Source organism: Chinchilla lanigera, unplaced genomic scaffold (assembly GCF_000276665.1).
Source record: "Chinchilla lanigera isolate Chin_1 unplaced genomic scaffold, ChiLan1.0 scaffold00126, whole genome shotgun sequence".
Taxonomy (NCBI): Eukaryota; Metazoa; Chordata; class Mammalia; order Rodentia; family Chinchillidae; genus Chinchilla; species Chinchilla lanigera.
Window position 1 is genome coordinate 1,703,287 of NW_004955527.1, and position 69,833 is coordinate 1,773,119.

Consider the following 69,833-nt stretch of genomic DNA (forward strand, 5'->3'; position numbering starts at 1 on the left):
TTTTTTGGTTTTTCTCTGGTACCGGGAACCGAACTCACGACCTTGCGCTTGCCAGGCAGGCGCTTTGCCGCTGAGCTAAATCCCCAGCCCCAAGACCCTGTCTCAAAAAGACAGAAAAACAAAAAACAAAAAACCATACATCTTCTTCATCCATTCATCAGTGGATGGACATCTGGCCTGTTTCCAAGATTTGGCTACTACAAACTGTGCTGCTACAAACGTGGGTGTGCATACATCGCTGTGGTATGATGCTTTTAATTCTTTTGGGAAGATACCAAGAAGGGGGATAGCAGCAATACATTTTCTTTTTCCAGTACACTACAGTGTCTTCTTGCCCTGAATCCCCCAGGAACAAGAGAATTTCACTTCACCAAGTATTTGTCTCCTATGCCCAGGCCCCAAGCTCTACCAGCAGAGATGATCAAAAACAAGATGGTCATGGTCCCTGCAGAAAGTCTGAAGAGGGGGCCAGGGATATAGCTCAGCAGCACAAGCACCTGCCTGGCAAGTGCAAGGTCCTGAGTTTGATTCTTGGTACCAAAAAAAAAAAAAAGAAAGAAAGAAAGTCTGAAGGAGGAACCAGCCTCTCCCAGAGAGCTACAGTGCAAGCCAGAAATGCCCACCTCATGTGCAACTTTAAATTTCCCAGCAGCCACGTCTTTTTAAAAATTAAAATAAGTAGGTAAAACTAATTTTAAGATATGTTTTATTTGGCCCAGAATGTCCAAGATATTCTTTAAACATGTAACCAATATCTATTTTTTTTTAATTACCATCTTGGGCTGTGAGCGTAGCTCAGTGGTAAAGCATTTGTCTAGCATGAGAAAAGTCCAGGGTTCCATCCCCAACACTGCGAAAATAAACAAAATGATCTTTTATCCTGCTAACTCTGAAATCTGTATGTATTTCACACACACCTATGGTATATCTTGATATGAATGGTGCCTGGTATTTAGTTAAATACCGAGCTAGATAAAGTTATGTAGATTTTTGTCAGTGTCATTAACATTTAATCAGTAGACACTGACTAGCGCAGCTTGCCCTCCAAATTGTGGGTGGGCCTCATCCTATCAGTTGACAGTCATAAGAGCAAGGACTGAAGTTTCTCAAAGAAGAAACAATTCTGCTTCAAAACCAATAGATAACCACCGGGGCATGGTGGTGCACGCCTATAATCCCAGTACTTGGGAGGCTGAGGCAGGAGGATTGTTGCAAGTTCAAGACCAGCCTGGACTACAAAGTGAGCTCAAGGCCAGCCTGAACTGCAAAAGACAAAAAACAAAACAAAACAAAGAGATCAATAGACAGAAATCCTGAGTTTTCAGCCTGCAGATATCAGACTCAAAAATGCAAGGTTCTTTTCCTGCTTCCAGTGACCCCTTGGGCTGAGGTCTGCAGCGATCTGCTGAGGACCTTCGGCACGTGAGGAGGGTTCCTCATGCCTTTTAAGCTGACTTGTGCGTACTGATTTGATGATAAGCTGCACCACCACGTGGCTCCTAACAAATCCATTGCCCCAGTGAATAACCTGCAGCTCCAGCCCCCAGAGCTTACGCTGGGCCATAGCCGCCCTGTCTCGCTTGTACGTCCTGACTTCTCTGACTTCATGTGTTTTCTAACTTTCTGTGTCATCGGGGTTTATGGACAACAATGAGGTGCTTTCTTTGAGACCTCAGTCCCATATGATTTGGTGCTTTTAGATTTTACTCTCCGCATCCAACCTGCTACATTCAAAAACGGTTTCCAGGGCTGGGGATTTAGCTCAGCGGCAAAGCGCCTGCCTGGAAAGCCCAAGGTTGTGAGTTCGATTCCTGGTACCGGAAGAAAAACAAACAAACAAAAAACGGTTTCCAATAAGCATTGTGATAAAGAGACGAGACTAAGCCATAAACTCAAAGGGTAGAGGCAGCTGTGCTCCCTGTCAGGTGAAATTGGAAACCTAGGCATCTGTCCAGGAGTCACCCTGAAGCAGTTGTCCCCTGTTGAGCCATAAAAATTCGACTTCTTCCTGCTACGCGGAGGGATTTACACTCTCAGCTCTGGGCCGTCCAGTGACCTCACCAACCCTGCTGCTTGAAGACTTCACTGCTTCTTGGACGTCGGCCAAGTGCCCTCGGGGATCATCTTTGACCATTTCCAACACGACCCTGTAAAACGAAAAACTTGCCGTTCTATCAGTATTTACGAAGTCTTTACATGGGAAAGGGGCTTCTCCAGATTTTTAATTGTAATAAAGGCAATTTTAAAGTACGAAGTTTTGCAATCCTTAATTAAAAAGAAAAAAGAATGCGATGTCCACTCTACCCGGATGTCTAGACCTCCGGCCCCACAGTCACGTGAGCCGATGCATTAAAATACATCTCTAGTCCTCCTCGCTCCCATCCTCCCAGAGGTGCAGGACCAGGCCGAGCCGAGCCGAGTCCTCAGCACGTCTGAGCGATGGGACACCCACTGTCCCTCCGGGGAAACGCCTTGCAGGGGGAGCTGAGCAGTACAAGTAGAATTAGTGCCCCTCCTTCACAGCTGGGCGGAGATGCCACCCAAGGGGCTGGGACCGGAGGGCAGGAGGGAGCGAAGCAGGACGTGGCATTGGGTGCTGCTCTCGAAGACAGCCCTGCAGGACCCCATGGGTGCGGAGGGCGCAGGCCCCGCTGCCCGGCCACTCCATCTCCTGCCAGAATCCCTGCCACGTCCGGCTCCCGCAGCAGCCAGCGCGATCATCCTAAAGCGCACATCGTGCCATCGCCCCATTCCAGAGTCCTTCTATGGCTCCCCACGACCTTAGGACAAAGCCCGAAAGCCTTTCACAGACTCCCCGGCTCTGTGTGCCCTGGCCACGCAGCCCGGCCGCCTCTCACATTGCACAGGCTTTGAAATGTTATCAAATAGCAGAGAACGTCAGAAGCCCCCTTCGCACAAGCTTCCAGGGACAGTCTCCGTGCATCTGTGAGACTTGGCGGGGCGCCGGGCCGGGATGCGCTGAGCAGAATACCGAGCACCATCTCATTGTTGTCTGTAATCCTGGGCTCTGCTCGTGTCTCCCTGCAGAGAAAGACACAGACAATCCCCAGCTAGAGGGTGAAAGAGTCAGGCTGACCACCCCCGCGCAAGGCTACCAAGTCCAAAGGCCCCACTCCCCTCCATCGGGCGATTTGACGCCTCTGCATGAACCGGGGGTGACAGCAGCACCCACCTCCTAGGGTTCTTGTGTGCTAAGACAGGAAAGCTGTCGGAGGCTCAGGAAGCACCGCCTCGGGGCAGGCCCTGCAGGCTCAGACTTCCGGTGATCTCATGGCCGGGTCCAGGGTGATCGTAAACTTTATCAGTTTTTCCACAATGACCAGGCATTGCTGTGCATTTCTTTCTTATCCCACTCTTGCATGCATGGTGAGTGTCCTCAAAGCAGGCCGCTGATGTTTGTGTCCACTCCAGCCAGGCTCCCCCGGGCCTGGCCCCGAGAGACCCCCACCCCCAGAAGGATCACGGCAGGAGACAGGACAGGGGACCCCACCCCCAACCCGGGAGCACTGGAGTTCTGGCCACCTGCTTGGCAGGGGCGGGAGCTGATGGGGGTGTGGGTCTGTCAGCACCAGGAACTGGCCCAAGCCAGGTCTGCCCTTTGCAGGCTTCCCGCAGAAGGTACCGTGCAATCCTTGTGGATTGCCAGGCGTCTGGGGGGGGGGCAGCGGGATCGGCTGAGATGCGTGCGACCTCCGGCCCTGAATCCAGCAACAGCTGTGACCACTTCAGCTATTTTAAAAACTTGAGCACCAGGAAACTGCTGGCCCATCTACCAGGCTCTGCGCCCAGCAGGGCGAGCCAGAGACAGAGCACAGCCGTGTGTGTGTGTGTGTGTGTGTGTGTGTGTGTGTGTGTGTGTGGCTGTGGGGGCTGGACTGTTTAAGGAGCAGGGGCTCCATTTCTGTATGTCGCCATCTCGTTTAACATCATGCTGACGTCAGGCTGACAGATGGGTCGTTCGCCTGCCCACAGCTGCCCAAGAGCAAGGCTGAAAGGCCCTGTCTTGCCCCTGCCACCAGCCCAATGGCCAGCAAGTCCCCACCCTGCTCTGCCGCTCTCAGGAGCTGTGCAACCCAGGTGACTTCTTTACCCCCTCTGTGCTCTGTCCTCATCTGTAGAGAGTGGGGTCACTGCAAGGTATAACACCCTGATCTTAATCCACATGACAAGCGCTGCCTGGAATCGCACAGCCCACAGAGGGGAACCAGGAGCACCCGCTGTTCCTCCACTGGGAGTCACTCTTTGCCTAATGTCACCACTGCACTGATCACGCCACAGCCTGCCTCCTCCGGGCTCAGTGTGGGCCAGTGATGCCCACCGCACCCCCTCAGGACCCCAGTGTCCCAGGAGTGAAGTGAACCAGGGGCATTCTATGTCCCCCAGAAAAATGAGCACCCTGGCATGTGTCCAGTATCTGCCACACAAAGTAAGGCCTCAAAAGGAACTAGGGACAGGGGGTGCCCGGGCCTGAGCCACCTCTGTGGGCCTCAGAACCAGCTCTGATTGGAGGATGCACCCATCAAGGCCACCAGCAGCCAATCAGAAGTCACCAGCCTGTGGTGCTGGAGGGGAGGCAGCCTGGACTTGGGCTCACCTTCCCCACCCGCCCTGGGAAGCAGCCAGGCTCCTCGTGCCTCCTAGTATGAGCCCCTGGGGAGAAGGTTGGGCTCAGGGGCTAGGTGTGCTTTAGGTCGGGCCACCTTGATTTTTAGTTTTATTAAGAATGTAGCGTGACTTTAAATTTATTCTTTATTTTTGGCAGTGATGGGGATCAAACCCAGGACCTGGTGCATGCTAAGCAACCACTCTACCACTGAGCCACACCCCTGCCCAGCTCTGCTCAGGTGCACCCCTTCCTGGGACCCCCAAGGCCCTCCCAAACAGCTTGGCCCACCCGTCCTCCTGGTCCCCCACCGAGAAAGACCCCTCCCTCACTGGGCCTGGGTCAGAAGGGGTGGGGGTTGGGGAAGGGTGACTCATTCCCCCACTGAATGTCACCCGCGCATCTGTGTCCACAGAATATGGGCTGACCTGCACAGCAGCACTCCCCCCGGCGGCTTGGCCCAGGCCCAGGGCCCTAATCTCCGCCCTCTCCTTGTCCCCTCAACTGGCACAGCCCGTCAGTCACCAGGTGCTACCCAGATCTCAGCCCATAAACACTGGTCAGATCAATCCCCTCCTCCGCAGCCCTCTCACGCTTCCCTCGGGGTCTGTGCAGCCTGCCTCCTCGCCAGGGCGGGGAAGGCAGCCAATGGCTCATTGTCCTTCTCCCCAGGAATCATCCAGGGCTCCCACCCTCCACCCACCCATGCCCACTCTGGCATTCGGCTCGGCCCTGTCAGCTGCTGACTTCCCCACTCCAAGCCCAAGGCCCAGTTCCCCTATGGCAATGTCCATCTGATGGGGAGGGCAGGCCTACCAGGCTGCGTCCTCCTTCCTGGCTTTGGTCAGGAGGCTGCCTGTCCTCCTCCTGAGTCTGCAAACGCCTCGGTCAAGAAGGCTGAGGCAGCCTGGTGGGGTGGTGCATACCTGTAATCCAATCACTCTAGGAGGCTGAGGCAGGAGGATCACAAGTTGTAGCCCTGTCTGAGCACGAGGCATCTTGGTCATTCAGCAAGACCATATCTCAAAATTTTTAAATTTGAAAGGGTTGGGCATGTAGCTCAGTGCAAAGGATCTAAATTCAATCCTCAGTACAGGAATAAAAGAGCTCAGGGGTCCTCTCCTCTGACAAGCCTTCCTGGACCCCAAATTTGGTTAGGGCACCCCCTCTGCACTCTCACCAACTCCTGTTCTGTCCCTCTGGCAGTTCCACCTTGCATTTTCTGACCCACTAAGCTGGGGGGATCTGGAGGGAGACGGGAATGAAAGAAAGATCAAGCCAAACGTGGAAAGGACCGCCTACTTGCTGACCTCAACGGGATCACAGCAAAGGGGTGGGGCGACCTGCGGGCGGGGCCATACTGGGCCCAATGGGAGAGGAGCCCGGAGGACGACACGCCCCCCGGCGGCGGGATAAGGCAGCTAGCGGGGTCCCGGCGGACGCAGGCTGCCGCAGAGGGCTCACCTGCAACAGGTGCTGGGACGGCCCTGCACGAGACGCGCGGGTACCAGGCGGGGCACTGCTGGTGGGAGGATGCTGCGCGAACGGACGGTGCGGCTGCAGTTCGGGACCCGCGTCGAGGCGGTGTACGTGCTGGGCACGCAGCTCTGGACCGATGTCTACAGGTGAGCTGGGCCACCGCGTCCACCCAGAGACCCCTCCGACCACAGCGCTCGGCTACAAATCCCGAGACCGCCCGCTCCCCCTACTCGGGGACGCGGACAGCCTGACTTCAACCCCTGCAGCCCCTCAACGTGAGGCTCCCAGAAATCCTAGGAACCTCACCCAGAAACCTGGCAGCCCCAAACCTTCTGCCCGCTTTTCTGAAATCCCCAGCCCCGCCCGGACACTCTGACGCCGCCCTCACGACCCCTCTGCAAGACGCTGCACTTCCCCCCAGCCTCCCCACCCTCTGGCCCTCTCCACCCCCATTCCCAGGGCGCCTCAGCACCCTCAGCTTCTCCACCGCCCACTCCCCGTTCACTTCCCTTCAGCCTTCCTGACTCGGCCCACCCCAGCCCAGCCCCTGCTTCCCACTAGGGAACCCCCTGAGGTTTGCTGGGCTGGGGCCGGACCAGACCACGGGGAGCTGCCCGAGGGCAGAGTCTGGCTCCTGGGGTGGTTAAGGTTCCAATTTCACCCTCCGGGGCTGTGGGTGGCTGTCTGTCCCCGGGCACTGCCCATGAGCTCCGTGTCCCCGAATGCCTTCCCGGACTTCACTTTGGGGTCAGAGAGAGACCACCTTCCCCGGGCTGAGGGCCTGAGAGTCTGGGTGCAGGGGGAGGGGCTTCGCAGCACCCTTGATCCCAGGATCCTGTCCCCTTCCTGCCTCTCTGTCCACTAGCAGGGATAGGGTAGGACCCCAAGGACAAGGGGTGCAGCGGCCCAGCCCCACTGCGGTCGGGACAGGGCCTGGGGAAGGCGTGGCCAGCAGGGTGAAGGGTGGATCACGCTGGGGTTTCACCCACAGCCTCTATAACAAGCACCTGACCTGTTCCTTGTGGCTGGGGGGAGGGTTCAGTGCCCGCACCCGGGACTTGGAGGTGGGACCTGTGATCTTCGGTTCCCAGGCCTCTCTGTGCCTTATCGCTCTGCATTCTGCCTCCTGGAGCACCTGCTCTCCCAGGCCCCCAGCAAAGCCCACCCATGTCTCACCCACACCCTCCCCAGCACCTTTGTTCCTTCCATCCCTGTGGCCCTGGCTGTCCTGGCCACCTGCCTAGCCCCCCTGCCACCTCCACAGCAGGTGCCCACGTCGCTGACCCCCGTCCAGCCCCAGGACCTCTCTCTGCAGCTCGGCCCCTGGCCTGAGTCTCAGCTTGTGCCTGGGCCTCAGCGGTTCCGGGTGTGAACCTCAGGCCGGGTGGTCACTGCGCGTCCCAGCAGAGCAGGCGAGTGAGGTCCTGGCACCAGTGGCTCTGAGAGCTCCCTCCCAGCTCTGAGCTGGGCACTGCCAGGGAATGAGCTGGGAGCCAGGCGCTCTGGTCTCTGAGCCACAGCTGTCACCAAACCCGCCTGTTTGTTTGCCGGGACACTTTTGGTGTTGCCTGGAAGGCTGGCAAGGTGGCCCAGTGGGGGCGGGGAGCAAAGAGGGGGCTGTGCTCTGCTCCTGGCCCTGCACAGAGACGCGCAGGCCAGTAGGGGGGGCGCATGGTCACAGGATCCAGACCCCCGCCCGCTCCTGAGGTCCTCCCCAGCCCAGGGCGGCACGCAGCTAGGCCACCACTGTCCCAGGAACTCAAACGCAGGCCCCACTGTCACTGTCAGTGTTCTGAGAGTCCACATTTTCTTAAAAGTTAAAATAAATAGGTACAATTCGTTTTCATAATACACTTTATTTAGCCCGGTATATCCCAATATGTAACGAATATGCAGATTATTAATGAGATCGTTTACTTTCTTGTTTCATGCTAAGTGTTTGAAACCCAGCGTGTTACACTTATAACGCAGCTAGAAGCACACAGGGCTCAGTGCGCACACTCACAGCCACGTGAGCTGGTGGCTGCCGTCCAGGTCACACCGCGAGTCTGGAGCAGCGCTGCTTCTCTGTCTCTGTGTCTCTGTCTCTGTCTCTGTCTCTGTCTCTCTCTCTCTCTCTCTGTTTTTTGAAACAAGGTCTTGCTATGTACCCCAGGCTGGCCTTGAGCTCGCCGTGATCTTCCTGCCTCAGCCTCCTGAGTGCTGGGATTACAGACGTGCGCCTCCGTGCCCAGTTTGGAGCAGGGTTTCTCAGCCTCCGCCCTATTGCACTTGAGGCCAGAAAAGCCTTGTGGAGGGCACAGTCCTGTATGTCGTAGGATATTTAGAGGCACCCCCGGCCTCTGCTCACCAGATGCCTATAGCAGTGCCCCAGTTGTGACAACCAAAAACATCGTCAGGCAGTGCCAGTGTCCCCCACCCCCTACCGCAAGGGAGCACATCCCCCGCTCCCCCTGCACCCCGCTGGCAGGCTGGGGGAAGGCAGCCTCCTCTAGGAGCAAGGCTGCCCTTGCCGCTGTGTCTTTTCTGGTACCTGCAGGGACAAGAGGGCCCGCTGGGATGATGACAGCAGGAGGCACTGTGAGCATCTCTCTTCCTCCTGCCACAGGCCTGCAGCCTGCTGTGACCGTCCCGTTCGGTAGCCGGGAAAGCGAGCTTCAGAGAGACCAAGCATTTGCCCAGTGGCACCCAAGTCCGGGTCCAACTCAGGGCTCAGGCTCTTGTTCTCCACTCCCCTCTGTGAGGCCCGAAAGCCAGCAGGGTGAGCTGGGTGGCCCTGTCCACTGCCCACCCCTCCCCAAGCAGCCCTGCCCTCCCCTCCCGCCCAGTCCTCCCGGCCCCAAGAAGCTGGCGGGGCAGTGCAGAGAGGCAGGATTTGCGATCACCCACACTGAGTTTCTGTCCACTTGCCGTGTGGCCCCAAACACTTCCCTATACCTCTATGAGCTTCCACTGACCCAACTGCGGGTCAACTGGATAACACAAACCAGGAGCTTTTGCCAGTGGAAGCTGGACCATGGCCATGGTGATGAATAGTCAGCCACTTTGCACCCTGCAAAGGGTCATCCAGGCCGCCATAGGAAGGGGTACTCTGGGCCACCCATCCTCTCCCAGCAAAATAGGTCCCTTCAGGGACATTTGCCCTGACCTAGCCACATTCTGACGACGAATCTCCAGTAAGCTCTGAGTCAATGCACAGGAAGAAGGAAGTAGGATCTTTCCCTAGAGAATGTACTTTGTGGTTGTTGTGGAAGAGACCTGCTGATGCCCTCTGCATTCCCAGTGTACTTATCCTAGGTCTGGTGTGGGACACCCTGCCTGCACACTCTCCCCGTGGACCCTTTAGCGGGCAGTTGCTGCTCCCGTGGATGTCAGCAGGTGGCGGGTAGGGGTGGCTCTTTTCCCCTTCCTGGCATTCCCCAAGGCAGAGGCTGACTGGCCATGTCCCCTTAGGGCACTCTCGGGCAGAAGGCAGGAGAGGGGACAGGGTGGAGTTCCTAGAGCAGGGCTCCGGAAAAGCTCGGCAGACGGGGGCTAAGGCACCTGCCTTAGGGAAGAGCTTGGAGAACTTAAATTCTTCTCCATTCCCTCCCAGACTGTCTCTGTCTCTCCGTTGGTGTGAGTACTGGGGATTTATATACTTTATGTCTTTTTGAGACAGGGTTTCACTGTGCAGTTCAGGCTGGCCTTGAACTCACTTTGTAGCCCAAGCCGGCCTCAAACTCACAGCGATTCTCCTGCCTCAGCCTCCTGAGTGCTGGGATTATGGGTGTGCGCCACCACACCCAGCAGGATTTATCTATTTTTAAAAGTATCATTAGGACCAAGGCCAGGAGGGTCTGAGTCCAACTGGCCGCAGTGGGCACTCGGGGTGCCAGAGGCTCCCCTCCCCACCTCTCACCAGTCCATCCCCTAGCTGTTCACCGCACACACCCCATTCTGGCACGATGGGTGCTACTTGCCCTTGAAGGCACCAAGCTCATTCCCATCCCAGGGCTTTTGCACGTGCTGCTTCTGGTGCCCGGTTCAACCAGTCAAGACTCGGCTCAAATGTCACATCCTCCAAGCAGCCTTCTTGGTCTGCCCCTATGCCCGCGTGCCCTGCTCTGAGCCCCAGGCGCTCTCGGTGGTCTTTTTAAGAATTATTATTAATTTACTTAATGTACCAGCTAACACGTACTGAATACTTCTTAGGAACCTGGCAGCCGTCTTAACACTGCATGTTCTTCACACACTCACTTATAACTTACAGGCATTTGAACCTCATAGCAAGGCTGTGATGTAGTACGATCATTGCCCCCTGCCTGTTGGGGGCAGGTATACAGCAGCGCTGGTTCAACATGGCGCAGCTGGTGAGTGGTGGGAGGAGCCCGGGCCCCGCCCTTGCTGGGAGCCGCGTGTCAGCGCCCCGCACCCCTTGCACACGCTCGTCTTTGAGCCTTGAAGGGCTCCAGGTGGAGTGAAGGCATGAATGGATGTGGCTGGTGCCTAGGGCCCCGCCGGGTGTGGCAAGGCATAGACACAGCTGGATGGGCCCCGGGAAGGTCAAGGGCGTGTGGCCGAGCCTGGCCAGCAGTGCTTGCCCCTGGGAGAATGTCGCAGTGGGGCACTGAGCCCAGGTCAGGTGGCCTCATAAATTAGAACAACACCTAAAGTCCTCAACCCTGAGCGGCTGGCCCTGCCAGGAACTGCCCGGGCTCCGGTTTCAGGCTGGAGAGGACCTGGCAGCCTGCGTGCCAAGCCCATATTCCCAACATAGCTGGTGTCCCCGAGGGCCCTGAGGCTCACCCACTGCCCACCCCCAGCTGGCCTGCATGCCCACTGACCGTCAGGGGAAGCCATGCTCCTGTCCAGGGTAGCTGACCTCAGTCATTCGCCGACGGGCCCAGCAGAGGAAGGCTGGGATGGTTCTGGCCGATGGCATCAGGGAAGACTTCCGCAGAGGAGCCAATGAGCTGGGCCTTGAGAGAGGGGCAGGGTTCAGAGTGAGACTGAGAACTGCCCCGGGGGAGGAGGACACAGGTGGCGAGGAAGCTGGGCCACGTGGCTGTAGAAAGAGCGATGTTTCAGCGGCCTGGAGAGGAAGGCTGGAGCTCAGAGAGGCTGCTGCGGCTACCAGCGCAGAAGGGGGCCGGCAGCAGGCAGACGCAGGCTGTGCCTCGCCAATCCATGCCCAGCCTCAGGGCTCTGGCCGCCACCGTACTGAGCGCCAGAGGTGAGGCCTGGACTGTGATCTCCCCAGCCCGGGCCCTGCCTCCCCCCTCCACTGTTCTTGAGGGTGCTCGCCATGGTTGGCGTGCCAGGCTGGCACCCACAACTCCCCAGCCAACTCCTCCAAAGCCCCAAGGCCAGGCTGTCACGTCCAGGCTGCCAGGAGCTGGGCTCACCCCAGGGATGGGCCCCGGCTGGTGTTAATGAGGTCCAGCCAGGTGGAACAGCCGAGAGAGCCAGCGCCAACCAGGAGCAGGTGTGTCCCGCTGCCCAGCCCCAAGGAGCCAAGCCAGTGACCTTCCCCACTGACGAGCGAAGACCAGAGGGGCTTGGCAGGTATCCTTTGCTTGACACTAGCCTCCTGGCCATTTCTGTTTCCATGGCCACCATCCAGTCCCAAGCTGCCGCCATTGCCCACCTGGGCACCTGCAGTCACTGCTCACTGGTCCCTCTCTTCCAGTGATGGCGAACCTTTAGCACTTACCATGATAACAAACAGCCGGCTACAGCACATGTGCCATCGGTTCGCCACCACTACTCTATTCCCTCTTCTGCAGCCCTGCCCCCATGCACGCTGGGCGAGCGGTCTGCAGCGTCAGTGACACACCTGCTCTGCTCCGCGGCCTGCAGGGACTTCCTGGCTCCCACGAGATCTGTGCCACCTCTTCTCCCTCCGTGCCCCTGCCCCTCGCTCACAAATCAGCCAGTGTGCCAGACTGTGCCCACCTTGCCCATCACCCCGGCTGCCCTGTTGCTTGGAAACCTCCTCCCTCTGTCCAGTTCGGTGGTTCTCAAACGGTGCTCCGGGCGCCAGCAGCATCCGCAGCATCAGATTGTTAGAAATGTGGTTTCCCGGGCTCCACCCAGACGTGAGTCAGAACTGCGGGCATGGCCCCAGCAACCTGTCTTTCGACAGGCCCTTGTGTGCATTTAAATGCGAGGTCTTCTGGCTTCATTCATTCTTTTCAATATACACATAGTGCATGTTAATTTTATGAAGTATTGGGCTCCACTGTGGCACTTTTACACCTGTGTATATTTGAATCCTATTCATCTTCCATTGCCCTCCCTTACACCCCGCTTCCCATCCCCCTTAATTCTTTAAAACTTAGACCCCAGCTCAAATGGCACTTCCTAAAGGACTGTCTCCTTCAGCTCAATTCACACATGTCCTTGTGTGATTTCCTGAAAGTCTTCTCTCACTAGAATACATGCTCTGTGGGCCTGGGGAATGGTAACTTTTTCACCTGTTGGCCCGCCACCTAGAACAGTGCCTGGCGGGTCCTAGGCGGCCGTAGCATGGGGACTGAGTGAGCAAGGGCCGGGGATATAGCTCAGCGGCACAAGCGCCTGTCTGGCAAGCGCAGGGTCCTGAGTTTGATTCCCGGTACCAAAAAAAAAAGAAGAAGGACGGAGTGAGCAAGGCTTCCCCTTACAGCCCTTCCTCCCGCCCCTTCCTGTGCTTGCTGTCCATCAGATACCAAAACTAAGCAAGGAAGGAGCCAACTGCCCCAGAGGAAAGTAAACACGGGCGCGAACCCGCGGAGTTGGGTCTTGGGGAGAAGTGCGCATGAGCCGGGAAAAGCGGCACGGTCAGGGAAAAGCCTCTCCGGTGGAAGGAGCGGCAGGTTCCAAACGGAGCCATGCAGGGACTTTAGTGGGTGGCAGGAGTGGCAGAAAACAAGGCTGGACGGTCGGGAAAAGCGCTTCCGGCTGAGCTCCAGGCTGAAGAGTTATTTCTGACCTGATTTCTACCTTTTTAAGAATCACTGTGGTAGCATAGCTTGGAAAGCCAAGAGGGTCGGGCTCACTCGTGCGTTTATTCCCAAAGCACGCACAGAGCGGGGCCAGCTCCCAGGGCCGGGCCGCGGTGTGGATGTTGTGCAGGGACCGCCGTCTGTTCTGTCTACCTCTCTCTGGCCCCGCTCCTTTCCTCCGTGCTGCCCCGGCCTCCCTGCGGCCCCCAGGGGCCACAGCTGCTCTCGGCTTGCTGCAGGGGCGCCCATCCGAGAGGAGCTTCCTGGGGAGGGAGGCAGCCAACAGGATCTTCCGGGGACAATGGCACCTTTGTTGCTTCTGCCAGGGCCACTGCTCCAAGAATAGCTGTTTGCTCGGCTCAGCTCAGAGCAGGGCCTGCGCTGGGTTGTAGGAGGGCGTGGGACTCCGGGGCTCTGATGTGGCCGGCTGCTAAGGCCCCGGACCCTCTGGGGCCTGCTCCGGTTTCTCTCTGGCCCAGAGGAATGAAGGCAGGCAGGAAGCATCAGCATAGTAACCAAGGCGGGGTACTAAGGACTCATCCCTTTGTGTGAGATTGTAAAGCACCAACAGAACTGTGTGCAGAAGCTCAGAATGCGAAGCAATGGTGGCTCCTTATAGGCGGGCGGGGATCCAGCAGAGAGGCCCAGTGCTCCGCAGAGCTTCCCCCAACCCCTGATTCAAGACCCCTCAGCCAGGCCACGGCGAAGCAGGGCTCAGACCTAGTTCCCCCACACCTGGCCCCCAGCTCCAGGACTTTTGCCTGGATGTGCCTCTGCTACTAATGGGGTGATTGGGGGCAGTTGGCCATGGCCAAGGAGCATCCAGCCTCTGCTCAGCCCAGTGTCCCCTAGGGATGAGGACTTTGGAAGGGGGCAGGGAGACAAGGACAGAATGGAGTGGAGCTTCTGTTTTGAGCTCTTCTGCCAATACCAGGCAGGAATGGGCTGCTGGGCCCTGCTCAGTGTCTCTTCCGGTGCCCAGAACCAGGCTCTCAGCCAGTGGCCCCTGCATTGTCCTGCTTTTTATGTGTCATTATTTTTCCCTTGTGGTGGTAGGGATGGAACCAAGGGCCTCGTGTGTGCTCGGCAAGCGCTGTACCTCTGAGCTACGTCCTCAGCCCCAGACTGTGGCCAGGGTCAGAAAGATGCTGCCCAGCAGCTGTGACCAACTGATACCTACAGCCCTGGCCACCCCAGGGCTCTAACCACTGGACCGCACTGCTGAACATCCAGACCAAGGCCTCTCAAAGTGTGACCCTTCCACTAGCAGCATCAACAGTTCCTGGAAACAGGAGAGCAGGCAGATTCTTGGGCCCCACCATGGCTAACCTCAAAGACCAGACAAACCTGTCCTGGTCACATGGCCACTAGTCCCTGCCTTACCTCGGCTTCCCAGGCAGACTCTCCAGGGTCAGGATCTGCACGTGTGCAGCCTTCATAATGCACCCTGAAGGTTCAGAGAGCATCCCTGCTGTTCTGAAGCCCATCAGAGCCAAGATTCTGGAAGCCAGATGACAGATTCACCCCCGGGCCAGTGTCTGAGTCACAAATCCCACAAGAATCCCTCCCAGATCCCTCTGAGCCCTCTGAGCCCTCTGAGGCCTTTGGGAGCCCTCAAACCAAGCACTGAATTTAGCAAAACTGTCAGCCCTTGGCGCCCTCCCCTCCCCCCAGGTCCCTATCACCTCCTCTGAAGCCAGCGTCTTAGTCACCTCGGGTGACCGAAAGCAAACACCACAGGCTGTGGATTTTCTCACAGTTCTGGAGACTGGAAGCACATGCTGAAGAGGGACACCTGCCTTGCTCACAGGTGGCCCCCTTGTCACTGGGGACCTTCCGTCAGTGTGCAGGAGTGTGTGGGGGGAGACAGAGAGAGAGAGAGAGAGAGAGAGAGAGAGCACACTCCTGAGGAAGTCACCAGTCCTATTGGGCTAGAACCTCACCCGGTGATTTCCTGCGACCTTAATCACCTCCTGAAATCCCCATCTCCCAACACCACCAGACTGGGACTAAGGCTGCAACAGGTGGATTTGGGGATCACCAACACTCAGCCCATAGCAACCCCATGGAGCCCCTAAATTCTCCACCTTGAAGTCTGGTGCTTTTCAGGATCCCCAGAGTATTCTCTATCAGTGGAAAACCATCCTAAGCCCCAAGGAATGCAGAATCCAGGCTAAGAACATCATGGCGGGCGGAGGGGATCCTGCGACAGAGACGCCCACCCTGCCTCTGAGGACCGGAGTTCCAGGCTCCATCCTTGTGAGAACTCAGCCCCTTGCTCAGCGACACTCAGTGAGGGGGCACCCTTGGGGTTCTGTCTGTTGCTGGAGCAAATTTGTGCCTCTGTGTGGGTCCCAGCCATCCAACCCTGCAGTCCCCATGCGCTCCCAAAGTGGGTTGCAGAAGCAGCCGGTGACCAGAGGTGGAGGATCTTCATTCAGAACTCAGGCCCTGGGGCTGGGGATGGAGCTCAGTGGCAGAGCATTTGCCTGCCATGCATGAGGCCCTAGGCTCTAGTCCCAGCACCTCAAAAACAGTGAAGAATTCATGTCTCTCAGCCTACGCTGAAAAACTCTGACTCAGTAGGGGAAGACTGGCCCAGGAACCTGTGCCCTTGGCGAGTGTGCTCTACTACTACCATGCTAGGTCCTTTGTCCCCAGGACAAGATGACCCAGGAGGCCCTTGAGCCTTGTCCTTCTTGCCCCTCCAAAAGTCTCCTGACTCCCCATGTTCCACCTACCCCGGGGCTCCCCTGACCCTCTGTCCTGTCTCCCTGCAGCGCGGCCCCAGCCGGGGCCACAACCTTCAGCCTGAAGCACTCCGAGCACGTGCAGGTGGAGGTGGTGCGTGACGGGGAGGCTGAGGAGGTGGCCACCAACGGCAAACAGCGCTGGGCCCTCTCGCCCAGCACCACGCTGAGGCTCACCATGAGCCAGGCAAGCACCGAGGCCAGCAGCGACAAGGTACCGCGGCAGGGAAGTCCTGCTCCTGGACGGCGGGATCCCAGGGCCACGCTGGGATAGGAGCAGAATAGAACGGCCCTGTCCTAGAATGAGAGCTGAGTGTTTTTTTCTTTTTTTTTTTTTTTTTTTTTTTCCAGTTTTCTAATAACATCAGAAAAGAAAAAGGTGAAACTGGCTAGGCAAAATGGAATACACCTGTAACCCCAGCCCTCTAGGAGGCTGAGGCAGGAGGGTCACAACTTTGACCCCAGCCCCAAGGACTTAGTGAGACCCTGTCTCAAAATGAAAAATAAAAAGGGCTGGAGTGCAGCTCAGTGCAAAGACCCTGGGTTCAACCCTCAGTACTATGTACACACACAAAGAGGTGAATTTTCCTAATATATTCTACTTAAGCCCATACATCAAGTTATCATTTTAATATGTTTTAAATTTTTAAAAAATAATAAGATAGTTTATATTCTTTTTGTGTACATAAACTAAATTCACACCCACACAAGTCCCGGAGGGTATTAGTCACATCTCAGGAGCTCGGTGGCCCGGGCCAGCAGCTGCTGTGTTGGACCGGGAGTGATGGCTTTCTTGGGTCAAAGCGTGGATGGCGAGGGATGGGAAGGGGAAGCGTGGACGCTCAGAGCCATAGAATTCTTGGGGATTCAGCCCCAGCACCCTGGGTCTCACTGTCTGCAAAAGGGGGTGCGGAGCACTCAAGGGGCGAAGCGATTGCCCCATGGGGAAGCCGGGACCAACACTGCTTGCTCCCTGCTCCTTGGCGGTGATGACTGGACTGCACCCAAAGAAAACAGCCTCGGCCCTGTCCCCTGGGAGCGGAGCACTCGAGGCAGATGTGGGGCTTAGCGGGATGGAGCCCCCTTCAGGGCAGCGGAGAGTGCTCGGGGGCACAGGCGGCACACAGCATCCTGGCTGCGCTCTGAGAGGTGGGGCATCTGCCATCCAGCTTGGTCGTCCGGAGAAGCAGCCTCAGGAGACAACCCAGGGGAGCTTCCTGGAGGGGAGGATCCGGGCGTCTGGAGGAGGGGGACGGGTACCCCTCTCATCTCTGCCCTGCTCTGTCCCCCCAAGGTCACCGTCAACTACTACGAGGAAGAGGACAGCGGCCCCATCGACCAGGCTGGACTCTTCCTCACGGCCATTGGTGAGTTGGCACAGCTGTGCGTGGGTACCTTCACTCCCTGGGGCTGGCACTGCCACCCAGTGCGGAGCATCGGGGTCTGTTCAGCACAGCAGACCTGGAGGTGCCTCTGGTAGTGCAGGCCTAGGCAGGGGCCACACGAGCCCCTGGCCCTTCCACCTGCAGGAAGAGCCCTGCTCTAGTCTGCCAAGTACTCACCCAGGGTCTGGGCCCCACCACTGGTTCCGCAGGCCGTGGAGAAACAGGAAAGCCTGTCGCTCCCCGCCTCGCCCCTGCAGCCTGATCCTAGGTAATCCCGGCTCCTCCCTCCTTCCCCTCCCCACACCCAGGCCTGGATACAGAGATGGGGCCCTGGTCCCTAGCTCACCTCATCCAAGCCCTTCATTCGGCCCACAGGGATGGTGAGGCCCAGAGAGGTTAGCAAAGGCATTCAAAGTCACACAGCAACCCACTGGCAGGTTGAGTCCAGCACTCAGGATGATTCTGGGTTCTTTGCACCGCAGTCCACTGCCCCGTCCTGGGTGCCACGCCAGCATGCCAGGGAGCCCAGCAGGCCCAACAGCACCCAGGGGTGTGACCTTCTGAACTTTCAATCGCTCAACTGTATTGCAGTCAAGGAGTTACTCTTATTTTCTTTTCCAAGCATTTCAGCCAGAGGGCATTTCAGAGGGTCACTTTGTCTGTCCAGCCTTGGTTTAACATAGATAGCTGCCACGTGGCAGGGGACGGGAACTCGCAGGTATTGAGCACCAGCTGTGTGCTGAGGGTTTCTTAGAAACCCTAACAGTGTCTCACGTTCCGTGTGCCTCTACTGTGTCTGGGGCCGTGCTGGGTGCAGAAGGAGGAGAATGATAAACACTGAATATTTATTGGGCACCTCCAGTGTGCCACACTCCAACGCTACATGTCTTACAGCCATGGTTTCCATCTATGTTCACAACGAAGCCAAAGATAAAGGCCATTATTATCCCCATTTTACAGATGGGAAAACCAAGGCTCAGAAAAACAAAGCAAGCAAACAAAAAGTTGCCTGAGGCTACACACCTAGGAGGCAGCTGGTGGGCCACCAAGTTGTGTGGCTATGTCTCACATTCTGGGCTCTCGGGGCCTCCCGAGGCAAGCTCCCCTCCCACCCTCCCTGTGCCCCAAAACAACCTGAACAGCAGTGCTTGTGTGCTTCTCAGCTCCTTCCCAGGGGGCTTGGTTGCTGGTCAGCTCACTCCTGTGCCTGCACTGAGGGGTGCCCAGTCTTGAGGTGGGGGACCCTGGGATGACTTCGGAGGGCTCAGGAAATGGTAACCGAAGACTCCCCTGATCGTGCTGAGCCCTGGCACGTGAGTGAACCTCACATGCACACATACCCCCCCCCGGCTGTCTCAGGTGACCGTCCCCATGGAAACTCAGCCCCACAGACGGACACCTGAGGACAAAGGCAGGAAGGGCAGAGGCCAGAGCCTATCAAGTGAACATGATTCCGGCTCTCTGTGCCAGGAAGTCGTCCCAAAGCAAGGCGGGCTTAGGAGAGGTGGCACAAAGGAGCCCAGGAGGAGCACGGCTGGGTGTCCCATGCACTAGATGGAAGGGAGTAGGCAGGGGGCGCCGCTCAGGGTGGCACAGTGCTCAGTCCCAAAAGTGCCACGTGTGCCCGAGACAAAGGCCCACCTTTGTCCTCAAGGTTCTGAGTTGCTGTCACTAAGCATTTATTTAACTGTCACAGGTTGCAGATATTTAGTTCCTATGGGCCAGTAAGATGTCCCTCTCGGCTGCCCCAAAAAGAGAAAGACAGGGAGGAGGAGAGGGAGAACTTTGGTGCATGGCAAAAAAAAAAAATTAAAACAATTGGCCATCAACTATCACCATCATTTGAACACCTAAAAAGTAAGCAGGACAGCCTCTCAGGATACATGACACTCATTTACATTCAGAAAATACCACTCACCCCATTGAATTCATGCTTTCCATGCTGCCAGGGGTCCTGGGGAATAGCAAGGGTCCCATGGGAACCACTGGTCTATCTGCCCACGAGCCTCAAGCCTTCTGTTCCCTCAGCCGTTCACCCCAGGAACCCTTGGGCCCCACATCCTGGGTAATCGTCCAGGAGCAGCGCTCAGTGGCAAGGACATTCTAAGTGTCCCCAGAGGGTGAGACCCACTCTGTAAATTTTTAACTGAGGGCCGGGAGTGGTGGCGCATGCCTGTAATCCCAGCACTCAGGAGGCTGAGGCAGGAGGATCCTTGCAAGTTCGACACCATCCTGGGCTATAAAGTGAGCTCAAGGCCAGCCTGAACTGCATAGCGAGACCCTGTCTCAAAAAGCCAAAAAAATAAAATTCTTCACTGAATCCTTCTCACCAGAGTCTGGTCTGCACACACTGAGCGGAAAAAGCCGTGGCTTCAGGTAGACAGAAATAAATCCTGACCCTGCCCTCTCCAGCCACACTGCAATCGCCGACAAGTGACGTCACCCTCCTGAGCCTCGGTTTCCTCGTCCGGGACTCACAGAGCATTCCTGCGCTGTGCTTCCGAGCACTCAGTGGGCTGGGGTGTGCAGAGGCCTGTGGCAGGGGCGCAGAGTGGATGCCGTCTTCTCCCTTCCTCTCTGGGGAGCCACACTTACTCTCTGCCCAGGTGGAGAGCAAGAAACTTACCATTCCACTGCCCACTTCTAGGGGTTTGGGAACAAACCTATGGCGTGCCCAAATCAGGTCCCCTCTTGGTCCCGGTCCTGCAGGGACTTGCTGTGTGACCTTGAAAGTAGCCCACCCGCTCCAGGCCTCACTTTTTCTGAGCAGTTTTTTTTTTTTTGAGATGGGGTGTGTTTCCGGTACCGGGAATCAAACTCACGGCCTCGTGCTTGCCAGGAAGGCGCTGTGCCCCTGAGCTAAATCCCCAGCCCCTAGAATGAAGGGTTTGAACTAATTCATCTCTGGGGACACTGAAGGCTCCCATTAAGGCTCATTTGCAGAGCCCCTGTTCTGGGGACAGTGGCAGGGGAGAAAGGTGGGGTGGGAGGAAGGGACCCCACACACCTGGCTGGGGTCAGGCAGTGGGATCAGTGCATGCCCGTGCGCGCGCACGCAAGCACGCACGCACGCATGCACGCACGCATGCACACAGGATTCAGGAACCTTAGCACTGGCCTGGGGAGCTCATCCCTGAGCCCCCTCCCGGAGCCGCGTGATTGTCTGGGTTTGGAGAGGAATCATTACCCTTCCTCCCTGCCGCATCCCAAGCAGCTGGGTAGGGCGGGCAGACCAGCAGCCTGCCACTGCCCGTGGGCTGGCAGCCTGCCGAGCCCGCAGGGTCTTGATTCTCAGGGCAGACTGCCTTGAACCCAATCCTGGTGACATTTCGCCTTAGCCCGCCCCACACCCTGGCGCCACCTGACACCTTGGAGCTATTCCGGGGAGCTGAGGTAGGATCCAGAGCCTCTGGGAAATGTCTGGGACCCAGAGGCCCTGAAACAGGTGTCCTCTCCCTCCTCCCCTGGGGACAGCAGTGCCATCCCAGGAGGACAGGGCCCTGGGCAAGTGGTGCCAGCCCTGCCTGCCGCCCCTCCATGCATCACCCCAGTGGAATCCAAACAGACAGGAGGAAGCCTTGCGGGGGGCTCGGAGCGAGGGCAGAGGGCGGAGGAGGACATTTCAGGTGACTTGGGGCCAGGTCACGGGATGGAGAGAGAAATTAAGAATTGCTGTGGGAGCTGGGAGGGGACAATAAGGGGGCCTGGTTTCGAAATGCCCCAATTTCACAAGAGGAAGCCAGGGAGCCCTGCGTCTGAACTTATTCAACCAGGAAAGAGCAAGCAGCGTATTATTTAGTATTAGGAAGCGAAGAAGATAGGCCGGGCAGGGGCAGCTGCTTTCCTTTAGAAACAGCTGGGCATTTGACTTGAATTTTTTTTTTGCACTCTGTGAAAATATTGCATTAATAAAACTTTTTGCTCTAGGAAACTCCTGCAATAGAGCAGTAGAAAGTGCTTTGTGGTCCCTCTGTGGAGGCCACTGCTTGAACGGACGCACCATGAGCTTCGGTGTTGCGGGGCAGTCTAGGGACAAAAGTCACGGGGCTCCCAGGGTGGGATGTGGCCGCCTCTCGCAGTGACCTTCAGGGGAGCCACCGTGGATGTTTGAAGGTGAAGTTGGCCCATGTAGGGGGTCGGCCTGGGCCAGCCAGAGGTCAGCGTGGACCTGTGGAGGGACAGGAAGAACAGCGATCTGGAGGTCCGATGGGAAGCCTGGCTCTGACTTTGGGATCACTTCTTTCCTGCTGTTCGCCTCGGCTTCCTCATCCGCAGGGAGGGAGTGGGTGGGTGATAGCTTATCCCCAGGAGCTACTGAAAGGAACATGGTTGAGGGACAGTGCCCTGCAGGTGGGGGTAGGGGGAGCTGGGACCCCCATGAGGGAGAGGGCTGGGACCCGCTGAAAGGTCATAGAGGTCAGCAGCAGCTGGTGACACCGCCTTCCCTGCTGTCCCCTGGCATCTTTGCCTGGCACCAGCCTTCCAGGTTATCGGCCCAGTTTGCCCCAAGACCGGGCCTGCTCACCTGTGAACCGACCGAGATGCCCTTTACCTCCCAGGACTGTGGGCTCCAGTGCCGGTGCCTGGCCACAGCACGTGCCCCCCAGTGAAGGGCTGCATGAGTGCCATCGGCAGGAGGAGTGGGACAGCTGGACGCTGCAGGTGCCGCTTCCAAGGACCTCATGGGCCACCCTCTGCCATCTCCTACACCCAGAAGGGCCAGCCAGGGTCAGGAAGGAACCAGGCTCCGGCCAAAGGAGGACTTGAATGGGGTCCTTGGGCTTGCAGGGGGCCCTGTGCCTCATGGGAAAGGTGACATCAGGGCCCCTCCTGTGCAAGACCCTCCTCCCACCCCGTCAGGCAGAGGGTGACTGCTGGGGGACAGAGCAGGGTGTGTTCCTTCCCACCCACTCCCACCATGTTCCAAGCTGTATTTGGATGAGCCAAACCCTGTGTGCAGCACCGGCACCAGCACATCTCACCCTGGTGCCACTCCTAGCCGCCCCGCCCCCAACACTCAGGGTGACATTGTCTCCTGAGGCCTTTTGACAATATCTGGAAGTGACACCTGCAATGTGACAACCATGTTTGGTTGTCACAAATGGGAGGTGTGATTGCCATCTTGAGGGCAGAGGCCAGGATGTTGCTAAACGTCCTACCACACTGGGCGGTCCCCACAACCAGGAGTCACCTCGTTCAAAATGTAGGGCCTGCCGTTGCCGTTCTCGCAGCTGCTATAACTGGAAAGGCCCTGGGTTAAAAGTGAGAAAATTGGGGCTCAGAGAGGTTGTCTAACCTGCCAAAAGCCACACAGCTTGTAACAGAGAACCAGGGGTCCAACCCAACACGGTCTGAGGGGTCTTTTCACTGCACCACACTCTCCTTGAAGCCTGTTCCAGGGTAGACCCAGGAATGCTCAGTCCCTTCCCTGGGAAAAGGGATAAGCAGGACCGTTTTCTGGGATCATCTATCTGGAGCGCTGGATCATAGACACCTCAAATCCAGTGGAGTTGAAGATCCTGTTTCCCACCCAGAGGAAAATCCTCCATCCTTGTAGCTGGGGCAAGACTACTAGAAGTTTGGGGAGAGGAAGAGAAAAAGATCGACATGTGCACACAGACACACGTGCATTTTCAAAATATAAGCAAAGTAGATAACTGCGGTGTGTACCCCGGTGCTGCTAAAGCCACGTGGGTGGCCTTGGGCATGTGACCACATCTCCCAACTGAAGCTCCCAGATGTGAGTGAGGATCAGCCTTCACCCCCACCCAGGACTGGGGGGACCCTGACTATCCAATAGCACCTCATAAGCTGGAAGCGGCCAGGTACACAGCGTCTCTGAGTTCCCTGGGCGGGTAGAGGGTGCTAAGTTAGACTAGGAGCTGGAGAAGGCGATCTCGGTGAGGTGCTCCCTCTCTGAACGAATGGGTAAGCTGCACCCTCGTGTCCCATGGGGCTCCCCTCTGTCCAGGCTACCCTGTCTGGTAGGATCAGCCACTCACCCGTGTCTTTGGTCCCCAGAGATTTCCTTGGATGTGGATGCAGACCGGGACGGCGTGGTGGAGAAAAACAACCCAAACAAGGTACCGAGCCATGGGGGTGGATGCCACCTGTGGGGAGGGGGAGGAGGGGATTCCAGGGAGCAGAGCCTGGGCCTGCACCTGCAGCAGCCATGGACTCCTGCCAAGCCGACAGCTCAGTCTCACAGGGCCAAAGACCAGGGCCCCAGACCCACAGCGCATCAGGAGCCCCGGCTCCTCCTGGGGTCAGCTGCAGAGCAGGTTGTTTACCCAACCCACTTGGTTGAACCATTGAAAAGAGTAAATGTGTCTGCAGCAGAGGTTGTGCTGCAGAAGCATTTGTTCTTAAATGTTTGCCCTTTTTTAGTTTTGAATCAGAGGGGCAGAGGGTCGCATTAGTCACGCTGTCTCTGCCTGTGCCTGCAGTCCTGCTGCTGTTGCTACTTGGTCATTCCTTCATCTGTTCCCTTCCCTCTACTTACTGTCTTTCATCTTGCAATCCCCATCCCCATCCTGCTCCCCGCGAAGGAACATTTAACAGGTCAGTGCCTCTCTTTCTGTTCTTACGGTCCTTGGGAAACGTGGGACGTGATGGGTGTGTGTTTTTAATTTGTGCAACTAGCATGGTGCTTCCCACCTCGTTCAGGTTTTTCTTTAATTTTAAAGAGAGAAAAAGACAATTAAAATGATACAGAATTTCAAAACAAGATGATAGGAAATTAACAGTGGTTATTACATTGCATATCATTATCTTCAAAGCAGTTGCTCAGATGACAAGATATAGGCATGCAAAATTGATCAAACAGCATAAGCACTAACTTCCTTTCAACAAACTAATAGAAAATAGTATTGCAATTATCTTAGTTATCTTGTGTGTGTATATATATATACCTTACTTCTTTTCTCCTTTCCCCTATCCCTGTTGTTCTTTCCTTTTGAGCAGTTTCTTTCCCTTTCACAATATCTATTGTATCTTTTGGATCTTATTTACTCTTTCAGTTTCTTACACTAGGGAGATAATACGATGTTTACACAGTGAGTCTAATTTATATCAGTTATGAGTATGGTCTCCAGCTGCACCTATTTACTTGTAAAAGCCTCAAGTTCATCTTTCTTTACAGCTGAGTAGTAGTCCATTGTATAAAAATACCGCATCTTTTGTATCCATTCCTTGGTTGATGGGCATTTGGGTTGTTTCCAAGATTTAGCTATTACAAATTGTGCTGCTATAAACATAGGCGCACATATATCACTGTGGCATGATGTTTTCAATTATTCTGGGAAGATACCCAGGAGGGGAATAGCTGGGTCAAATGGGACCTCCAATCCTAGTTTTTTGAGGAATCTCCACACTGATTTCCATAGTAGTTGTGCCAGTCTACACCCCCATCAACAGTGGAGAAGGGTTCCTTTTTCTCCACAGCCCCTCCGGCATTTGTTATTGGTTGATTTCTTGATGGCAGCCATTCTTCCTGGGGTGAGATGGAATCTCAGTGTTGTTTTAATTTGCTTTTCTCGAATGACCAATGAAGTTGAACATTTTTTCATATATTTATTTTCCATTTGTATTTCTTCATCTGAAAAATGTATATTAATCTCAGATGTCCATTTTTGGATTGAGTCTTTGAATTTGGGGAGGCCTAATTTTTTTTAACTCCTTATGTGTTCTAGATAGAAGTCCTTTGCCTGAGGGACAGTTGACTAAAATTTGTTCCCTATTTCTTTTCACTCTGTTGGTGATTTCTTTTGATGTGCAAAACCTTTTTAACAGGATGAGATCCCAGTTGTTGATTCTTTGAAGTATTTCCCGCGCAGTTTGCTTTTTGTTCATGAACTCTCTGCCTACCCCTATGTCTTCAAGATTTCTATGTACTTTCTCTCCCAGTAGATTTAGTGTTTCTGTTTTAATATCTAGATCTTTGATGCATTTTGACCTTAGTTTAGTGCATGGTGATGGATATGGGTCTAATTGTAGTCTTCAGCATGTGGAAAGCCAGTTTTCCCAGCACCATTTATTAAAGAGGCTATCTTTCTTCCAGTGAACATGTTTGGCCCCTTTGTCAAAGATAAGGTGGCTGAGTGTATTTGTAGTTGTGCCTGCATCTTCTAATGTGTTCCACTGATCCTCAGATCTGTTTTTTGCCAGTACCATGCTGATTTTCTCATTCAGGTTTGTACTTTTCTCTCAGTCTAGTTTTTGAGCTTCATTGGTTTTTATATATATATATAGTCTCCAGGCTATTGCTTCTTTTTTTTTTTTTTTTTTTTGGTACTGGGAATCGAACTCAGAACCTTGCGCTTGCCAGGCAGGCACTTGTGCTACTGAGCTATATCCCCAGCCCCAGGCTATTGCTTCTGACAGTTTTTAGTTTTCTGTCCTTTTATATCATTTATATTTTTTCATAGGCATATGTGATGTTTATGCAAACAATCTGAAACCTGGGTTCATTATGAAGACTTGAATGCTTTTTTAGTGCTAAGGATGAAACCCAGGGCTTCATGCGTGCTAGGCAGGCACTCTACCGCTAACCTGCACCTCCAGCTAGATCAATATTTTATTAAAAAGTAAAACAAGGCCTCACAGGATGGCTCAGTAGTAGAGAAGTTGCCTGGCATGCATAAGGCCCAGGCTTCCATCTCTGGCAACACACACACACACACATACACACACACACACACACACACACACACAAACACACACACACACACACAAAATGAGTACAGCCCAGCAAAAAACCAACTCTCTGCAGGTCAGGCAGGGGCATCAGGCCCCCTGGGAGCCCCTTCTTCCAGCTCCATAGCTGGGCTCCTATACACTCAGTCTCCATGGCTCAGCCCCATGGCAGTGGACACCACAGAGGCTCTGCGGCCCCAGGAAGAAGGCTGTGGCCTCTCCAAGGGTCTGAGCAATCCTGGCCACACCACACAACCTCTATAACCTTGAACTGACAGTCTGTGCACCTGGGTCTGTGACGTGCTCACATTTTCTTTTCTGATCCCATAGCTATTCATTGAGCATCTTTGATATATCAGGACTAGGTCAGGCCTAGGGACTGCACAAAGAACAGGAAAAACCCAGCACCTGCCCTTGGGGAACCCATTGTCCAAGGGGAGACTCATGTTCCAGGAAGAATGGCATGGGAGTCTGTGTCTTCTCAATCATCCTAAGTGCTCTCCAAAAGCCTGTACAGTGCCATGTGTGGACCCAGGGACGCTGTTGTGGTCTGGGGATCCAAAAGGCTTCCTGGGAGAAGGCCCAATTGTGCTGAGACTGAAAGAGGGTAGAGCTGGCCAAAGAAAAAGGACAGTGGTCCAGGTGGAGGGGCCAGTGAGAGCAAAGGCCCAGGAGATGGGCATCTGTAAGCGGGAAGGTGGCCAGTGGGGGTGGAGCTGAGCAAACCAGGGACCAGGTAGAGGAGGCAGATGGAGGAAGAAGCAGGTTTCAAAAAGCCTTCCAGGCCAAAATGATGAGTTAAGAGTCAGGGTTTAATGCAGGGGAGCAACATGATCAGATGAGTTGGAGTCAGTTCTCCTCGTGCCTGGGCTGTAGGAGAAACCAGGAGGAGTTCCCAGGCCCTGGGCCATGGACCAGTAAGAACCCAGCTGCAGAGCAGGCCACACAGCAGGTGAGCGGCAGAAGTGTCATCTGCCTTTACAGCTTGCATCAGGGCCTGAGTCCCGCCCCCTGTCAGATCAGCAGCGGCCTTAGATTCTCATAGGAGCTCGAACCCTACTGAGCTACACATGTGTGCGGAAGACCTAGCTTGCACACTCCTTATGAGAACCTGAAACTTGGTGGTCTGGGGTGGAGCTAAGGGGTGTAATTATGTAACACTGGGGAATATACTTACTATGTATCACAAACATACTAATGATTAAAAGAAGAAACAACAACAATAAAAAATGTACCAGTCCATGGAAAATTGTCTTCCATAAAACTGCTCCCCAGTGCCAAAAATGTTGGTAACCACCATCTTAAGGGACCTCAGGGCCTCTCCCAGAATATCCATCTGCTTGTTCCTCTGCCTCGGCTTCCTGCCTCTCCTCCACTCAGGGCGGAGGTCGCCTGGCATGCTTGACCTACCTGTTCACCACCCCGCTCAAACCTGGCTCAGGCTTCTTGCCTGCCTGGTCACAGCTGCTGCCCACCGTGTGGTGGCTTCTCTTTACCTGCGTCCTGGGCGGCCTCTCCAGTGTCTCTCAAGGTCTGCTGGGAGAGCAAAGAGGGCACTAACCTCTCTTCCTGCCACTGCAGGCATCGTGGACCTGGGGCCCCAAGGGCCAGGGAGCCATCCTGCTGGTGAACTGTGACCGAGATACACCCTGGCTGCCCAAGGAGGACTGCAGTGACCAGAAGGTCTACAGCAAGCAAGGTCCCCGCAGGGCCACCCTGGGGTCAGGGGCAAGGGAAACATCACTCCTGTTCTAGGCAGGGTGAGGTGGGTGGGGATTTGGGCCTCCTGGAGGTGACGGCCTCAAATATTCACTTGAGCTCACAGAAGACAAAACTGTAAATATAGTCCAACTCAAACCATGTTTTTTTTAAACACACACACACACAGAAAAGGAACGGAAGGAAATTCCCAAAGTGTTAACAAGAGGTTATCTCTGGTGTTAGAGGTGACCAGTCTTTCCCTGCTCCATGCTTTTTTTTTTTCCAGTGCTGGGAATAGAACTCCATGCCTTCACACTGAGCTACATCCCCAGCCCATTTCTTATTTTTTAGTTTGAGATAAGATCTTGCGAAGTAGCCCAGGCTGGGCTCAAACTTGCAATCCTCCTGCCTCAGCCTCCAGAATGCTCAGATTACAGATGTGCACCATTGCACCTGGCTTTTTTTTTTTTATGGTTTCCATAATACACATGTGTGACCTTGTCCTTTTCCTGATTATAAAAGCGGAAGGCACCCCTGCAGCTGTGCCTTCCTGCTAACCTTCCCGTGTCACTGTCCCCAGACCTCAAGGACATGTCCCAGATGGTCCTGAGAACCAAGGGTCCTGACCACCTGCCTGCTGGATATGAGATGGTTCTCTACATCTCCGTGTCAGACTCGGACAAAGTGGGCGTGTTCTACGTGGAGAGTGAGTAAGGCCAGCTCTGCCCTCCAAGGCTACCACCCCTAAGGGATTATAGCCCCCCTCCCCAGGGTCCTGTCCCCTTCATGAGACCTGAGGCCAGGCAAGTGCTGCCTCCGAGAAGTATCTGATATCTCTGACTTTTAAAGAAGATGCTATTGTCACCCTCCAGGAAAGCCGCCTGGTTCCTCCTGACGGAGACAGGGTGTGCTGGGTCCCCACTGCATAGAGGACGTGCTACGCCCTGGGGCTCATCCTTAGAGCTTGTTCTTTCTAAAAACCCGTGTTGAGCTGCTGGGTGCCAGCGCTGGTTTGAAGCTGGTATCCTAGAGTAAAAGTGACAGTCCCACCCTGTCCTCAAGGAGCTACTGGCTGAGCAATGGGGACAGAATAAATACCACACTGTGGGAAGTGGAACAGCCTGAGCTCAGACTCAAAGGAACGGCGAGAAGGACCCGGCCATTCATGAGCTGAAGGAATGGAGTTCTGAGCAGAGGGGACAGCGCCCACAGCGCAGGAGGAGGGGACCCATCGGAGCTTTGGAAGAGCAGAGAGAGCAGAGCAGGGGGTACTGGGAGTCAAGGTCAGGGAGCTGGGCCAGGGGCCAGGGGCCAGGGGCCAGAGCATGCGACAGGGGTAGGATTTTATTCTAAGCGCAGTGGAAAGCCATTAGAGAGTTTTAAGCAGGGACTGCCAAGATCTGATTTATGTATTTTGAAATTCCCTCGGTTACACAGCTCCGCAGTTTTGTCATGGTGTCGGCGGGCAGTGCCTTTAGAAATGGCTCACCGATTAAACATATCCCACGTCCTTCTTACCTCAGACAAAGAGCTGGACGAGACAAGCCCCAAACGGTGCCAAAGGTTTATTTGAAAAGTGAGAGGTGAAGGGAAAAGGGAAGCGCTAGCTCTGTAGAGCGAACTTGGGCCAAACAAAGAGAGGAAGAGATAAATGTAAAGCTAAAAGTGCACTCCAGGGACCCCAGCCCCTACTAGGAGGAGTCACAACAGCAGGCTCCGTGTGACTGCTGTATCTGTGTATGCAATCCACATCTCGTGGGAGCCGGCGAGAAGTTCAGGTTCCTGAGAATTATTTGGTGCTGCCCCGGGATCTTGTAATTGACAGGTCCCACTTATTTCTTCAGTGAGGTTTGCCACGCCCCACCTCCTATGTCAGCGGTGTGTGGGAAACTCTGGGAGGCAGGACCACTTCTGGAATGATGCACGAGAGCCAGGCAGTCACCGGGGGCCCTCACCTCAGGGAGTGACTGAGCCAGGGCACCAGTGGACAGCAGCTCCCGAGGCCAGCCCTCTTCTGACCCACCCCAGGCCTTGGGCAGTGACCTCACGCGGGCTGGAATGTCCCCGGAGCCAGGCCGGCTCCGCAGCCCCAGGGTGCCAGAGATGTTGATGTTTATACTCCATCAAAGCCAGAGTTGCCACGACGCAGGAGCGGTGCAGGCCAGACCTTGGCCTGGGCCTTGACCCAGCCTTGGCATTCACAGAGACTTGCCGCTCCCGGTGCTATCTGGCGGTTTTGAGAAGTTTCTGCCTGCGTTCGTGGGAGTGGGCTCGGATTCGGCCCCCACATTCGCAAGCCCTCCCCTGGCCCGCCCCCAAGATGTGTCCTCCTGAGGGGCTAGAAAAAAGGGGAACTCCCACTGCAAGGGATAGAGACTGTCCCCCAAGACTGTCAGCTGGGCCCACGTCCTACGGGAAGGGCCACGCCCTGAGACAGTGACCACCCACTCTGGTCAGTTTCTCCATCAGTGTGGACTCCAAGACCACTACTCAGGCAAAAATGGAGACAAATAATTCATGTGTAGCCCGGTTTCCTTTTCTTCCATGCAAGCATTTTGGAGATTTTGTCAAAATCTGAATATACCTGGGGGTGAGAATGTGTGTGTTACACGAATGTCACTTGGTCACCTGTGTCCTAGCAGAGAAGGTCCAGCTCTCCCAGAGGACAAGGGGGCTGGGCTGGGGCCCCCCCCCCGAGAGAGAGCTCTGCACCCAGGGAAGTCACCTCCCCACCCCCAGCCCTGGGACCTCCATCTGTGATGTGACGTGGGGATGACAGGGGTCCCCACTGTCCTCATGGCAAGAGGGACGGAGTGAGCGCAATGCTGGCGCGTGGAATGCTCTATGGAAACGGGAGGCTGTTGCTTTTGTGGGAAATGTTACAGTGATTACTAGTTATGGTTGTTGGGATGGACAGAAGTCTCCAGTCCCCATGGAAGGCCTGGTGACCTGCTCCAGTCTCACACTCTTCCCAGAACCCCAAAAGCTGGGCCCTTACCTTTTCCTACAAGGCTATGGTGACCACCTTGTCCCCATTTGCTCAGGACTTCCTGATTGCAGGAATGAAAGTCCCTCATGCCAGGAAACACCTCAATCCTAGGCAAACTGCGGCAGCTGTCACACTCTCAGAGTCTCCTTGGGAGGTAGAATTGCTCGAGTGACTGGAAGGGTGACTCCAAGCCATACCACGCATTGGCCAGCTGGGGCCAACGCCTAAGGCTCCGGAGAGGTCAGGGTGGCGGGTGGCCCCAGCACAAGGCACAAGGACAACTCCACAGAGGACATTGTTTTTGCCCACAGGCAAAGCTGGCCATGCTGGGGGCAGCTGGCTCTGTACCAGGAAGGGACAGAGGCTCCTTGGGACAATGGCTGTATTGTTCCCACCAACAAATCAGTCCCCCGGCGCAGCCCCAAACTGCCTGAAAGAGGGCCAGCACAGAGACACATTGTGATTTGCAGGGCATGGGCCCCATGGGGAGGAGAGAGCTGCAGCAGAGGACAGACCATGTTCTCCACCTGGCCCCCTCCTCTGGCCTGATCCCCTCCATCTCAGACCCCAGTGGAGCCCCCAGCTGTTCTGAGCCCCGGGAGAGCTTGGCTTCTGCCAATTCTGCAAAGAAAAATTGGCTTCAGGTGTGATGTCTCTCCCGAGCATTGGTTCAAGTGCAGCCAGCCTGTGGAAGGTGTGGAAGGCCCGAGTGTCGGGGGAGATTAACTTTGTCCCCGTGCACACACCCATCTGGATCTACGCAGAGAGTGGGCCGAAGGGCACACACTGTCCTTTGTGCGTAAGAAGGACCTCACCTTCTGTGCTGGGCTGTGAAAACATTCCCTGAGCCACTCAGGGTGTGAATCCATCCACTTTCTTTCTTAGACACGCCCAGGGGAAGTGCAGTGAACTATTGCTTCTTTACCTTCTGTTCAGAAGCTGTCCAATGAAAAGGCCACGAGTGTCGCAGTAGGGGCGTGCTGATTCGGTCTCAGTTCCTACCTGACTGAGGTTACCAAGGTTGCTGATACTGTGTCACTTGCAGTGACCCTGTGGCATAGATGGCATTACCTCCCATTAACCAGATGCATAAACTGAGGCTCAGGGAAGTCCAGCTGAGCACACTGTCCCACAGGAAGAGCCATCGTGGGCCTGGGCTTCTCATCTCACGGGTTTTGATCAAGTATCTTGTTGGTGCCAGGAATGTTCTGGTGGTTATCTGCTCTAACTGTTGGACAGCTGGTCCCTAATCATTATCACTGTTGTTAAAAGCACCAAGCTGAGCCTGATTCTGCCCTCCCAGCTCTGCAAGGCCTAAGGAAACTCCTTGTGGAACTGCGTAGGGTCCTCCCTCCATGCCTTGGCCAGCGCAAGTATCTCCTCCCCCACCCCCACCACCGCCCCTGGCACCCCACGAGGGCATCTCAAAGGCTGCCCCTCTCTGCTCAGATGCTGCCACCCTGCTCCTCTCCCCTCCGCACCCCACTGCACTCCACATAACCCCACAAGATCTCTGTTGTAAGCCTCCCCACATCCGCTCCATCTTATCACCGGCTGAGCACTGCTCTTAGATCTGCACGGTGATCATCTGTCTCCCGGAGGCCCTTGCACAGCTGGTGACAGAGCAGTAATAATTCACATTCACGTGCTCTCCAGCAGCCTGAAAATTCCCAAGTGGCCTCTCCTCTCGGGCGTGGCATGGGAGCCGTTGGTGCATTCACAAGACATATTCAACAAGACCATGCGCCAGGCAGATGGCAGGGCCTGGCCAGGGCTGGCTCTGCCCTCACGCTGGGCATGTGCATTTGGAAAGGCTGTGCGGAGTGTGGGGGAAGGGCAGGGGGCTGCAGAACTTCCAAACAGCCCCTGGTTTGCTCCTGGGGGTCCGGGCAGGATTCTCACAAGCGACACAAACCAAAGCCCGGAGGGAAGAGGGGCCAGACCCTCCCAGGGGAACAGCATTGTGATGTGCTGGAGGTTGCAGGGGTACAGGAACACTGGAGAAACCTGCCTTTCCTCCCCGCTGTGACAATGGAGAGCCAGAGACCCACACGTAGGTCTTTACCCTAACTGGCTTTCATGACAGAGGGGAATTTTGGGCACAAATGGGTCCATTTATGGTTTATTTACATGAAGGGGATGGGAGGTCAGGATTCAGAAGCAGCCATGAATCTGAGTCCCAGGTCAACTGCCTCCTGGTTGTATGCCCTCAGAGGAGCTATTTCTCCTTTCTGTGACTCAGTTTCCTCGTCTGTGAAATGGGAGTAATAACGTCCTTCCGTGCTGCACTAGTGTAATTATCATCTGCTACCATTTCCCATGTGCCATTCACAAGAGCCGGCTCATTTTGTAGACGAGGAAGCCAGAAGCCAGCTGGCACACCGCAGTGCTGAGACGATGATAATGACGTGTCACAGGCATCCCCGTGGCATTTTCTGCTTATGCTCTCCTTTCCGTGTAGAGAGGACAGGCCGCTCTGCCCCTGTCCCCCTTGGTGACTTCCCTGACCTCCACCTGATGGGGCAGGGGACTGACATGGGTCCTTCCCTGTCCCCCAGACCCATTCTTCGGTGAGCGCTACATCCACATCCTGGGCCGAAAGAAGCTCTACCACGTGGTCAAGTACACGGGCGGCTCCGCGGAGCTTCTGTTCTTCGTGGAAGGCCTCCGCTTCCCTGACGAGGGCTTCTCGGGCCTGGTCTCCATCCACGTCAGCCTGCTGGAGTACATGGACGAGGTGGGGACCCCAGCCTTCCCCGCCAGGGGCTGCCTAGGGTGCAGCTTCTCCCAGACAGCCACTTCCATGGGGCCCCAGTGTGCCCCGCACCCCTCAAAGCACTGAGTGGGTCCAGGCTAGGAGTCCTGGGTATTCCCCGTGGCCTACACGTGTTGCTGTGGTCCTCTGGGTTGTCCCCCAGGACCCTCCTCCTTGCCACACCTGCTCCCAGGAACTCCTGAGCCTCCCAAGCCTGTGCCCTGCCCACCCTGCAGTGGTCCTCCTGGTTCTGAGGCACAGAGGCCCGGTGGTCAGCGCAAGGCTCTAACTAGGCCTCACTGTGAGCTTTGTTGGCCTTCTACTGTGCACCCTGCTCTTCCCGCCCCGCTCTGACACACCAGCTCTGACCCCTGCTCTCGGCCACCCACCCAGCAGCTCTGCCTTTGCCCAGGGGCAGCTGGAGGAGGAGAAGAGCTCGGCCCTGCGGGGAAGCCCCTTGCTGGGGGTGCGTCCTGTGATCAGAGCCACTCGTCCCAAGGACCTTGGTCCCTGGCCCCAGCCTCTCTGGTCAGAAAAGAGGGACTGGCTGCTCTACCTGACACAGAGGCCCGTCCCATTTCACCCCGGGTCCCTCTGGGGCAGGACGCAGGGAGAGCTGTATACGGGTGAGGCTGGCCCCTGCTGAGATGTATGAGGACGGGCTCTGGGCTGAATCCTGCCTTCACCACCATGAGACACTGGGCGAGTGAATTCACCTCACCGTGCCTCAGTTTCCCCATCCATCACCCAGAAGACAAAACACCTGCAAATGGGGGTGATTTCAGGACAGGAACTTTGATGGGGTGGGGTTTAGGATGGCACACTCAGCACTGGAGCACCTGGGTTGGAAGCCTGGCTGTACCCCTTGCTAACCATGTAACCCTCAACAGTTACTCACCAGCTCTGTGACTTGGTTTCCCCACCTTAAAAAAATGAAGATTATAGTATCCTCTGCCCCTGGAGCTATTGTAAGGCAGAAATGAATCAACTCATGTGAAAGTACCATGGGGCCTGGTATACAGTAGGTGCTCAATCAGTGTATGACTCTCACAAGCTTCACCTACTCCGGAAGGCGTGCGTGGAGTGCGCCCTGATGTGACTTTTTCACGCGGCCCTTCTGTCCCACGCCCAGGAGGTTCCCCTGACGCCCATCTTCACGGATACCGTGACCTTCCGCATCGCGCCGTGGATCATGACGCCCAACATCCTGCCTCCCGTGTCGGTGTTTGTGTGCTGGTAAGGGGTCACCACGGCCCGGAGAGGCAGCCTGGCCGCGCGGCTGAGGGCTGGGCTTCCGGGTCAGGCTGACCTGAGTCTGGTTCTGGATGCTGTCACTTAGCGGCTGGGTGACTTGGAACTATTCACCCGGCCTCACAGGGTCACTGTGAGCATTAAATGAGAGGAAGCAGGCCAGCGTTTGACCTGAGGCGGGGCATGTGCTCCAGAAGTAGCCCTTCCCCCTTCAGCCCTGCGCCATGCGGTTGGGGACCCCCTGAGCAATGGCCCGTCAGCTCACCTTGCCCTCTCCTAAAGCAAGTTGTTATTGAGTATTTATTATGTGCCAGGTTAACCTCAGCAAGATGAGAAGCAAGGGAAAGAAATGCCCACAATGGCAGCCTAAGGAGGAACCCCTGAGGTTCCCATAACCCTCACCGGGCAGCATCAGGCTAGGCATAGCTCGTATGTAAATCTGGCAGGTCAGAGAGGTAGGCTTTAGGCAGGTGAGGGTGAAAGCTCCCATCCTGCTTTTATTAGACAAAAATTGCCTAAGCGGGTGGCCCTGGACTCCAGTGGCCTTTACAAAGGAGACTGAACACGAGGCGGCCTCAGCTGCTGCCCCCACCCCCTGAGGGTGGCCCTTGTCCCCCCTCACCCTTCCTCCTGGCCTCCTCGTCTTCCCCACCTTGCCAGCATGAAGGACAACTACCTGTTCCTCAAGGAGGTGAAGAACCTAGTAGAGAAAACCAACTGCGAGCTGAAGGTCTGCTTCCAGTACATGAACCGGGGCGACCGCTGGATCCAGGTGAGGGCCTGGTCGGGAGGACACGGCCGGGATCAGACGAGAGGGGTTGACTTAGCGGAACACCTGGCCCGCAGGGGCCCCGGGCGAGGGATTGTCCCTGCACGTGTGCACAGAGTTAGGGCGGGAAGTCACTGTAGTGTGGCTACTTGTCATGACTAAAGATGGCCAAACGATGAAGCATCCCTCCGCAGGGGTGACAGCTTACCGGGAAGCTGTGTGCAGCAGCTCGAAAGCATGAGGCCGGTACAGAACGTGCTTCACTTTAAGCTGTTACTTGAAGGAAAACATGGTCAGGATGATGCCATTTATGTTTTTAAAAAGAGGTCAAGGCCGGGCATGGTGGTGCACGCCTGTAATCCCAGCACTCGGGAGGCTGAGGCAGGAGGATTGTTGCGAGTTCAAGACCAGCCTGGGCTACAAAGTGAGCTCAAGGCCAGCCTGAACTGCATAGCGAGACCCTAACTCAAAAAGACAGAAAAAAAAAAGAGGTCAAACCAGGCATAGTGGTGTATGTCTATAATCCCAGCACTTGGGAGGCTGAGACAGGAAGATCACTGTGACTTCAAGACATAGTACAACCCTGTCTCAGAGAAAAAAAAGAAAAGTGCGGTCAGTGCTGCTAAAAAACATGCTTGCTATATGCACAGACAATCTGTGGGGAGATGTGCTGCTGTCATTTGTGTAGGGACCGGGAGGCACAAACTCCCTGCTCCTTCCTGAGCGCACCTGTCTCCCTGTCCCCCTCCCTTCCTCTCAGCTGACTGAAGTTCACAGGGCTCACCCCTGTCCTTGGTGTTCTCGCAGGATGAAATTGAGTTTGGCTACATCGAGGCCCCGCACAAAGGCTTCCCCGTGGTGCTGGACTCCCCCCGAGATGGGAATCTCAAGGACTTCCCCATAAAGCAGCTCCTGGTGAGAAGCAGAGGGCCAGTGGTGGGAGCGTGGGGGAGGTGACACACGGAACTCATAGGGGACAGAGCGGTCAGGAAGCCGGCTGACCCTTGATAAACCAGTCTGCTGCTCAGGGCCTCTGTTTTCCCATCTGCAAGATGGGTGAGCTGGAACAGAGGCCTCTGAGGTCCCTTCCTGCTTTGATAACCAATGCTCCCAAAACAGTTTCCAGGTGGAAAATGGGAACCGTGGGAGACAGGGCCAGATCCATTCCCAGGGGCCCTGACCCCCGCGGCAGGCCTGGCCCTCTAACTTACAGCCAAATATGTTTCAAAGAGGAAAATCATAGTCATGCAATTGTCAAAAATCATGGTTCTGACTTTAAAGTTCATCAGGGCCTTGAAGCTATGGTTTTTAGCATTTAAAGCCATTTGACTCCTCTGAGTCCAAAGACCGTTATCTCACTCCCTTCCGCGCCCTCCGTGGCCACCATCTGACTGCAGAACGGAAATCAGTCACTTCTGTCCTCGTCCGCCATGCTGAGCAGCTCGAGGAGGCCTGGGCACAGCATGAGGCACAGACAGGGTATGCTGGGGGCCTCCCAAGGTCACACATAGGACCCCTTCTGTTGACATCAGGGGCTGCTCAGAGGCCACACCTGCTTTCTGTTTTTGTTTTTTCTTTTTTCTTTTTGTCTTTTTGAGGCAAGGTCTCACTATGCAGTTCAGGCTGGCCTTGAGCTCACTTTGTAGCCCAGGCTGGTCTCAAACTCGCAACGATCCTCCTGCCTCAGCCTCCCGAGTGCCGGGATTACAGTTGTGCGCCACCACGCCCAGCCTCACACCAGCTTTCTGAGAACATTAACTCACCTGGTCCCCTCATCCTGAGGAGATGGGAGAGCTGATAGTGTGAGCCCAGCTTTAGAAGGTCAGGGGTAGCAGTCCCTTAGCAGAGATGGGACCTTGGGTAAGCAACTTAACCTTCATAAGCCTTAGTTTGCTCATCTGTAAAATGGAAAGAAATGGCATTGGTCTCATAGTATCACAGTGAAGATTCAAGGCATGTGTATGACATCAGTGCGGGGCTACTTCAGTGACCGTTAGTCACTGGTGCTATGGGTTTCACTGCAGAGCTCGGGACACTGTCCCATGAGCCTCCTGTCCACTCCCCCAACACCTCAGGGCATCAAGTCAAACCAGTCGCTCGCAGGGCTGCGGCCGGCAGGAGAACGAAGCCCCAGCCCTGCTCTCTCCCCTCCCTGGGCCGCCACCTGCCTTCAGTGTTCCAAGCTGGCTTCATTCCTAAGCCCCAGGCTACATTGTTCCCGGAGCCCTGGGCCAGGCCTGGCGTTGTGCTGCTTACTAGCTAGCTGCCTGGGTGACACTGTGAAGCCCCAGCTGCCAGTCTCCAGCCATCTCGGGCCAGCTCACGAGCGAGGCCTGCTGGGCCGGCCCGGCGAGAAAGCACTAAGCCGCAGCCACCCATGCACTGGCACAGCTTTCCCTGGAGCTGCTCAGCTGGTCCAGGACAAGCCACATCCTCCTGCTTTCTGGGTTTTTCTAACACATTTTTTGGGGGGTACCAGGAATCAAACTCAGGACCTTGTGCTTGCCAGGCAGGTGCTTATGCCACTGAGCTATATCCCTGGCCCCTCTAATGGAGATTTTTGTCATGTAATCCTAGTCTCAACCCCAGTGTGAGCTCACCAAACAAAATCCTATATTTTGACCCCTCCCCCAAAAAATCATGAAAGGAACCTTAAAATTTAGGGCATCAGTGGAGTTACATTTTGTGTGCCAATTCCAGCTTGTTGGAGTGCTATGTTAAGAAGGATTCAAGCATCGGGGGCGAGTGTAGTGCTTGAGGTTGGGTTGATTGGCATGTATATCATATCCACCATTCCTGTATGTATTGGTCAGCTGTCCCTAGGGAAAGCTGCTGTAACAAACAAGCCCCCATCTCAGTGGCTGACACCAGCAAAGGTGTGCTTCTTGTTCCGTGGCTAGTCTTCTGCCTGCACACCCACTTTGTCATGCCTTCCCTGTTCTAGAGTTGCAGCCCCAGGCTGAGAAACGCCATTCTGCTAGCGCAGGAAGAAGAAAACAAAGCACAGAGTGGTGCTTGAGCTTCTGCTTGGAACTGCTGACACACCTCCCTTCTGCTCACATTTCATTGGCCAAAGCCTGTCATGTGACCCTGACACTGGCCAGAGAAGGCCATTGCTTTGGCAGGGAGATATCAGAAGTCACAGGGTGATGAGTCAGGAAGCCAAATCCCTGGGAATAATAATCCAGTCTACTTCCCCGCCTCAGGTCGCGTACTGCAACACCTCTTTTACATTTAGGGAAACTGAGGGTCTGAGAGCTGAGGGGGGACAATAAGAGCACACATGAGAACTGAAGTCACGTCTGTGCATCTTGCTTGGGAAAAGAGGCACACACAGAGATCCGGATGCACACACACTCCCACACTCACCCCATTGGCGTGCTCACAAACTCTCCTCCCAGTGCCTGGGCCCCTGGAGAAATGACACAACCACAGGCAATCGGGCCCACAGCACCAGGCACTGGAGGTGAAGGGGTGGGCATCTGGGCGTCTGCGGGTGGCTGCCCGGGGCTGGGCACTGCTGGCTGTAGGGGACTAATGGCAGGTGTGTGCCTCCGCCCAGGGCCCGGATTTCGGCTACGTGACCCGGGAGCCCCTCTTTGAGCCCGTCACCAGCCTTGATTCCTTTGGGAACTTGGAGGTCAGCCCCCCGGTGACCGTGAACGGCAAGACGTACCCCTTTGGGCGGATCCTCATCGGGAGCAGCTTCCCTCTGTAAGAGAAGCTGAGGTGGAGATGGGCAATAGGAGAGGGCTGGGGATGTTTCTCTTTAGGGGTCACCTGGGTGCTGGTGCATGGAATGAGTCCCTGGGAGAATCACTTCCTGCCATGACTGTCCGTTATTATAGATGCTCTTAGGGGGAAAAAAAAACCAAGTTAGCCTTTACAGCTTAGTATAAATTAGTATTTAATACATACCCAAAGAAATAAGTGTCTTCCTCAAATGGGAGAGTGTAGAAGATTATAAACCCATGGGGAAGAGATAACAGACTCTAGGAAAGGGAGACACACAGACATGAGTGGGAGCACATCCATGAATCCTCTGATCTTTCCATATATGAAAGAAACAATAAGAAATGGCCCAGCCCCAGAAGCATGAGTCCCTGGCTCTTTGACCTGTCCACAGCGCCCCAACTCCCTGCCTGATTAACCCACCAGCAAATAAAAGGCAGATTCTGCCTAGGTCAAGACAGTCGCTGGGGAGATAATGTGTACTTGGGTTCTCACTGTACAAAAGGGCTGCCAGGAACCTGCATGTATGCAGTCATCCAGGCTCTGGGAGCCAAGTTCTCCTAAAGGGAGGCGGGTGACCATTTTCCCATCCTCTTTCTCTTCTCCCTCCACTCAATGGTCACTCATCCATTCCGTTCAACAACTATCTCCTGAGTACCAGCCAAGTGCCAAGCCCTCCCCCAGCCTTCAAGGAGACAGTGGGGGTCAGAGCTATGCAGGTTGGCCCTAAGGAAAGAGAGGAGCATAGAGAGAGAACAGCAGGGAGCTGGGGGTCCCAAAGAGGAAGTTCAGAAGGCATGCTGGAGACAAAGACTTCTTGGAGAGAGACTGTGCCGGGCTGCCCTGGGCTCTGGGGACAGAGCAGTGAGTAGGACACAAAGCCCCAGCCCGGGGGCTCTCACTGGGTAAGGGGTGTGGAGAATGGACAGGCTGCAGAACAGCTGGGTTCTGATGAGAGTAAGGAAGACAAAGCGAGGCACGTGGCAAAGGCCCTGCACGGGGGACTTCGGCCGTCGTGGGTCTGAGGCGGTGACTTCAGGGTTGAGCCACGGAGGCCGCAGAGGAGAGAAAAAGCCTTCCGAACAGCGGGCACAGCAAGGGCAACAGTGACGAGCTTGGCAGGGGGCTGGAGCACACAGAACCAGGACGAAGGGAGGCAGCTGAGGCAGCAGGGCCAGGCAGGAGCCAGGTCATAGGGCAGGACTGTTGGCAGCCAAAGGAGCTAGGGCTGAAGCCTAAGGAAAATGGGGAGATTGAAGGCCTCGTGGAGTCTAGCGGTCAGGAAGGCTCCCTGGAGGAGGTGTCTCTTGAGCCAATTAAAATGAATTGAAGTTACTGTGGCTCTTTGGTAATAGGCCAGGGCAGATCTGGAAGCCCGTGCAGGCTGATCCCGTGCTGGCCCAGGCTGCAGGCTCTCTGTGGCAGGCAGGGTGGGTGACCCTCTGAAGAGCCACTCCTTCCCCATCCTCACCCCAGGTCTGGCGGGCGGCGGATGACCAAGGTGGTACGCGACTTCCTGGAAGCCCAGCAGGTGCAGGCGCCTGTGGTGGAGCTCTACTCGGACTGGCTGACCGTGGGTCACGTGGATGAGTTCATGACCTTCGTCCCCATCCCAGGCACAAAGGTGAGCTTGTCCCCAGGACTGGAGTGAACAGGAGAGCAGAGAGCCCACGGCTGCCAGCCTCTGCCGGCAGCAGGCAGGATCTAGAGGAAATAGTAGCACAGAGGAAGAAGGAAGTAGGCTGAAACTGGTTTGCATGTTGCGGCTATCAAAGTTTTTCATTCTTTTTTCATACTGAGTCTTTATAATCTGGTAAATATCTTATTCTTCTAGCTCAACTCTACTCGGAGTAGGCATAGTTAAATTTGGTCATCACGTGGTGCCAGTGGCTGCCATATTGGCCATAATGCTCTGGAGAGAGATGGGTTGGGGTCTGCAGCTTCATTTTCTGGAAAGGAGTGGCTGCCACCCCAAACCCGAGAAATCCTGTGCAAATGGCCTGCCTCGCAGCATCTCGAGGAAGCTCTTCCACTCTGTCCAAGGCCACCTTTGACTCTGAGCTTTGACTGTCGAGATGGCAAAAGGGTGAGAAATAGTCCTTGGACACAGACAGGACAGGGACCCTTCCTGCTTCCTGGCTGCCTTCCCCGCTGTCAGGGTGCTGCATGCCTGTCTCTTGCAGGAATTCCGGTTGCTCATGGCCAGCACCTCGGCCTGCTACAAGCTCTTCCGAGAGAAGCAAAGGGAAGGCCACGGCGAAGCCATCATGTTCAAAGGTGAGTGGCCCAGGGCCTCGGCAGGAAGTCTCTAAGATAAGCTCAGCAGCACGGGACAGGTGAGCACCCAGCCGTGCTGCCCCTAATGTCTGGCCCACTGTAGGGTTTACAAGGCCACCCCAGCGGGAGCAGCCCAGGCCTCTGTGTCCCTTGCTGTAGCCAAGTGGCTCACTGGTCTACCCCCTCCTCCTACTGTCACCAACAACACCAAGGGTTTTCTCAGGACCTAAATGTGCCGGGCCCGTGGGAGGGTTGGAGGCTCCAAAACCTGTGCACGGTCAGCACCCCGGAGCTCGTATTTCACAATAGGAGACGGACAGGAAAATAAACCAAACATGGTGTAGGGCCAGGAAGAAAAGCGGGCTATGGCAGCCATGCTGACAGTCAGGCATCATCACTGTCAGCCCCAGAATGAGAAATGATCCGGGTAATTTAGACATCTGCTTAACTGGGGCAAGTGTACTGGGCCAAGGCGTGCACGTAAATTAATCATGGAAAAGGAGCAAAGTGATCAGGCAGAGACCGCCAGCCAGGTTAGAGGCCGTGGCAATTCCTGCTGCTTTTCGGTTGCTGTTATCGTGCTGAAATTACATCGCCCTCCTGTCGTTTCGACGAGGACACAAACCGGGGACCAAAGCACACGTGTGGCGTTGAATAGCCGTCACCTCTGTTTATGTCCGTTAGACGGTTTTTTCTTCAGTTGCATTTTGCCACTTTTCAGGTGAGCATGCCCACTATATCTTCCACCTACACGCCTGTGTCCCCGAGGCCGGTCGCCGCTTACATCTCCACATCCACAGCCGGAGTTCCTGGCTGCTGTAGGCGTCTGGGACAGAGAGGAACAGACTATGACATTGTCCATCATGCCCCCACCCCTAAGGGAAATTTCTTCCTAGACGGGCAGGAAGCTTGACCTTTGGAAGCTTCCTTTCTCTGGTTTGTTTGTTTTGTTGTTGTTTTTTTTTTTGTTTTTTTTGCAGTACCGGGGATCAAACTCACGACCTTGCGCTTGCCAGGCAGGCGCTTATGCCACTGAGCTGTATCCCCAGCCCCATTCCTTTCTCTGTTAAACATAGCATAAAAGCTACCCATAGGATACAGGAACCATGATTATTACCTTTGTGCTAACAAGGGCGAGAAGCAGGGAGACAGCACAGACAAGGGTCTCACAGCCCCGTCTGTCTTCCTTTCTCCTTTTCTCTCCTGCGGTACTGGGGATCAAACTCAGGTCCTGGCACACATTAAGCGAAGGCACAGCCACTGAGCTATGACCCCTGCCCGGCCCTGATCTCTTGGCCACTGTCCAGCCTAGGAAGTGCAGGGGTCCAAGCAGGCTCCTCCTAGAGCAGGCAGAAGTACAGGAGAGGAGCGGCTCCGCCGTCAGCCTCCGGCGTGCCCACCAGCTCAGCCGTGAGCTGCTTGTGAGCGCCCGGACAAGTCACGTAACCACTGTGCGCCTCAGTTTCCTCACCTAGCGTAGAAATGTAGGGAGGACTAATGAGTCTGTCATTGTGGAGCCTTAGAAGAGCACCTGCCATATCCAGCCGCTCAGTGAGCCTTAGGTATCACTCATCAGCCAAAGCCACAAGGTGTCAGGCGGACCAGAGGCAGAGGCAGCCTCCTTTCCGGGGCAGGGCCTGAGCAAGGGGTGAGTCTGGACAATAGCAAAGGTGATGCGGCTTCTCTCGTACTCGCCCTGCTCAGCTGCTGTTCACGGGAGCAGGTTCCAGATGGGAGAACCAGGTGGCTGCTTATGCCACCCCCACCCGCTGCCCAGATTGAGGGCAAGGCGGCTGCCACCCTTTCTCCTTCCAGGAGACAGGGCCCACGCAGGAGAGAGGAGTGTACGCGGCCCTCCGCAGGAAGAGAGCGAGGGTTCCCTTCTTCCCGGGCCTCTGCCTGGCTTCACCCTCTTATCCGCCTCTGCCTCCAAGTCCTGCTGTCAGCTCAGACAGAGCCCTGGCCCCGGTGTCTCGGGTCTGACTGCCCTGACCTCTGACCCCCGCAGGCCTCGGGGGAATGAGCAGCAAGCGGATCACCATCAACAAGATCCTGTCCAGTGAGAGCCTCGTGAAGGAGAACCACTACTTCCAGGTGAGGGGCTGGAAAGAGCCAGGCTTACATCTACGTCATGTTCCGGGGCTTCTGTGGAGAACACACAGGCTTGGGGGCTCCTGGTCAGGGGCTCACGATCCAGAATGTGCCAGCACCCAGAGGGCCTTGACAAGCCCGCAAGCAGCCCCCTGCGGTAGTCCTGTGCTGAAGGTGAACATAAAGGGCGTTAAAGTCTCTTCTAGCAGGGCCGGGAGCTCCAGGAAGATAGGGGCACCAGCAGTGCCAAAGGCCCAAGACCTCTGCCAGGCTAGAGCACGTGTCATCTGGGGAAGACACACTCCTTCAGTACATGACAAACGCTTCAGACCGGCTTTCCAGAAAAATGCTTGTATAAGCACAAGTCCTGATCTCTGAGTGTTAGGAAATCAAATACTGAAGTTTTTGATTCATGTGTTGACCCCACTAGGAGTTCTTAAGTCTCAAGATTATATCCAGAAATAGAAACCAGTCATAATCTTTTTTTTTTTTTTTTTTTTTTTTGGTTTTTTTCCAGTACCGGGAATTGAACTCATGACCTTGCGCTTGCCAGGCAGGTGCTGTGCTGCTGAGCTAAATCCCCAGCCCCGAAACCAGTCATATTTATTTGACTTAAGCTTCTGTTTATTTGCATGCAAATATTTTAAAAATTAAGAAGCAGAAAACAAGTCAAATTGGTTTAAACAAAAAGATATGATTGACTCATACAAGTGGGAAGTCCAGCAGTGGTATGGATTTCAGGCACAGGTTGATCAGGGTTCCAGCTCCATTTCTTTGCACTTCTTGGTCTCTGCAGGTACCCTCATGGCTGCGAATAGTTCAGGGCCTGACATACACCCAGCATATCACAAGCAAAAAAGAGCCCTTTTATGCCCTGCAGCAATCAAACAAGAGCTAGCATTTCACTCTGATTTGACCCAACTTGAACCAATTACTCTAGCCGAGGGGTCTATACATTGATTTGCTTAATCCTGAGTTACTGCCCATCCCTAACTTGATCACTGGAGCAAAGAGGTAGAGGCAATCAGGGTACTGACTGGGCAGGGCAATGTTTGCGACACTGCAGGGAGAAGTGACGGATATAAGACCCAGTAAAGGTCACCAATCCCCTCACTATTAGAAAGCTGGGTTTATTATACGCATCCCTCACTGATTGTTTCCTGGGGTCAGGTAGATCTGAGGTCAAATCCTGGCCCCTGCTTTGGGAAGAAGGATCCCAGGCAGCTCACTATGACTCTGTTTGTGGTCTCCCATCTCTAAAAAAGGGGTGAGGCTGGTATCTCCCCCACAGGCTGAGGCTTAACTAAATACCTGTGTCCAGCGCTCAGGACAGAGCCAGATACATGTATGCATTTGCTGCTACAATCATTAACAAAGCCATCATCAGTGTCCTGGGATGGCCTCGGGCCAGTGAGGTCCTGGAGAGGATCACCTGGCACAGGGGCCGGCCCAGCAGAGATGCTCGGTGAGTGGCAGTTGCTGGTGTTGTTTCTGGGTTGTTGTCATCATTTCGGCCATCCCCAAGTCCTAAGACGGGGCACTAGGAGAGGTGACCAGGTGCCGGCTGAGAGCTGGGAGTCTCTCTGGAGTGCCAGGGCCCTTAGCCTGACACTGCAGCCAGGGTGGCAGTTGTGTGTCCCTTCCCTGATGCCCTGGTCTGCCCCCACCCAGCGCTGCCTGGACTGGAACCGCGACATCCTCAAAAAGGAGCTGGGGCTGACAGAGCAGGACATCATCGACCTGCCCGCTCTATTCAAGATGGACGAGGGCCGCCAGGCCAGGGCCTTCTTCCCAAACATGGTGAGACCCTCCGGCTCCCAGCCCTCATCCACTCCAAGTTGGGGGTGGTCAGATCTGGAAGGAGCCCCGGCCGAGGCTGCCCAATCAGGAACTCAGGCCCCAGTCCAGGCTGAGCGGCTGGGTGACATCACCCCAGTCGCCTGCCTTCTCTGAGTGCGGAGGTTCCCTCCTCAGAGTGACACGTTTGTCCCAGCTGTCCCCTCGGGGTACTGAGAAGGCTCTACCTTAACAAATAGGAAGCTGTTTGCAAAAGGTGAAAAAATAGGAGGACGATCAACACGCATGTACATGCACGTCTACATGTGTATATACAGATGCATACAGAATGCCCCCGTGCATGCATATCCACACACATATACATGTGTGCACAGATGCATGCATAGGTAGCCACATGTCCGTGCATGTGGTATGCTTATGCATGCTTTTACACACATATACATATGTACCAAGGCAGGTTGCCTGGTTTTTCCAGTCAGCCCTCCCATCTGTGGGTTGCTTAGCATGCTGTGTGCCTCAGTTTCCCCACACCATAAAGAGGTTTGTCCCAGTTTCTCCTTCATAGGATTGTAGCAAGGGCTGCAGGAGCTGAGAACAGGGCATGCGCACAGTAGTGCTTACAAAGCACCTGCTCCTACCCTAGGTGAACATGATTGTGCTGGATAAGGACCTGGGCATCCCCAAGCCCTTCGGGCCCCAGCTGGAGGAGGAGTGCTGCCTGGAGACGCACGTGCGCGGCCTGCTGGAGCCGCTGGGCTTCTGCTGCACCTTCATCGACGACATCTCCGCCTACCACAAGTTCCTGGGGGAGGTGCACTGCGGCACCAACGTCCGCAGGAAGCCCTTCCCCTTCAAGTGGTGGCACATGGTGCCCTGACCCGCAGGGCCCGTGCTTCCCTCCGCCCTTCAGTTCTCCAGGCCCTCCCCCTGCCTGAGCTGGACTGGGTGGCCCTGCTGGGAGACTTGCGGGGAGTGGAGTAGAATTTAGGGGAGCTGTGCCTTGCCCTCCCTGGGAAGGACCTGTGTCACCCCCAGTGAGCCTCAGCTGTGTCCCTCCTGAAAATAGCTAGGTGTGTGGCCAGCGTCTGCAGAGCCCTGACATGAGAAACAAAACCAAACTCAAAAAGTCGTGTATCCAAACCATTCCCCAAGGAGATCCGGAGAAGGGATCGCTGGTTCTTCCAACAGCCAGACCCTAAAGTTCAAGGTTGGTCCCATGGAAAGGGACCCTGGCTCCCCAGGCATACCTTGAACTGCACTGTCATTTCAAATTCACTGCCGCCTTGAATTGTCCATTCCTCACCCCCTCCCACCCCTCTGGACTTTCTCTCTGCAGTGTGGGCACCCTGGGCTAGCCCTCCCCACTCCCTGCGGGTCCAATAATCTAGTTTAGAACCTTCCCTGGAGACAGATCTCCTCAGAGCAGGCTTCTCCCCCACAGGCCAGGGGCTCTCTCCCCAGATCAGGACCCGTGTGCCTGAGTTCAGCTGCAGAGCTGCCCGTCCACTCTATCCATCTCCTCTTGCCTGGTCCTCGATTCTCCCGCAGCCCCTGACCTCCCTCCTCCAACACCCCAGTGGCCTCCCTTCCGGTTCTTGATCCCATCTCTCCAGGCAGCTAAACAAGGGCTTCTTCACCACCAGCCAGATTCGGAGCTTCCCCAGCCCCAGCGGCCACTTCCAGCCCCAAAGAGGTAATGATCATCCTGTTAAAATTCACTAGTCCGTTTGCCAGTGACCCTCTCCTTTGGACATAGCCACATGCATCCCCTGGCTCCTCCTGAAAAGAGTTAGCTTCCACTAAAGAAAAAAAGAAAGTTCCTTTAGGGCCAAGAGAATAAGTGAATTGTAATTACACTTTGCAGGCTCAAAAAGAAGCGTTGCATAACCAGTGAAACCAGTGTATTCTTGGGGGAACAGGATTTCATTCTGGATTATTTCATTCCCCATCCATGAAACGTTTGCAGCATGATTACTGAGCGACAGGATGTGTTGGGTCTGAGCGCAGTGGTCAGTAGCAAAGCAGGCCTGGAACCGGGCAGCCCCTACATGCAAATCATGTGGAGATGGCCAGCCTTTGCCCTGATAGTGAGGCCAGATTCAGAGACACCAGCTCTCTAGTTTCAGGAAATGCTCAGGGCACAAATCTTCCTGCGAGTCACTGTCACAATGAAACAGGTACACTTCCCATCCAGGTGGGCCAGGACCGCCTGTCAGACCAGACCCCCAGAGCCTCAGAAGCTGTTCTCCTCTCTGGGGACAGTGGTTCCTGCCTTACAGCGTGTCTTGTGTGTGCGTTTGTTTGCTTACTGTGGGTTTGTGGACTTCTTTTATTTTTATCTCTAGTCTATGTTAGGGGGAAGTGAGCACCTCCCACACGGAGCCAGTGTGCCTTTGCCAATATTCCTGATGCGCTCCCCGTCATGAGTTGGTCATTTTTGAGGTTGCTGGAGCCCCAGGACTCAGACAGCGCCCCCTCCCCTTGCTCTCAGTACCCCCGTGTGACCACCCTCAGGGTGGACGGACCCCGTGGACTCCCTGCTCTTCCCCGACCCTGTCTATAAATGTCAGCCTAGACCATGCTTCTGGGTTGCAAAACCCAGCCAAGTTCCTGTTTCGGTCTTGATTTTTAAATACTCTTTGCAAGCGGGCAGGGGGAACCACGAAGATGGCAAGAGCTGGGCAGTTTCCGACTTCTGGAAAAGAGGCCGTGATGGAGATCGAAAGGTGTTTGGGGAAGAGCCTGACTAAAAAGCAATCGAATAAACGGTCCAAGGGGAAGTCACATGGCTGTGGTGTGATGTTCTTTGTGGCTTCCTAGATAGGGCCTCAGGGCAGACCACATATGGGCCCTTTCTTGGGCCTGAAACTGTTCTGTTCTGGGCACAAGGTCAAGGTTCACAGCAAAGAATCTGGAATCCCCTACATACTCCGTGGCTGTGTGTTACAGGGCCACCACCCAAGATCCAGACTGATAGCCACAATAAAGTGACTATCCTTTCAGAGTGGGGTTTTCCAGAAGCCGAGCCTGAGATAAGCTCTGCAGTGATGTATTTTAGAAAGTGGCCGGGCGTGTTGGCACACGCCTGTAATCCCAGCACTGGGGAGGCTGAGGCAGGAGGATCGTTGAGAGTTCGAGACCAGCCTGGGCTACAAAGTGAGCTCAAGGCCAGCCTGAACTGCATAGCGAGACCCTGTCTCAAAAAAAAAAAAAAAAAAAAAAAGAAAGTGCTTCCAAGGGCCAAGGATATAGCTCAGTGGCACAGCGCCTACCTGGCAAGCACAAGGGCCTGACTTTGATTCCTGGTACTGAAAAAAAAAATAATTAACTTCTTCATTGTCAGATGTGGTGGTGCCCACCTGTAATCCCAGCACTCAGGAGGCTGAGGCAGGAGGATCCTTGCAAGTTCAAGACCAGCCTGGGCTACAAAGTGAGCTCAAGGCCAGCCTGAACTGCATAGCGAGACCCTATCTTAAAAAGACCAAAAAAAACAAAAAAAGTGCTTCCAGAAGAAAGCAGATAGTAATTAGGGGCGCAAGACAAAGAAAGGGGAGAAGCTAAAGAAGGGTGTGATTTCAGGTGACACCTTGGAGAGTTCTGGAGTGCAAATGGCCCCTGAGAGCTGTTCCATATGGAGACTGAGTCTGTGTCCCTCCCCCAGTCGTCCCTGGCTCTGGGGCCTTTGGCACTCTGGGTCAGGGGCACCAGTAGCTGTAGCTATGAGGAACAAAGCCACAGGAGCTGGAGATGGACTCACAGAACCAGAAAAGGATGTGGTGGGCACCACCAGTGTCTGCTGCTCTGGGTGACTCCATGTTGTTATAATGCAGAACGGTTACAGTCGGTATTTGGGATTTGACCCATGATACAAAGATCCGTACAACATAACCATACAATAGAGCGTGCACAAACTCCTGAGGCCCTAGCCTGGAGCTAACTTGGTTGGCTGCTGAGCCTTCTGAGCTCCTGGAATCACCCCAGGCCTTCTCCTCCTTCTCCCCAACTTGGGCTTCTGGATTAATGGGTTGGTTTAACTACTGTATTGTAGCCCTTGGAGCATTTCATCATCAAGTGCATAAGCATGGGTTATCACACTCACGTTTATTCTTTAGAATATTTTCATCGATGAATTATTAATTTTACGCGTTCTATAATTAAACAATGAGTACTTAAAGGGAAAATATCACAAAAATAAATTATTAAGTTTTTAATATCTATTGTTTATAAAAAAGCACAATTTTCAACATCGACTGGTTTTTGTTGTGCAAAGTCTAAGAAAGAACATCAGAAATAAATTCCCATATGAACTACAATGAAAATACCAATAGCGCTCAACAAAAAAAAAGTCAGCTTCAATTATCACACCTAAGGCAGTCTGCACACATGACAGCAGCACATTCTGTACATACCCATCACTTACACTGACAGCACATGTGTTTTGCTTTCCTGGCCTTTTTATGGGACATACTTGACATTTCAGTGGCCTTGCTGTTTTGTCAGGAGGTTCTTATTATATTATACAGTGTAGTTTACAGGGACAAAAACTATCAAAATAAATTGTTAAATTCTTAATATGTATTGTGCGATTAGAATAGACATCAATATTTTCACATCTTCTGTGTACTTGACTACAAAACCTAAAATATAACATCAGAAATAAATTCTTACATGAACTGCAATGAAAACACCAATAGAACTCTACCGTAAAAATAAGCTTTGCTTCAACTATTACACCCAGGGCAGTCTTGGTGTGACATGACAACTGCATGTTACATGTACACGTCTCACTTACACTGACAGCATGTGTGCTTCATTTTCCTTTCCTATGTGGCAGTCTTGTCATCTCTCTTCTCTTCCTGTTTTGTTTGGAGCTTCCTACTATACTGTACAACGTGCACTTCGCAGGGAAACAAGATGTCAAGAAAATAAAATCTCAAATATGTAATGAGTGCTTAGAATAGGCATCACCATTTTCACATTAGCTGTTGACTTACTTACAAAACCTAAAAGAAAACATCAAAAATAAAAAGCTGGGCCAGGGATATAGCTCAGTGGCATAAGAGCCTGCCTGGCAAGCACAAGGTCCTGAGTTCAATTCCCGGTACCAAAAAAATAAAAAATAAAAAGCTATGAGGGCCAGAGATATAGCTACAGCACCTGCCTGACAAGTGTGAGGTCATGCGTTCAATTCCCAGTAACTCAAAAAAATTAAAATAAAAGGTTATGTGAGCTACAATGTAAACACAAACGAAAGTCTACCAAAGAAATAAGCTTTGCTTCAAGTATCACACCCAAATTCATGTTCCATACACAAATACTGCTTACATTGATAGCACATATGTTTGTCATCCTGTACTTTCTTGTATGGCACAGTTGACATCTTTCTGGTTTTCCTGTTGTTGTAGTAGGTCTTTGGGATGCTGTGCCTGCCTGTTCACCTGTCAGCTCACCAGTGTGCTCCACAATTTTTTTTTTTGCGTAGTTCCCTGGGCAGAAACGTTTTGGTTTTTCCTCTGCTGTCAATGATCTTTTATGAGCTCCAGTCCCAATCCTCTAAGAAAATTTCTCTGTGATATTTTGCGCTTGTTATTTTCTCTGTAAACTATCAAACTATTTATGCCATGCATATTTAGGCTCAAGTAAAACACAGCTATTGCCCAGTGTTTTGTGTTTCAGGTGACATCGTAGTTGCTGCATAACTCATCAAAACATCTATTCCGCTTTTGGTTTTGTTGTTGAAAGTTTTCATCTTAGGCTTCCGTTTTGTTGAGGTTTCCCTATCGATATTTCCAACATGGTGAAATGCTGACATCAGCAGTATCAATTTGTTTTTCTTTGCCTTATATGAGGCCAATGCTATAACTTTCTGAAATCCAAACATTGTACTACACAATCTTCTGTTTTGAAATCACAACATTTCATCGGAATTTCTGCCTTATTCCTATGTACAGTTCCTGCTGGTCAATTTGTGCTCCATTAACAAATGTAACATCTATTGGAAACCAGTAAACCAACTGTCAAATGTCACATTCCTATTTGTTTTGGAAATGGCATCAACAAGTCTGTTCACAACACCATTCAGTTTATTACTGTATGAATAAGAACCTGATGGCTGAGTTGTAGGACAAATGTCTAAACTGAAAGTGTAGTGGTGGCACACACCTGTAATCCCAGCCCTTGGGAGGCTGAGGCAGGAGCATCATTGCGAGTTTGAGACCAGCCTGGGCTACAAAGTGAGCTCAAGGCCAGCCTGAACTGCACAGTGAGACCTTGTCCCTAAAAGACCAAACAAAACAAAAGGAAACAAAAAATGAAAGCATAAGAAGTCTTCACATCTACAAGGGCATAAATTCTTATGCCATATTTTGACCCATCACTTTTCTATAAGTCTTTTACATTCCCGCAATCACCATAAGAAATCCATGCAGCAGACCTATGAATGCTTTCAGTTCAGCTAATGAAGTGTCATAATAAATACATTTTTAACATAGCTATTGGCACATACAGAACATTTTACTTGCATTTCAGCCTTTGCATATTTCACAGCATCTTGTAACATTTTGGGTTTTTTTGCTTTTGTTTTTGTTTTTGTTTTTTTCTGGTACCGGGAATCAAACTCACAACCTTGCGCTTGCCAGGCAAGCACTGTGCCATTGAGCTAAATCCCCAGCCCCTCTTGTAGCATTTTGTTAGCCACAATTTTCAACATTAATTGGCAGTGCTGGCAGTCTGTCCAATACCTTTCATCCCTGCCAAGAGCTTCACTATATTTTCAGACCTAGTTCTAACCCTGGATTATTCCATTTGGTTGTGTGGCCATTTCACAGCATTTCTACTAGTCAAATATGTACTCACATTACTATTTTCTTCATCATCTGAATCAAGGAGGTCTGCATTCCCTATGTCTGTATCAGTCGATTCTTGCTCCATTTTACTGTCACAGAGACTTTGGCCCACATGGCCAACATCAAAGTAATCATCATCATTATCATCATCATCATCAATCATCCACCCACACCACTATTCTGTTCTGTTCTGTCCTACAATTCAGCCATCAGGGTCTGTTCTGTTCTGTAATGAAAGCATATATTTTACCATAATGGATCATCTTCATCATCTATGCATGAGCAATCTGATGATTCACTTTTGACCTCCTCCAAATCTAGTTTTTCATGTGCCATTGTACTGAATTGGGCTACTTCTACTGGAAAAATCAAAAGAAAACTTTTTTTTAAACAAACCCTGGAGTAGTGTGGGTCTACTGGGCCCTCTGTGATGCTCTGGTAAACATATGCAAAAGCAGCTGGCTGGAGCATAAAAGTGGATCCAAATCCCATTTTACCACTTTTGCACACTTCTTGCTGTTCATCATACCAAGTAGGTAAGCACAGATTGCTTCCTGTATCCCTCAAGGAAAGGTTTTGAGATGCACAGCTGGCTACTATAATGCTGAAGTACAAATTTACAGTAGAAAAGTGAGGGACAGGTCTTTTGGACCCAGCCTTATGCCCCAAGGGTACTAAGAGCCACTGCAACATGAAAATCACTGGGTTTTTTTTATTCCAAGGCTTAATACATGGGTCCAGCCTTTTGGGATCACTGCCTCTTTCCTTTTAAAAAAATTAACATATAATAGTACTGTATATTTATGGAGTACAGAGTGATAGATATGTACAATGTGTTATGATCAAATCAAAGTAATTAGTATTCACATCTCTCTTTTTTTGTTGTTTTTTGTTTTGTTTTGTTTTTTTGGGTACCAGGAATCAAACTCACGACCTTGCACTTGCCAGGCAGGCGCTGTGCCGCTGAGCTAAATCCCCAGCCCCAGCGTTCACATCTCTTTAAACACTTCCTGGGCTGGAGATATAACTCAGCGGCACAAGCACCTGCCTGGCAAGATTCCCGGTACAAAAAAAAAAAGCCAGGCATGGTGGCTCATGCCTGTAATCCCAGCACTCAGAAGGCTGAGGCAGAAGGATCGTTGTGAGTTCAAGACCAGCCTAGGCTACAAAGTGAGCTCAAGGCCAGTCTGAACTGCATAGTAAGACCCTGTCTCAAAAAAGACAGAAAAAAAATTAAATAAACACATTATTTCTGTGTTGGAAGTTTTCAAACTCCTCTCTCCTAGTTCTTCATAAAACATATGTGAATGTTTTAAACTGGATGTGGTAGCACATGCCTATAATCCCAGCTACTTGAAAGGCTGAGGCAGGAGTACCACAAGTTCAAGGCCAGGTTGAGCAACTTAGCAAAACTGTCTCAAAAAAAAAAATTTTTTTAATTAAAAGGACTGGCCAGGTATGGTGGCACACGCCTGTAATCCCAGAATTCGGGAGGCTGAGGCAGGAGGACTGCTGCAAGTTCAAGGCCAGCCTGGGCTACAAAGTGAGTTTAAAGCCAGCCTGAACTGCACAGCAAGACCTGTCTCAAAAAGATAATAAATAAATAAATAAATATCAAGAAATTTAAAAAATAAAAATTAGAAGAACTGGAGGATGTAGCTCAATGGTAGAATACTTCCTTAGCATGCACGAGGCCCTGAGTTCAGTAGTCGCCCTAGTGTGCTGTAGCTCACTAGAATTCATTCTTCTTCTGTAACTGGATTTTAATATCTATTATCCAACTTTTGTCTATCCCTGTCTTCCCTTTTATACTACAGCGAGGCCAATCCTTAATAGGTTTTCCTCTGCAACCCCTCAGAGGATCTAGCGTGTTGAACCAGTTCATCCTGGCAATATTTTCACATCTTCACTGCTCTTTCCCTCCCACCCATCCATGATTGCAGAGGTCACTCTGCGACTTAAAGGATAAGACCGGGTGCCAGGCATGTGCCTATAATCCTATCTAATTTTCTTTAACCCAATAAAATCAAGTTATTATCATTTCAACGTATAATCTAAGCATTGAATTGTTAAAATCTCCCCTCCAGCATGTCTTTGAAAACTCATGTGTATATTTCTCCTCAGAGTAGCCACATTTTAAGTGCTCAGTAATCACAAATAGCAGCTATGGAGTCAGCTCCCTTAAATCCCCAGAGTCTAGCTAATCTGACTACAATGGTTAATAAATGTTTATTATAATACTGAAAATAGAAATATAAAATAGATATCAACCCTCACTTGCCCTGATGAGCAGACCCTTATCCTTCCAGGAAGTTCTCTTGCTTATACCATGCTATACCAGCCCCAGCCTCTCCCCCAGCAAGGGAAAATGTCTTTGGCCAGGTCGCTTCTGACACCTATCAAGAGGAAACCCCCATTTCCCTGCGGAAAGGGGAAACATAACCCCTCTCCTCTGCCCTCTCTCCCTTTACTTGTCCCAAGGGTATAATTTGATTTTGTATTTTGATGCCAAGTAAGAGGAGTTGAGATCCCAGGTCTCAGCTTCTTCATTCTAGATGGATCTAAGCCTTACCCTGGCACAGCCAAAAGCCTATGAAAGTGAGGTCACTCTGCCCTAAACAAAAAAACAAACAGTGCTGAGGACCAGTTTGATGTGGTACAGAGCAGGCAATAATTAATATTAATAAACTGACACAAAAATAATTTGAGAATGTGTCCTAGGCCTATATGACTTGTGGTGAGATCCCTGGCTGGCTTAAGGACAGATTAATCTTTAAGCCAAAGGCCAGAGCTGAGGCTAGCAAACAGTCTATGAAATTCTGGTGCCTCAAAGCAAGAAAATACAGCAGCGGGGACTTGATTCGTGCGAATTTCTTCTAGCTCAGTAGTCACAGCTAGCAGACAGTCAGGTTACTAGTTAACCCCAATCTGTTCCTCTGTGCTTTTCCAAAAACGCATTGTTCCTCAGTTCTTGAACCTTGACCGCATCAGCAGTTCACCCACCCCACTTCCTGTACCTCTGCAAGCTGTACTGTGTACCTAATAAAAGCCAAGGACACCATGCCTTGTGTCTTAGCCCGTCATTAGGCTTTGACCATCCCCCCGTGTAACTAAAATATTATCTTATCTGTGCTTTATTCTGTCATTGTACCCCTGAGCAGGAGATCACTGGTCTTGGGCCAGGACCCCAATAAAACAGGATGAGTTCAGCCTCCCCCACAGAGAATATGTAGGATCCTCACCCAAGAGGCATCAGGTCTAATGGGCTGACAGCAAAGTTGTTGGTAACTAGATACAGTGAGTGATAGCAAAGAGCAGCATCTGAGATTTCTCCTCCCGCTGACAAAGGGGAAAAGGACATGCCCAGGAAGGAGGCTCAGCTCCGCTGCTGTGTCTTCACCAGGCTAGTGGGGGAAATCATTTCCACCTGTGCTTCTCCTCGTCCTCTTCTGTGCCAAAGGGGCTTCTTTTCAGCCCTGATCTTTTTGTTGTTGTTGTATGGGGAGAGAGAGAGACAGGGAGGACAGAGCATGCCAGCTCTCACTGTGTTACCAAGGCTGGCCCCAAACTCCTAGACTCAAGGGATCCTTCTGCCTAAGCCTCCCAGAAGCTAGAACTACAGACATGTACCACTGTGCCAGCTCAGCCCTGTTTTTGAGAAAGCCAGTGACTGTTCTGGATAGCCTTTGAGCAAGGTTTAGGCCAAGCCTTTTCCTGCCCCAGTGCTCACCCTCCACAGGCTAAGGCCCCCTTATGTCAACCTATTTGGTTTAAGAAACACCCAGGAGGTTAGTAAAGCACATTTCTAGGTGTGTCTGGGTGGGTCATGGCGGCATGACCTTGGGTACTTATAAACTAGCTCTTTCTTCTCTGGCGCTGTCTCCCTGCTCTGCTTCCCAGCAACTGTGAACTAAAGCATCTTTGGTCTGCCACGCTCTTCCACATGGTATTTCTGCCTTTGAGCCAGCTGACCATGGACCAAATCTCCTGAAAGGGAGTTCAAATGGACCACTCCTCTTTAAATTTAGGTATCAGATATTGTGTCCTAGCAAAAGGCAAGCTAATATAGGAAACTGGTGCCAACAGTGGAGCTCTTGCTGTAACTGTTCCTGACCATGTGGCTCAGGCATCTGTGTAACTGGTTTGCAGGAAGAGTTTGGGAAGGTTTGGAAATGATACAGAATCTCTAGAAAACTGTAAGCAGAGCCTGATGGGTGATTATGGTCAACTTCAAAAGACAAGAATGCCCATGGGAATACAATAAAAACCAAGCTCAGCAGGTTTCAGTTAGGAATAAGGATTCCATTGGTAGTTTGATTAGAGGGCATGTGTATTATGCTCTGGGAGAAAATTTGTCTTCATTTTGCCCATGTCCTGAAACTTTTGCAGTAGAGTGAGTTTAAGGGCTATACACTAATTGAGCTGGCAGAGGAAACTTCAAGACAATCCAACATTCAGGCTGTAGCAAGGGTACTTCTGGCTGCTTTCAGCCAAATTTATAGTGAGAACTAGGGGCAAAAACAGAGGGGAAAATTTTTAAAACCTGAAAGTTTGGCCCACAAGGAACCATGTATAAAGCTGAGGACAAAGGAGTTGTGGCTGCTGAAAAGATTAGTGTCATTAAAAAGAAACCAAGGCCAGGGATATAGCTCAGTGGCATAAGTGCCTGCCTGGCAAGTGAAAGGTCCTGAGTTTGATTTCCAGTACAGAGAGAAAGAAAGAAAGAAAGAAAGAGAGAGAAAGATAAAGATAAAGAAACCAAGTACTTTACAAGAACAAGGAGAAATGCCTTAGGGGCTGGGGATTTAGCTCAGAGGCACAGCGCCTGCCTGGCAAGCACAAGGTCACGAGCTCGATTCCCAGTACAGGAAAAAAAAACACACACAAAAAAAAAAAAAAAAAAAGAGAGAGAGAAATGCCTTGAGGACATCTCAGAAATCAGTAAGACCTCAACCATCAAAGGCTCAAAGTGCAAAATTATGTACCTTTCATTTGAGAAGAGGGTCCCTGGGCTCCTTACTCAGGTAGGGCTGCTTACAGAATTGGTTCCCCAGGACTCATTTCACCATCCTCACCCATCCAGGGCAATAACCATCAGAGGTTATCACAGCCATGGTCCAAGGGGGCCCAGCTACTGCTCCCACTGGCACTAGGCCCTGACATTGTCCACGTGATACTTTTACTCACACGCAGAGAGTAAGAGGTGTGGGGTCAGGGAGGCTTCACCATGATTTCAGGGAGAAAAAAAATAGGGCCTGGAAGGCTAGGAAGTGTGCACTTGAAATGTGGGTGCATGATGCTATGAGAAGGAAACTGAGGGGGCAGTGCGGATCTCAGGAAATGGGAGATGCCAGGAATCTGGAATGTCTGCTAAAGAAAGATACAGGCCATGAATGGAGCAAGCTCAAGAAAGACCCTATGCGGCCTACAACTAGCAAGGTCATAGGGGTGAGGCTGCTCACATCTTGGAACTCACATCTGGCCACAATGGGCCCAGGATTTGAATAAGGAGCTATAGGATTTGTCATGCTGGGCTTCTATCTAACTTTGGTTCTATTCTTTTCTATCTGCCTATTCCTCCCTTTTGGAATGGGAATGTTTACCAGGTGCCACTGTGCCTTGAGATTATGTAACTTTTAAAAAATTTTATAGAGGTTAATAGGTTTAAGAGTTTGCCTTGAGTCACAGAAGAAACATAGAGCTGGACTTTTGAAAAATGCTGAAACTGTTAAGACTTTTGGGGGGGTGGGATTATTGTATTTTGAGTTATACACAAGATAGTTGCATCATACTAGTTGGAATTATGACCTTGTGTTTATTTGGGGATTAAGTATGGTTTAAGGATGTGTGTGTTGTTCTTTTGATAAGGGATGGATTGTGACCCTTAAGCTTAACTGTGTCAACTTTTAAAAATTTATTTTCTGTTTTATTTTGTTTTGTTTTGTTTTGTTTGAGACAGCACCTCCTTATATAAAATAGGCTAGCCTTGAACTCACAGTGATCCTCCTGCCTCAGCCTCCCAGATGCTGGAATTATCGGCATGCACCACCATACACTCATCTACTGTGTCAACTGGATTGGCTTAAAAAAAAATCAGGAGATTAATAAAGGAATTTCTGGGTATGACTGAATGAATAAAGGAGGCATGGCCTTGAGTACATATGTGGTCCCTGGCCTCTTCCTCTCTGGCACTGTTCCCCTGCTCTTTTCCTTGAAAGCCATGAAGTAAGCAGCCTTGCTCCATCACACCCTTCCACCATGATGTTTCTGCCTTGGAGCCAAACAACCATGGACTGAACCGTCTAAAACCATAAGCTAAACTAAACCTCTCCTCCTTTAGGGATGGAGGTCAGGTATTGTGTCCCAGCAACAAGAAAGTTGACTAATACATCCTCAAGAAGGTCCCACAACAAGTTCTAGCCAGCAGCTGAGCCCCCTTCCACAGGCTACCCTGGTATCAAAACCCAGAAGAAGCACATTCACTTTACCAAGGGATATTTTGTTTTCCTCCTGATGGCAATTCTTAGCACATGGTTAGTGCCCAGTAAATGTTTTATTATTTTGCAGTACCAGAGCTTGAACCCAGAACCTTTGCACTGAACTATATCCTCAGACATTTTCATTTTTAACTTTATCTTTATTTTTACTTTGACACAGGATCTCACTAGTTGCCCAGGCTGGACTTGAACTTGCAATCCTCCTGCCTCAGCCTCCAAAAGTGTTGCAGTTATAGGTACACACCACCAGGCCCAGCTCAGCAAATATGTTTTGAATGAAACATTCATTCACTTAGGCAACTGAGGCAGAAAAATCAACCATTTATTTCTTTTCTTTTTTTTCCCTTCACTATCTGGGATAAAAACCCAAGGCTATATGGCTTTGAGTGTTTTACCACTGGGTTACATCCCCAGTCCTAACCAGTTATTGAACAATGATTATATACCTGCCACGTTGAACTAGATGGAATGCCACTTTGAATGTCAAAATTGTCGAACAGGAAATTTTGCAGGATTAAATTGAATCATAGGGGGGAGAAGAGTGGGGAAATTTTTAGGTGGATAGTGGATGATTTTTAGGGGAATTTAGTGGGTGTGGAGGACAAACGCTGGCCAAAGACAAAGTCCATTGGCCCCCCAGACTTGACAATGGTTTGTAAATGATTCTTGTGGGTCAGAAATAGAGAACAGTGGTGTGCGCCAGGAGTCTGCCCAAGTGTGTTGACAGATCTGTCTTTCTTGCCACAATATGAGTTTAGCTATTGAAAACCAGGGAGGGGGGGCTGGGGATTTAGCTCAGTGGCACAGCGCCTGCCTGGCAAGCGCAAGGTCATGAGTTCGATTCCCCGTACCAAAAAAAAAGAAAAGAAAAGAAAAGAAAAGAAAAGAAAAGAAAACCAGGGAGGGGACCGTGGAAGAGGAACACGGGTGTTACATTTGTATGGGGGAAAGAACAATGCGCAAAGCCGTGGCTTTCTGCAGACACATACATATGTGTCTACAGGCAAAGAAAAGATCTGGAAGCCAGCCACGAAATTGACTACAGCAATCACCTCTGGGAAGGAACCATAACTGAGAGGATTTAGACTCTATCTATACTGCTTGAATGTCTTACAGAGTGAGAACGTAATCACATATGTATTTTTAAACAATTTTTAAAGCTGCCTGAGTGCTCGCTTCAGCAGCACATATACTAAAGCTGCCTGAAAATAGGCTGCCTTGGCACCTTATTTATGCTGACGGCTTCTCACTCTGATCGGCATAATCTGTTCCCCTCCATGATGTCCAGTTCTTTGACCCCTTTTCTTCCCCCAGCTGGGCTTCCTGCCACCAACGCAGGAGTGAAAACTCCTTTCAGTCTCAAATTCATTTCATTCTCCTGCCTCTGAAGTGACTCTGATTGCTTTTCCTCATTTTACACAATAGGAAACGAACCCACAGAAAGGCTTAGTAACTTACTCGAGGTCACAGGGTAAATGGGTGCTATAACAGGGTCTGGACTCCAAAGGTTCACACGCTTAACCAGTCCGCTCTCTGGCTTCCTAAAAGGAAGGCTTTAACATTCTGCATCTCTCTGGCTTGCTTTGTTCCCATTTAGCTGACATTCAGCTAACCAACCACCACTAATTTTTTGCACTTCGTGTGCATAGTTCTATCTCTGACAGAAAGAGGTGCTCAAAATTCGGGTTCAATCAGTCATGGTGGTGCATGCCTATAATCCTGCCAATCTAAAAGGCTGAGGCAGGAAGACTGCAAGTTTGAGGCCAGTCTGAGCAACTCAGAGACTTAGCAAGATCCTGCCTCAAAATAAAAGCTACAAAGGGCTGGAGATGTAGCTCAGTGCAAAGGCCCTGGGTCCAACCCCCAGGAACACAGACATACGCATACACAAGAAGGAAAGAAAAACCTTTCAGCTTCAGCTGGAAGGGGAGTTTCGCCGCAGGCAATATACTGTGTTTACAGTGTACACACCCACACATCCAGAGGTCCAAGTGAACTGCTGATTAGAGTGTGCTGAGGCTGAGGCAGGCAGATGGGGGTGTGATAGAGGTTAGCACGGTGGGTGAGCTCTAAAGGCGTGTGTATGCATGCGTGTGCATGTGTGATGGTGGGATAGGGCCCAGCAGGTGACAATCTCCAGAAGGCCCTGGGCCGCTTGCTAAATCCCCCCGGCTGGGCTGACCTCAGCTGTGCGCAATGCGGTCCCAGCTGGAACGGGGGTGGTTGGTGACTTTTCGCTCCGGGAGTTCCGTGGAGACTGCTCATGAAATCGGAGAAGTCTGCAGCCTACGATTGCCTCTGCCCCACTCAAAGAGAATATTTTGAGAACTCTAATTATATGTTGGGCCTTGCATGGGATGAGGGAAGAGAGTTTAGATAAGCCCTTTCTAAAGACAGATTGGCAAGGGCTGCTGGGGAGCCTTGGGCAGTGCTGTGGGGTGAGGGTGCCCCCTGCAGGTGGGTCAGAGTGGCTGCAGCCATCACATTCCCTCGAGTCTGAGTGGGTGCCCCTCAGCCCAGCCAAGGCCGCAGGAGATGCTGCCCTACTAGCTGTGCAACCTGGGCTGACTCTCTCTGAGGCTCAGCTACGATACTGTAAGTGAAGAGCTGATGTCCCTTTCTCATGGATTTACTGTAATGAATACAGAGAGCAAAGGTACCCAAGGGGTCTGCCTAGGGCCTGGTACACAGTACCTCCTCTGACGGTGGCTGTCGTTACCAGCCCCAGCGGAGCCCACCATCACCACTGCCGGCATGCTGAACAGTGTGAAGATGCCACCCAGTGACTAGCAGGAGGGAGATGGCATTTCTGAGGATGAGGCTGGGCAGGATAGGGGTGGCCTCAGACAGAGAGCTGTGCCGCCCAAGTGGCTACTTGACATTTGATTTCCCAGCTAGGTCTGTTACAATTCTGGGAGACTGTTTGCATCTCCTTTCTCTAGAAGCCCAGAGTGCCTAACTGGAACTCCCTGGCAGACAGACAGGCCAGCCAGACAGCTGGGATGTGCTTGGAGGATCCCAGATGTGAGCAAATCTCACAGCATCAACGGGCTCCTTGCGATGATCCACAGAAGGCACCCGTTCTGCAGCTGATGGGAGAGAAAGAGGTTTGTCACCTACCATGATTCAGGCCCCAGCCTCTCAGTAGGGGTCCCCTGCTTTCTTCCTCACTGTAGGTTGGGGGGCCAGGCCACCTGGAGGCCTGGGTGGTGGAGGACTCGGTTGATCACCCAGTCCCCTTCTTCCGATCCTATCCACCAAGGCTCTCTCCTTCCTTCTGCTCTGATTCCTGAAAAGGTAACCAACCCCCTTGATGTACCCTGAAGTCTTTTTTTTTTTTTTTTTTTTTTGGTTTTTCTCCGGTACCGGGAACCGAACTCACGGCCTTGCGCATGCAAGGCAGGCGCTTTTTGCCGCTGAGCTAAATCCCCAGCCCCTACCCTGAAGTCTTACTGCTAATCACTACAGGAAAGGAACAGAGGCTATAAGGGTAGTGTTGCAAAAAATAGCAGACGAGCAGCATGGGCTGTGCCAGGCTAGAGAGGAAAAAGGGTGCCCACACCCAGTTCCCCTCACTGACTCAGCCCTCTCGCTTTTTCTTTTCTTTTTTTAGACAATACTACCTTTACTTAAAATTGTGCTATTTTATTCATCAGGAAGGTTTTGCATTTTTATTTTTTAAAGTACTGCATTAGAATGTTATCTGTCTGCAGGGCATGGTGGTGCATGCCTATAATCCCAGCACTTGGGAGGCTGAGGCAGGAGGATCGTTGTGAGTTCAAGACTAGCCTGGGCTACAAAGTGAGCTCAAGGCCAGCCTGAACTGCATAGCAAGACCCTGTTTCAAAAAGACAAAAACAAAAACAAACAAAAGAATGTTATTGGTCTTAATTGCCAAGTTTTTTGGTTTCAGTTTTGTGCCCAAGGCAAATGTCTCCCTCCTCTCCCCCCAGCCCCAGCCCTGACAGTGAGCAGCCTGTGCCTTCCCTGGGTCTCTCCTCTCCTACCAGCCCACCCTCCTGCCTGCCTAGCCCCTCCTGTAACCTGCTACAAGGAACAGGATCAGCTCATCTGACCCTTCTGTTTGTTCCTTCATTCCCCCACCAGACTGCATGAATTCATTCACTCATTAAACATCTATTTCCCACCTGCTGTATGCCAGTCACTTCACCAGGCTCGGGGGAGATAACGGTGAGCAAAACAGGCATAGTTCTTAGCTGGGTGCAGTGGCTCATGCCTGCAATTCCACAACTGAGGAAGCTTGAGGCAAGAGGATCACACGTTCAAGTCCTGCTTGGGCAACTTAGTGAGAGTCTATCTCAAAAATAAATAAATAAATAAATAAATAATAAATAGGGCTGAGGATGGAGCCCAGTGGTAGAGCATCCCTAGATTCAACCCCCAGTACCATGAAACAGGACAACATAAGACAGAGTTCTTGGGCCGGGGATTTAGCTCAGCGGCACAGCGCCTGCCCGGCAAGCAGGAGGTCGTGAATTCAATTCCTGGTACTGAAAACAAACAAACAAAAGACAGAGTTCTTGACCTGTAGGATGGGAAGCTATGGCAATAAAAGTATTCATAAAGAATTCAAAATAGATTGCAAATAGCAATAAACTTGACACCTCAAAATGCCTCCACTCTGAAGAGGTAGACATATACATGGGTAGTGGTTAATCCATGTATGACTGCACTGATGGCCTACGTAGTGGCTATTTGGAAGGAGGCAGAGAAGCTGCATGCCAGGGACAGGGAGACTGGAGGGACTTGAGGGTGCCTGGGGCCGTGGAGGCTGTGGGGACAGCTGATGGTTGACGAGAGGTGAAGAGAGAATCAAGGAGGACACTGAGTTTCTAACTTGGTGACTGGGTGAGTTGTGATATCCATAAGAGCAGAAGTGTGAGCTCCACAGGTGCGATGTACCGTCTGGGGCAGGTTGGATTTGAAAAGCCATGGGGACACCCAGCTAGAGATGCCCAAGGGATAGCTGGATAAAGGAGAGGTCATCAAGAGACATGGAAGAGAGCAATGGCTGATGGGTCAGAGGCAATGAAATCCTGACTTGAGGTGAGAAGACCCCAGAGTCTCACCACAGGGATCAGTTCCAATGAAGTGGATTTCTTTCAGAGGCAAATAAATCTCCCATGCAATAAAATCATTCAATATTTCCCCCCTTAATTCAACCCTCCTTAGGCCAGGCTTGGTGGCCCATGTCTATAATCCCAGCACTTGGGAGGCTGAGGCAGGAGGATCGTCATGAGTTCGAGACCAGCCTGAGCTACAAAGTGAGCTCAAAGCCAGCCTGAACTGCATAGCGAGACCCTGTCTCAAAAAGACAAACAAAACAAAACAAAACAAAACCCTCCTTAACCTTCTGGCCAGGGGTAAATCAGCCAGGTTACCCTAAATTACAAGACACTAAAAAATAGTTTTCCTGCACAAATAGCAATAGATACAACATACAGGAATGCTTTGGGTTTTAATTTTTAACTCTGGACTTGATGCTGGGTGTGGTGGTACACGCCTGTAATCCCAGGAGGCTGAGGCAGGAGGATCACTGTGAGTTCGAGGCCAGCTTGGGATACAAAGTGAGCTCAAGGCCAGCCTGAATTGCACAGCAAGACCCTGTCTCAAAAAGACAAAAATAAAAAATAAATAAATAAATTCTGGACTTGATTTCCAGCCCTAGGGGAAAAAAAGGGGTCCCAAAAGCAACATTCCCACCAAGGTGGCTCATCTTTCTTCCTGTCAGAAGACACACAATCTGAAGGTGTTAATTTGGACAACAACAGCAAAAGAAGACCTAGAAAGTCTCTAAAATGGGAACAGTTATTTCAATCCAAAAGGGTTATGAGGATGAGATAAGACTATTTCTGTAAACACATTTGTAAGTGATGAGGTATAAACATCGAGCAGAAAGTCTGGTGAAAAGCAATATATCACTGTCCGGACAGATGGCAACAAATTAGAAAAACAAGGGTCTGAATGATGAGGCTACCTTGGAAAGAGAAGTCAGAAGCAGGCCATGAAAACCTCTAAGTCCTGCAGCAGTTGTGCCTTTCTGGAATCCCAAAGTTTAGGGCGGAGGTACGGCTGCCCAGGAATTTATTATTCCTCCTTAACTCTGAGCTGCCCAAATCCCCATGAAGCCCGGGAATGATGCAACTGCAGGGCTCGTGGGCCCACTGGCACCAATAGCCTCTCTATAAATCAAAGTCTCACTTCTGTTGGCCTCAGATTGCTTTTTCCAAGGTGACCTGGGCAAAGTAAAAGGGTGGCCTATCTAGGAGTGGCGTCTGCCTTTGAGATAGAAGAACCCTGAAAATGCCAAAAGGACCAGTTCTCTAGAAATATATCCCACACACTCTTCCTTCATCTTAAGAGTTAGAAGAGTGACAGTCTTCCCATGGCATCGGCCAGCTCCGGTGACCAAGAGGCCCTTGGGGCAGATGGCAAGAGCCTATTCCAGTGCTGGGTGATAGCGGGGCCACACTGGCAGTTCCAGCCAAGACTCCAGAAACCTCGCCCTATCCCACCAGTTCATCTGGCCATGTGCCTCTCTCCAGGGGCGTCTAAATGAGCTGTGAGTTTGGAAACCAAGGCTATAAAAAAGGTGCCCTCCCTTTGCAAAACACGTGGGCAGAGAGAGAAAAACTTCAATCCTGGGAAACATGGGGGCCTGCAAAATCATTAGCTGGGGTGCCTGAAGGGACCAAGGGACTCAGAGCACTGAGGCCACACCAGCCCAAGGTAACACAGTGCCCACAGGGAGGCAGGACTGTTGTGGAGATTAAGTGAGATGATGGGTCATAATGTTCGGCTTGTGGCAGAAGCGCTTTTTGGCACTCAGCGGCTAATGACCTCACCAAGGACGGGGTGCCCTTCCCCGAACTCTCCCCTATTTTATGGCCCTGTCACTTGCCCATCTCCACTTTTGGAAAGGGAATTCACACACACTGTGGCATCCCACAGGCATGATGCCTGCTACATAGCTAGCTGGTGCTTCATACATATTTATGAATGAATCAATGAATGAATGGCACCTTTGCCTATCATTTCTGTAATCAGTTCATTCACCAACTATCCCAATTTGCCCGCAGCTGAGGAGTTCTTGAGACTCTGGTAAAACCTGAACAGAAATGAGTCAGGGATAAATGATAAGACTGGCAAAACCTAGGGAAGGCGAAGGGGGTTAAAATCAGAATAGAAATTCAAATTATAGCCCCACCCCCAATTAGCCTTGGCCCCTCCCTTTTCAGGCCGTCCTGCCCGGACTCCTCCCCTTCCATCCGAGAAGGTCACCTTAAGAACCCGGGAAGCCAAACGGGCAGGCGCCATGCCGGCCACCACTGCGCATGCTCGGTTTGACCGGCTCCTCTTCTCCGCCCACCCAAGAAACCGGAAGCCACCTCCCACTCTGTGGCCCTATGCGAATAGCGGGTCCTCCGGCGGGGCCCCTGGCGCCGCGGTGTTCGACGGGAAGTGGGCCTAGAGCGACCTCAGAGTTAAGGGTTGGGGCTGACGTCAGTGGCCAAGATGGCGGCGGTGGTCGGGGTCTCCTTGAAGCGACGGTTCCCGGCCGCAGTATTGGGCGGAGCCTGCCTGCAGGTTGGTCCGGGGGCGACAGGGGACAGGAAAGTTGTAGAGGTCTTCTGGATTGAGGGGGCTGCGGAGTGAGGGAGCACAGGGCAAGGTCTCAGGGCGAGGTAGGACCTCCTCCCACCTGTGCAGTGCTTTGCTTTTGCGGTGGAGCATCGCTGTCTGCAATCCCGCGCCTCGCCACAGCCTGTTGCGGGGGAGTCGATCTTTTAGACACAAGGAAAAAAGAAAAGAGGTTCAGAGAGGGGACTTGAATTGCTCAAGGTCACATGGTAAGCAAGAGTGATAGTTGTAACCAGAACTCAAGCCCAGATATTGGGACTTCCAGCCCCTTTTGCCATCGGACTGTAGCCCCTGGAAAGGAAAGCACGCGCAGTGTCGGGGATGGGACCTGGGCAGCGAGGTCGCTCCTCCCGGGTACAAGGTTGAGAGCCAGACCGGGACTGGGAAGGGAGGAAATGGTGCATCGCGGAGCCAAAGGCACCCGCCGCTAAGGGAAGCCAAAGATGCGTCGGGGCGAACCCAGCTCGGAAAAGATCTCAACTCTCTGGGGTTCGCAGGAAAGGTTAGGTTTCTTAAACAGTGTCACCTGCAGTTACGCGGATATTTATCCTCCTCGAAGGGCATTTAATAATAACCGACCTCAGTGTTGGCATGAGATTATATTGACAGGTTCAGGGCTTGGCGCTGTTCTTATTTACACTGCCATCAGTGACAGGTTTTCCCACATCCTGTATCCTCGGGGAACAACACACTTCTGGTCTCGTTCTAAATGGGAACATATAGGAGAAGGGACACCACCACTGTTTGCGTAAGGGACTAAGGATTTACAGATCCATCAAGTCTGTTCCCTGTATTGGGCTCCCAAGCAACTCATTTAAGGTGGGCAACCAAAACACTTACCTTTTCTTTCGAGATTTGAAAACTGAGGCTCCAGAAAGATGATTATTTTGTATTTTGAAACAGAGTCACGCTATATTTATTTCCCAGGCTGGCAGTCCTCCTGCCTCAGCCTCCTGAATAGTTGAGATTACATGTACCACTGTTCCCGACTAGAAGGCAGTTTTTTAACATAATGCCTGAAAAACTCCTTAGCACAGATCTTGATGTATGTTCGTATATGAGAAATACTAGTTGCTCTGCCCCTCTGGCATTTGAGAAAGGCTCTTTAGTACCTGCTGTGCCTGCTAACAGTACTGCACATTGCCTGCGCCCTAACCTTAACCCTCCAACATGCTTGTGTGAACTTGAGCACGTCATCCACACTTTCTGCAGCTCTTCCTGAAAAGAAGGGTTAGGGAAAGAGCAAGGCCTACCAAAGCTGATGCCCTCTGGGAATTCAATTAATGATTGCTAATGGCCTTGTTTACCAATTCCTTTTATAGCTGCTGAGGAAGCAGTTAAGTTGAAAGTTGTAAGGAGTGGAGTCCGAAGTTCAGGTCCTTCTGCCAAGAAGGAGCCATAGAAAAGGCTGGCTTTATAGGTCACTGTTGTGATCTCAGGCAAGGCCTTTGATGGTCTCCTGAGTACAAGAGGAATAGAAGGACAGCCCCACCCCACACACATTGCAGGAATGTGCATTTGTACCCACAGAAGCCACCTCAAAAGAATCCAGTAACAAACCAGGTGTGGTGGTGCACATCTGTAATCCCAGCACTAAGAGGCTGAGGCAGGATTGCAAGTTCAAGCCCAGTCTGGGCAGTTGAGCGACTTAGCAAATAAAAATTTTTTAAAAGGGCTGGGGCTGTAGCTCAGTGCTGAGACCTTGGATCTAACCCAGTTCTGAAAGAAAAAAAAAAATCCATTCATGACTTGATGTGTTACCTGTGGATAGTACTCATGTTTGGGCTCGGAATCTCTTTTGCGCATGCGGTCTGCAACACTGGACCATAATTCTGTAAATATTTATTAAATGTCATTAGTGTTATCTTATTTCTTCATCTAGACTATGAACTCCTGTAGGACAAGAATCACGTATTTAAATTTGTGTGTCTCATTGCTGTTAGGACTTGCAGGGCTTGAGATACCTGTCGGCCAGGCAGAACAGTACCCAGACTGAAAATGTTGCCTGCCAGTACTGGAAAACAGAAACTTCTGAGCTGTGCTAGGAGGCTGACCCTCCAGTTACCCTGTAAAGTGGGTAGTTACACTACCCACCCCTCCGCAACGGAGAGTGAGAGAGACTAAGTAATTTGCTGAAGAACACACAGCTAGTAGGTCTTGGAGCTTGAACATGAGCCACAGCCACTCACACGTCTCCGAAGCCAGCCTGCACCTTCTGTTTTGTGCAAGCTTATCCTCTAACAGACTTCCTTGCTCTTTTCCTCTCCAGTTTTCCATCTTCCTCTCTTGCCTGCAGATTATCATCTGCCGGGGCTGGGGATTTAGCTCAGCGGCACAGCGCCTGCCTGGCAAGCGTGACGGCATGAGTTCGATTCCTGGTACCAGGAAAAAAAAAACACCCCCCCCCAAAAAAAGAATTATCATCTGCCTTATCTAGTGCAGACCCTGCTTCCTAAGGAAGCTTCCCCAGAGGAGTAAAGAACAGTGTTGAGTGTGACGCAGAGTTAACCTTTCTCAGTCTACTTCAGTCCAGCTCTTGATTTTGTTGCTTAAATTATTAGCTCTGAAGTTTTCCTATGTGCTCCTGCTACGGTACTCATTAGTCTTGCAGAGGAAGTAGCAGTGCTTTGAATGGTTCTCTCCCACTGTGAGTTTGTAGTATAAATTGCTGGGCAGGTAACAAGGAGGGAATCCTCACACTTTGGCCACCTCCCTGCTTCTGCCACATATTCTTTTCTTCCTGCTGTGGGAGAACAAGCAGTGTCCCTTTGGCCAGCCCTTCACAAGTATCTAGGTGGCACATCCCTGTAATCCCAGCACTTGGGAGGCTGAGGCAGGAGGATCGCAGTGAGTTCAAGGTCAGCCTGCAGTACAAAGGGAGACCCTATCTCAAAAAAAGAAAAATCTGCCAAAACCATCTGAATCCCACCCTTTCTTGCTTATTAAGAAGTATTCCTCCAGTAATTGTTCTCTCTGCCCTACAGTTTGTCCTTCTGTAATAGATTATCACCCTCAGTACACAAATATGCTATAATTTCTTACATCTTTAAAGGAAATGTATGTCCTACTCTTCTGTTTCTCTGCTCATCTTTATAGATACGAGAACTTCTCAAAAGAAATGTTTGAATTCACCATCCAAGCTTCATTACCTTGTGTATTTGTTTGTTTTCGTTTTTTGAGATAGTGTCTCACTATGTAATTCAGGCTCGCCTCAAACTCCCTATGTAGCTCAGACTGGCCTCGAACTTGCAGTGATCCTCCTGCCTCTGCCTCCCAAGTGCTAGGATTACAGGTGTGCACCAGCACATCCACTTTCAGTTTATTTCTAGAACCTGTCACCATCACCTCTTCATGCAGTCGCTGGTGTTCAGGTTAGTAACCTTTACCACATTAAATCCAGTGGTCAGCTGTGTTCCGTGATTGTTTTCTCTGAAGCATTTGTCTCTATCATCACTCCCTCCTCAAAACACCCTTTCATCTAGGCCATTCCAGTCTGTTTTTGTCATCACTTGTTGGCTGTCTTCCTGTTTCCATTATCCCAACCTCTGAACATGGAGCTCAGTCCTC

The 69,833-nt window shown here is 52.3% G+C and overlaps 2 protein-coding genes and 1 long non-coding RNA gene across 3 annotated transcripts in view; 2 read left to right on the plus strand and 1 right to left on the minus strand.

Moving 5' to 3' along the window:
* Nucleotides 1-1,244: 1,244 nt before the first annotated feature.
* On the minus strand, nt 1,245-3,866 carry LOC106147205. The gene is made up of 3 exons (XR_001231975.1): nt 3,194-3,866; nt 2,859-3,042; nt 1,245-2,147 (listed from the first exon to the last, which is right to left on the minus strand). It is a non-coding gene; the product is annotated as an uncharacterized LOC106147205 (long non-coding RNA).
* A 2,154-nt stretch (nt 3,867-6,020) lies between these two features.
* On the plus strand, nt 6,021-48,046 carry Padi2 (peptidyl arginine deiminase, type II). Its single transcript, XM_005409821.2, has 16 exons — nt 6,021-6,249; nt 15,852-16,035; nt 17,116-17,188; nt 23,228-23,289; nt 27,482-27,599; nt 28,182-28,307; nt 33,149-33,327; nt 34,478-34,581; nt 35,257-35,368; nt 36,173-36,280; nt 38,928-39,079; nt 40,574-40,721; nt 41,281-41,374; nt 43,383-43,468; nt 45,137-45,265; nt 45,906-48,046. The coding sequence occupies exons 1-16, from the start codon at nt 6,158-6,160 to the stop codon at nt 46,137-46,139; spliced, it is 2,001 nt and encodes a 666-aa protein (XP_005409878.1). The 5' UTR covers nt 6,021-6,157; the 3' UTR covers nt 46,140-48,046.
* A 17,947-nt stretch (nt 48,047-65,993) lies between these two features.
* Nucleotides 65,994-69,833, plus strand: part of Sdhb (succinate dehydrogenase complex, subunit B, iron sulfur (Ip)) — a 23,217-nt gene continuing 19,377 nt past the window's right edge. The window contains exon 1 of the mRNA XM_005409822.2: nt 65,994-66,212. Within this exon, the coding sequence (XP_005409879.1) occupies nt 66,141-66,212 (72 nt within the window). The 5' untranslated portion in view covers nt 65,994-66,140. The remainder of the gene's footprint in view (nt 66,213-69,833) is intronic.

Excerpts from the sequence above, each read along its gene's own strand:
- Padi2 (XM_005409821.2), top strand. The coding sequence starts at position 6,158 with ATGCTGCGCGAACGGACGGTGCGGCTGCAGTTCGGGACCCGCGTCGAG. Across the intron at positions 35,369-36,172 it reads GGGGCGACCGCTGGATCCAG|GATGAAATTGAGTTTGGCTA; the intron begins GTGAGGGCCTGG and ends GTGTTCTCGCAG. Across the intron at positions 40,722-41,280 it reads TCCCCATCCCAGGCACAAAG|GAATTCCGGTTGCTCATGGC; the intron begins GTGAGCTTGTCC and ends TGTCTCTTGCAG.